The sequence below is a fragment of the Astyanax mexicanus genome, chromosome 10, assembly GCF_023375975.1.
Source record: "Astyanax mexicanus isolate ESR-SI-001 chromosome 10, AstMex3_surface, whole genome shotgun sequence".
NCBI lineage: Eukaryota > Metazoa > Chordata > Actinopteri > Characiformes > Acestrorhamphidae > Astyanax > Astyanax mexicanus.
The window spans coordinates 52,612,354-52,684,442 of record NC_064417.1 but is presented as its reverse complement, the minus strand read 5'-3'; the positions used below and the strand labels follow the sequence as shown (position 1 = coordinate 52,684,442).

Below are 72,089 nucleotides of genomic sequence, written 5' to 3'. Positions count from 1 at the left end.
CATTTCATCATTTTTTTTCATACATTTTAAAATGTCTAGTTATGGTCTCTAGTATGAATGAATGTCATGTAAGCTGTTTTTGTGCAAAACAAAAGTGATCCGATATAATGCTTCTCTTTTACACTAATAACAGTTTTTGCAATGTTATATATTACTTTACAACATGTGTAATAATGCCCTGCTAAATGCAGTTTAGCCACTGACCTAGTCTTAGAGTCTCTGTAAAACACCAAATCCACCGGAGATCCTATTTAAACCTATAGTTACACACAGAGGTGGGTAGTCCAGGTCCAGAAAGTGAAAATCCACCCCAGCAGAAAATTCCTATAAATACCTATCTCAATTGTAGTTGGCTGGTGGTGTTTTTCCTCCATAGACTAATTCTAACCATTTGTTTCTTAGCTCTGAATTACTGGGTAAAGTATATAAACACTGATGTGTTATTCGCACAAATAACACAGGAATTAACTGCATGCTGTTAGCTTCTAGCACTGTTAGCTCCTTCTATCTGATGAGACGGAGTCGCCGCCCGGCTTCAGCTCTGCCTGTGGGCGACCCCGAGCCGAGGTGGGCGGGGCCATGAATACTAATTCACGGGATGATGTAGATGCGGTGCTTTTCCTGATCTTCTCGTTTGTGTGTGTTTTTTTTATATTTAATTCTAGTAGCTGCTGCAGACAAGAGAACGAGGTTGAGGAAGAGTTTCATCATGTGTAGCAGCATCATATATACAACTCAGAGTTTAGAGAGACCTTCTGTATTTCACTTAAGAACAAGAAAAAGTGGATTTTAGTTGGAGGACAGCTTTAATATATAATAAATATAACTTTAACATCATGTGACATGGTGTTTGAATGATGGTGGAAGTAAAAAAAATCAACCTGCTGCTTCACACAACTAATAAACACAAAGAAAGTTAAAGTTTTTCATGAAATATACTACAGTATCTAATATCTGACAGCGCTCAGACAGGATCTGCGGATGACGGAAGGTTGGGAATTATCAGCGAGTGAAGTGTTAGAGGAGAACTGTCAGCATGATAAATGTAGAAATAAGAGGAAATTTCATTATAATCATTCTTTTTACACACTGCTGCAGGAATTGGCTTCTTATGCAAATGATGGGATATGAATGCAGGCGATGTCCGATGGAGGCGGTGAGCGGGAAGAGCGAACGGAGCGCTTCTGATTTACAGATCATCGTTTTTAAATATTCCCGAGCCCTTCATTAATGCGCTGTTTTTCCGTAAGCGTGGGGAAAAGAGGGATGGATAGAAGAGCTGCTTTTATTAAATGTTAGCCGTTATTAGATCTGTGTAATCCAGGAACGACTGCAGCCCCCCCTTCCACCCTCACCTTTCACCTTAGAGCTCACCGACTCACCATTTATTAACCAAGACCTCAATAAAGCAGCCGAGCCGAGAGAGAGATATTACTGGGTCGGGAGGAAGGATCTTCAGGTACTGTCTGGATCATATTTGTCATGTGAAATCAGGGATTATTACTGACATCTGATCACAAAAATGGCAAATATTAATAATATAGACTGGTATTAAGGCATATGTACACATTCTAGAGCCTTTAATTTAATAATATCTCTAATTTAAGGCAAGAAAAAACAAGACAAGTTCATTTGTGCAGCAACTTTTATACAGAAATAGAACAAGTTTAAAGCAAGTTATGAGAAATTCTGATTCAAATGATAAAAAGTGATGCAAACTAAAAGTAGAGAATTAATAAAGAATATAAGAAATACATTTGAACAATGTTAAAAAAATGAAAGCTACAAGAGTAATGCAAATGCAAACTTAGAGTACAAAAATAAATCAAAATTACATTGAAAACAGAGAATTAAAATGAATAAAATAGGAATATAAAACTAAATTGATGTTAAAATGTTAAAAGCAAAATAATGCAAACTAAAAGTACAAAATAGTCTAAATACATTGAAAACAGATACTAGAAATGAATAAAATTTAAATAGAAAGAATACAATTGAACAATGTTAAAATAAAGTTAAATTACTTTGAAAACAGAGAATTAAAATGAATAAATTTGAAACATAAATGAATTATAAGAATGTCAAAATAAAGTTAAAAGACATTACAAGAATAAAATAAAATGTAATGCATACTAAAAGTAAAAAAGCAAAAAAAACGAAATACATTTAAAACAGATTGGAATATAAGAAATAAATCTGATAAAAAACAAAAACAATATTAAAATAAAGTTAAAATAAATTATAATTAAATGATTAAAAATATTTAATAAAAACTAAGAACAAAAAGAAATAGAAAATAATGAACAAGACTTTGCAAACATTTAGAACGTATATTTAAGAAAAAAATAAACAATAAAGTATTAAAAGTGCCCAAACATCAAGTTAAACACTTTAAAAAGTGCACTTTTGGAAATTTAAAAGAAAAAGATAGATTAATCTTAAAGTTTTACATTAATAATAATATGCCACTGCACCTTATGTATTAAAAACAGCATTTAATACATTAAATTAAATCTAAATATATGATTTTTTATTTTTTTTGCCAAACGAACAAATGATAATTGTGGGTTAGCTTAGTTAATATTACTATCCTAGTCCTGTACAGCCCCTGTATCTTTTGAGTGGAACAGCTTTTACTACTGTTGACACTATTAAAAAAAATTAATAAAAAAAATGTGCTTGGAACTCAACAAAATTACAAAATTACAATTACATCTGAGTATAAATTAATTCTGCATCATATCAAAATAATGTAAATGTTAAGTTTTCTAGCATTTTCTTCATATTAATCCCATTGTTGGTAAACCCAATATAACCTACACTTATTCTACATCAATTTATGAATTTATTAATATTAATATAATGCTCTGTGTCCGTTTTAAAGGAGCTGTATGTGGAGTTTTGGTCTGTTTACTTGTGTTTTTAATAAAATTCAGTCTGCTGTTGAACACAGTGATGCTGCTCTGGTTCTGTCCTTCACCTCTCAGAACCGGTTCTGCTGTTAATCATCAGAAGTTTGACCCAGTAAAACACTGAGGTCTGTAGCTGCACTTTAGTGTTTATAGTGAAACAGTGTTTAGTGGAGTTTAGTTTGTGAATAATAATAATAATAATAATAATAATAATAATAATTCTGCTCCTTATTTCCTGTCCTTGGCCCCTTATTACATCATTGGTTTATTATACAGCATTGTTTTTATCACTGTAGCCTCTGTTTATTCCCTGTATACAAACCCAGCGCTCAGATTTTTCTCTCTCTCTCTCCACTTTCTCATCCTCTCATATTTCTGCCCTTTTTAGTCCTTTTTTAGTTTATTTTCATTATTTTTGGGTGAGTTTAGGCTTATCTCTGAGGAAGTTTAAGGGATTTAACTTTATACACAGTCACAGCTAATTTATCTCTTGTTTATTTATTTATTTATTTTGTTTGTTTCCATTGCTGTTTGTTATTTTTCATTTTATAAGTAAGCAGAAAACCCTATGCAATAGTCTTCCACATTTTGTGTTTTATCTATTTGTGTTGTATTTTTTATATAATGGTTTTAACACAGTTACACGAATTAACTATTTTTTCCTGTTGTGTCTATACAATGTTCATCCAAAGCATGTACACACAGTACATGAATTGTGGTATTTTGGGGTATTTGTGGTGTTTGGGGTACCTATGGTATATGTGGTATTTTGTGGTATTTACAGCGTGTGGTATTTGCCGTATATGAAGTAATCTGTGGTATATGTGGTATTTGCGGTACATGTGGCATTTTGTAGTGTTTGTGGTATATGTGGTATTTTGTGATCCCTGCATTTTGTGACTGTCACGGAGACCCAGGCAGGGAGACGAGGAGGCGGACACAAGTGCAGGTAGGGCGAAATAAATAAATAATTTATTAAATAAATAACAAAGAAACAAGTAAACACGCATCAAAGATAATAAACCAAAACAAACGAGAGGAACTAGTGAACATAAACTAAACAAACAAGAAGTACTAAATATATATATATAAACAGGGAGTAAATAAACAAAGAATAACCAAAAACCAATAACCAAAATAAACAGTGAAACAAAATAACATAAACCTAAACAAACAAGAGATACAAGAAATAGACTAACAGGGCTAGGGATATATATATATACAAGGGAAGGACTAGAATTAAACAAGGAAATAAACAAGAAGCTAAACTAGGTAAAACTAAACTAAGCAGGGCAAGGGAGGAAAAACAATGGATAAAAACAGGAAACTAGAAATAAACAGAAAAACACAGAATAAGGAGCAAGGGAAACAAACTAGGAATAAACACGGAACTAGGGCTTTAGCAACACAGAAACGCGGAGAGACAGACAACAGTGGAAGGTGCAAAGACCGACGGAGACAAAGTGGCAGAGGAGGGCTATTTAAAGAAACAGGAAACACACTAGAATTAGAAACACCTGGGGAAGGGGCGGAGCTACAAATGAGACACAGGTGGAAAAGTACTGAGACGGGAGACACAGGGGAGCACAGGTCACGTGGGGAAGACACACAGAGACACGAGACGAGGCCAAGACGTGACAGTGACATTTGCAGTATATGTGGTATTTTGTAGTAGTTTATGGTATATGTGGTATTTTATGGTATTTGTGTTATTTTGCAGTGTTTGTTGTATAGGTAGTATTTGCGGTATTTTGTGGTACTTGTGTTATATTTGGTAGTTTGTGGTATATGTGGTATTTGTGGTATATGTGGTATTTGTGGTATTTTGTTGTATGTTGTGGTAATGTTTTTGGTATTTTGAGGCATTTGTGGTACCTGTGTAATTTTGTGGTATTATGGCATTTGTTTTTGTGGTACTTGTGGCATTTTATAGTATTTTGTGGTATATGTGGTATTTTATAGTATTTTGTGGTATATGTGGTATTTTATAGTATTTTGTGGTATATGTGGTATTTTGTAGTATTTTGTGGTATTTTGTGGTATATGTGGTGTTTGTGGTATTTGTGGTATTTGTTGAGCCTGATATAATAATACTGAGAATTACCGCACTAAATTAAACGCTGCTAAACGTTTTAAACTGTGAAAGGCTGTGGTATTAAATGAAGGATCTTTATATTGAGTGTATTAAATATGTGTAGGTTTGGAGCGTGTGGTTAAATTCTCAGTGCTCGGGGTTTAGTTAGAGTAAAGTTGCTGTAGTAACTGGTTTAATTACGCTGCATTTCGCTCATTAAAGAATGAAAATGACATTTCAGAAACAGCAGCAGGAGCACCTCGATGAGGCGACGCCTCCCTCCTCCTCTGTCCTTAACTTTTAATGACTTTACTCAGCTTTCAAAGTTAAATTTTTACAGAAGGAAGGTTTCTTTCTCAGCGCCGCCTCCTCCTGTTCTAATGGGAGGTAAATGGGGTCATTTCTAATGCAGAAGGATGTGTTTAAGAGAAGCACAGCGAGAGGAACAGTGCCACGTCTATACATGTACATATATGAGATTGAACTATGATAACTATATATTTAACCTATTTAAAATTGCAATATAAACTGAAGACATTTTCAGTTATACTGAATAATAAGAGCTTCTCTTAAAGCTACACAGCTGTTTAGTCCCTTTAATTCCTTCAGTTCCCTAGAATGCATTGTGTGAGTGGTAAAGCTCTTACTTTCACTATTAAACAACAAAATCCCTGAGTTTTACCACTTGTTTTATTTCTGTTTTTCTACCACTTTGGATGATTTCACCAAACATTAAAGTCCTTTCCCTATTTAATAATAATGTTAATATATAATAATAAAGTTAATATTCATAAAGTTTTAAGAGTTCAGAAATCAATATTTGGTGCAATAACCCTGTTTTTTTTATGCATCTTAGCATCATGTTCTCCTCCACCAGTCTTACACACTGCTTTTGGATAACTTTATGCTGCTTTACTCCTGGTGTAAAAATTCAAGCAGTTCAGTTTGGTGGTTTGATGGTTTGTGATCATCCATCTTCCTCTTGATTATATTCCAGAGGTTTTTAATTTGCTGTATTTCATATACAGTATATATAATACACTGTATACCGGAACACAGCTCTTGATAAAGAGGCGTACAGTACATGTAATATTTTTAGCTTTTCTTCCGAGTGTCAGTTTAAGACGGACGGCCCCGGCGTTCCTTCGCTCCATTTCTTCCCGGGGTCTCTAATCCCCAGGCTCACCTAATGAGGAGGTAATGAAAAGTTAATCCACATAGCTCCACTTTATGTTGCCGTTGGCTAATGCCGCTTTTAACTCGGCTCTCATTAACTTTTAAATCACAGGCCATTAACAACAGGTTGGGAGGCTACCCAATGGCTCGCCTCCAAACACTCTCACCACTCGTAGTTTAAGTCGAAGCTCAATTAGTGGCAGTGGAAGTTCTGGATGCATGCTGACCTCTAATTAGGATATAGTCTGGACTTTCTGTAACTCAGCTGTCAGGATATCGATTTAACTCCGGGTCGCTCCACTCGGGGCGAGCGGTTTGGGTACGGGCCTGGACCACAGCGCACGCCGCCGCCGAGCTTTTACTGGAAGTAGAGCTGCTACTGGCTGTTAAACCTGCTGTCTATCTTTCTTTCTCACTTTGAAACCCCATCTGTAAAAATACCCCACAAATACCACATATATACTCTACAAAAAAAACACAAACGCCAAGCAGTTACCCTACAAATATTTTGCAAGTAACATATAAATACACTACAATTGCTATGCAAACAATACCACAAATACCCTGTAAATACCCTTAAATTACTAAATGCATACCAAACAAATACCCTACAAACACCCAATAAATACTCCACAAAAACCCACAAACACCAAGCAGATACTCTACAAATATTTTGCAAGTAACATAAAAATACCATACAATTACTATACAAACAAGCTCACAAATACCCTGCAAATACCCTAAAAATACCAAACAAATACCAAGCAAATACCCACAAACACCAAGCAAATAGCCTACAATATTCCACAAGTAACATATAAATACACTACAATTTCTATACAAACAACCCCACTAATACCCTACAAATACCAAGCAAATACCCTACAAATACCTTGTAAATTCCCTGCAAATAGCCTAAAATACTATACAAGCAACATATAAATACCCTACCATTTCTATACAAACAACCCCACAAATACCCCATAAATACTTTACAAAAAATCCCCACAAACACCAAGAAGATACCCTACAAATATTTTGCAGCCAACATATAAATACCCTATAATATTTATACAAACAACATCACAAATACCATACAAATACCAAACAAATACCATCCAACTACCATGTAAATACCCTACAAACACCCAATAAGTACTCAACAAAAGACTCACAAACACCAATCATATAGCCTAAAATACTCTACAAGTAACATATAAATACACTACAATGTCTATACAAACAATAACACAACTACCCCATAAATACTTCACAAAAAACCACAAACACCAAGCAGATACTCTACAAATACTCTACAAGTAACATATAAGTATCCTACAATTTCTATACAAACAACCCCACAAATATCATGCAAATTCCCTACAAATACCAAACCAATACCAAGCAAATACCCTACAAATATCATGTAAATACTCAACCAATACTCCACAAATGCCGTGCAAGTAACAAGCAAATACTCCACAAATGTCACATAAGTACAAATCAAAAACTTCACAATTACTGCACAAATACCATGCAAGTACAAAGCGACGACTCCACAGATACCGTGCAAAAATCATGCAACAGTTGAACCCGCTATTCTCCAGTGTTGGCTGTTTGACAAATCACACCCCCAGGCAGTACAGCCCCACTGAACCATTATCATGAACCCAACATTAAAATTGCACACATGACTGACATTTCCAATGTTTAATTGATTATGAGTAATTGTTTGCAAGGTATAGTTGCAACATCTGCATGATGATTGCATTGGAAAACAATTTGGAGCTTACAGTATTTCATAGTTCTGTTCATACTGAACATAAGTCTAAAAATTTTGTTTTTAAAATGTTTGAAAAGCTTTTTTTCTATTAAAAATTTAAGTACCATCATGATCTTGCATAAATATCCAATTAAGTAGACTGTTTCATTCCCAATGTACACTCAATTTGGTCAGTGTGTACAGTATATTAATTAATAGAGTATAATAATTATATTGGACAGTATTTGGACTGAATCCAGAGACCAGAACAGAATATTAATTTGGTAGGAGCATTGGGAACTGTTTAGTGGAATTAGTGGATAAGTAAAATGAGCGAAACTACACATCATACTACAACCAACCAGCAAAGGCACTAGACCTGCAATAGATTCACTTCTAGAGCTGATTTTACTGTTGACTGATTGGTCGGTCATGTACTTGAAGAAAAATTGAGAAAACAGTGTTGAGAAATACAGCTAAAGAAAGGTGAAAGCAAAGCTACTGTAAATAACAGTAACAGGCAGGTATTATACTTTAATTTGATGATATTTTATTTCCCTGTGTAAAACAACAGCCAGGAATTTGTGCTCACATTATAGTTTCAATTGAAAAATAAACACTCAAATTCATATTTTGTTTGTTGGCTGACCTGTACACCTATCATCGATTGTTTTGGACAGAATTAATAACTGATCCATTACCTTGCACTTTGAGGTAATATAGTAATGTTTGACTGGACACAAATATCATGCAAGTATAGTGCAAATACCCCAAAACTACCATGCAAATACAAAGCAAATACTGCACAAATACCATGCAAATACTCCACAGATACCATGCAAGTACAAAGCAAATACTTCACAAATATCATGCAAGTATGATGTAAATACTCCACAAATACCATAGAAGTACAAAACAAATACTCCACAAATAGCATGCAAATACTTCACAAACACCATGCAAGTATACTGCAAATGCTCCACAAACACCATGCAAGAACAAAGCAAATACTTCACAAATACCATGCATGTATGATGCAAATACTCCAAAAATACCATACATAGCAAAATAGCAACCAGGAAATTGTGCTCACAAATCTGGTGTTTACCCATTCTCTTCAGGTATTTTGTACGATTTTTGTACACACGATTTATTAATTCATGTTTGTGATATTATTAAAAGCTCTCCCAGACTATTATTGTGGTATTATTGTAGGTGTTTGTGGCGGATGTGTTGTTTTTTATTTATTTATAATATTTATTTATTGATGGTGGTTCTGTTATCGCTGTTGTTGTGTAGAAGGTCTCAGTGTGTAAAACTCGAACCCCTCGTCCCCGTGTCTCCACAGACCTGATAACATTGAGCTATAAAATATGTCTAACCGAGTCAACAATAAATAGTGATTTGATTACAAATGGATAATGCAAGGGCAAACAAGTGTGTAAATTGTACATTCCTGGGGCTTTCTTGACGGCTCTCAGCTGATTAGCAATTCATCATCCCCCGGCCGCGGTGACACACAGATCTGCAGCTCTGCTGCTCTGGAGAATGAGAATGAGGTTAATGAATGTGAATGAAGCTAATTTTACACTGCTCTTGCTGGACCACCAGCCATATATATATATATATATATATATATATATATATATATATATATGTGTGTGTGTGTGTGTGTGTGTGTGTGTTTTTATATATAAAAGAAAAGTGGGTGGACTGTTTCGTCATTAAAACTCCGTAAACAATCTAAACTGTTGACTGATTGGTCTGACATGTATTTGAAGAAGAATTGATAAAACAGTGGTGGGAGATACAGCTGGAGAGAACAGACAAGATATTATACATTTATATATATATATATATATATATATATATATATACATGAATTGGACAATAAAACTGAAACACATGGCTTTAGACCACAATAATGTATTGTTTCAGCGGACAGACGGCAGCCGTGGTTTTATGTTTTTTTGGATACAATCCGGGTTAGCACCCGAACATCCCTTTCAGACAGCTTCTTCTTACAGCGTCCACAGTTAATCCTGTTGGATGTGGTTGGTCCTTCTTGGTGGTGTGCTGACATTACCCTGGATACCGTAGCTCTTGATGCATCACAAAGACTTACTTCTACTCTTCTAGTGATAAAACTCCTGCATCCGGACTGCAATTGTAAAAACAGGAGAACCAGTGAGTTTTTAGGGTTTTTTTTCTTGGTCACATGACATCACAGCGTTCAGTAGCTCCTCCATTTCCACTCGCTGTTGTGGTTTTTTTTTACGTGGATCTCCGTGGAAACTGTGGCACGTCCAAAGTGTAATTATGGTGCGCGGCAGTGGACAAATAGCTATTTTATTAAAGGCGAGGAGACAAAACCCTGAGATGTGCGTCCGGACGGGACTAAAATTACCGAAGGAGCACGGAGTTCAGAGAAAAACAGTAGATAATTCAGCCTGTAATTTTCTCAGAGGACGTCTGAGAAAAACACCTACATGATCGTTCTGGACCGAAATAAAATCACAGAGGATAAAAACCCCCATAAAAGAGAAAATTACCCCAAAACCCCCTGAGAAAATAATCCTGTCCAGACAGGGTGTAATACATGTGTATTATACAGATGTTATATAGAGACAGTCTTTTCTAGACTTTTAAATGGAATAAAAACTGCTTTTTGCGCGTTTCGAGCTGCGCAAGATGTAATTGTTGCATGACCCTCATATATACCCAAAACACACTGACAGGCCCTAAACCCAGATGCATGATCTGCAATTGACTGGTGAGCTATAGATCACTAAAATAGTGATTCCTGGTGTTGAGTTTCAGGTGATGAGCAGTCATCCTCGATAAGACATGCCCATCACATTAAGTACCTGTCAATCTTCATCAGAGAGAGGTGTGTATAAATAGTTTACAGCTGCTACAGCTGAGTTTCTGCGTTCCTTGTAAAAAAAAAAACAGCAGTTGAATCTGATGGGTTTTGATTTGTATGATAAAGAAACTATTAATACTTTATACACCTTATACAGTTACTTATGTCTACTGTCTTTTTGCAGTGTCATTATTTTGTTTTCAATATCATGCAGTCTTAGTATACAGCTCTGAAAAAAAATAAGAGACCACTTTAAAAATGATGAGTTTCTTTGATTTTACCAAATTAAAATCCTCTGGAATATAATCAAGAGGAAGATGGATGATCACAAACCATCAAACCACCAAACTGAACTGCTTGAATTTTTGCACCAGGAGTAAAGCAGCATAAAGTTATCCAAAAGCAGTGTGTAAGACTGGTGGAGGAGAACATGATGCAAAGATGTATGAATAAAAACTGTGATTAAATTCCACCAAATTTTGATTTCTGAACTCTTTAAATCTTATGAATTTGAGGTCTGAAAGCTTTGCATCTGTTAGCAACATCTACTGCACTGCTCCGTTTACAGATAGTTCTTTACCTTGTATATAAAGTTTATTTTTATACCTTTATATATTTTCTATTCTTTTGAGTTTAATTTATATTGAATATATTTCTTATTGCATTGTGTTGTTGCTGCTGGGTGCCTATCTATCTATCTATCTATCTATCTATCTATCTATCTATCTATCTATCTATCTATCTATCTATCTATCTATCTAAATCTAAATTACAATATTTTCATTTGGAATTTGGGAGAAATGTTGTCTGTAGTTTATAGAATAAAACAACAATGTTCATTTTACTCAAATATAAACGTATAAATAGCTAAATCAGAGAAACTGATTCAGAAACTGAAGTGATCTCTAAATTTTTTTTCAGAGCTGTATATAATATACACAGGATTTGGACAATAAAACTATAACACCTGTCGTCATTTTAGTGTGGGATTTTAGGTTTCATGGCTAAATTGGAGCAGCCTGGTGTTCAATCTTCATTAATTGCACATTGCACCAGTAAGAGCAGAGTGTGAAGGTTCAATTAGCAGGGTAAGAGCACAGTTCTGCTCTAAATATTACAATGCACACAACATTATGGGTGACGTACCAGAGTTCAAAAGAGGACAAATTGTTGGTGCACGTCTTGCTGGAGCATCTGTGACCAAGACAGCAAGTTTTTGTGATGCATCAAGAGCCACAGTATCCAGGGTAATGTCAGCATACCACCAAGAAGGACCAACCACATCCAACAGGATTAACTGTGGACGATGTAAGAGGAAGCTGTCTGAAAGGGATGTTCGGGTGCTAACCCGGATTGTATCCAAAGAACATAAAACCACGGCTGATCAAATCCCGCAGAATTCAATGTGCACCTCAACTCTCCTCACTTTCATTGTCCAATCCCTGTATTTTTATATATTTTTCTTTTAAGAGAAGTCCTCAGACTTTCCAAAGGTATCAGGAGACTTTCAGACAGAGAGCAGCAGAGAGTGGAGAGTCTCCTGCGATGGCGTTTCTTTATTGGTTTGTATCCGGCACAGTGTTGTGTCCGTGTTTAAATTTTAATCAAATGCAGATCAGACAGACTGAGAGTAGCTGGGTGTCTGTCAGGGCTTTTATCTGGTCTTCAGGGAGTCCCTTCCATCCCGATTTGGGTGCCACCTGTGCCACATCTTGTCTTATTGTGCCAGTCAAAATAGCCCATCCTCCTCCGGGGCTTCAGCTCGACTTATCTCTCTCTCTCTCTCTTTATTTCTCTCTCTCTCTCTCTCTTTCTAAATCTGTCGCTCAGCGCCCGGGCCCTGTTTTACCCCTCTATCGGCTCCGTCGCTCGTTTGCATCTCAGAAGGAAAATTAACGGAGGACAGCCTGGAGGACCGCGGTGTCATTACCGAGGAGCACGTCAGAATTTCACATAATATATTCTCAATTTGCAGCCACTGCATTTTGTTTTCTTTTAATTTGAGACGCTGAAGGAAGGCAATAAATCTAATGCGACCGATCCCAATAGTGTGACAGGTACGCAATTAGCAGAAAGATATATTTCAGATTGTTTTATGGCCTTCCGTCTAATGGCGCGCGGGAGGCGTGGGCCAAGATTAATATTAATATCATTTACTGTACTATTTGGAGCCGATGAATACTGTGTACGTGAGAATCAGTCTGTATATATGTGAGCATTGCTATGTCCAAAAATGTAAGATCCATATTTGTCATATATTTAGTTAAGATAAAATCTTGTTTAGTTTGTTCACATGGTGTTACATTAGATTAAAATCATGCTAGTTTAGTTTAGATTAGTTTATTTTGGTTTTGCAAAACATACAATATACACACATAAGAAACAGTTAAGAAAATAGATATTAAAGAAAAGGAATAAAAAAAAACCTCTATATAAAAAAAACATGCCTACCCTTTTTTAACCTTACTAATATTACTAATATATATATTATGTTACATAGTATAGTGACACAAAAAACTCATCAATCATCAACAAATCATCACTTATAACATTATTTTAAGTTATGTTTACAACATTAACTCCTTAAAACTTAAAAAGCAGAGCCCAACCAACTAGATCAGTTGAAAAAAGTAGTTTCGGTAATTTCTGCTGGTTTGCTGGTTGAGAACCTCAGACAGTATACAGCAGGTTAATCCAGCAGACTTCTTCTGAGGGAGGAATCTGTAACTACTGTCTGTGGCGAATCAGCAGATAAAGGAAGATGTAAGAAATTTAAAATAATAAGTTTTGTGTTTCTGTCGCTGTTAGGCATGAACTAGCTTGTTAGCACAAGCTAACATTATATGTGGTTAACAAGGCCAGCATAATATGATTTGCATAAAAGTGACAGAGCCCTTAAATGGCTTGTTCTGAAAGGGACTGAAACTAGTGAGAATATAGCTGGTGAGATCTTTATCTAAGAACTTGAATATGAACATGTTTTGTATAGAACATTTACCTACAGTATTCTAATAATTCTAATAAAGTTTTCCCTTTAAAACTGCTGAACTTTTATTAATTAATGCATAGTAGTTTCTGCATTAATAACATGATTTTTAATATTATAATACGTTATATATAGAGTATACATGAAAATTCAATGCAAGAGACCCCGTCACCCACATATCCCACAAGATATAGAGTCCATGAGTCATGGCAAAAGTCATGGGACATGATTTCTTAGAATGATATCATGGGACATTAACTAGTAAATCAAAAGCATTCATTATTTGCTGTTATTTTAGCTGTTCCTAAAACGTAAAGCGTAAAGAGTAAGCACTGTAATATAACAGAATTCTTACAGTATAGTGCGTCTCACTTATGCTGTTAGAGTAACAGATATTTACTTAAATCACATTTATTTCTCCCTGCGGTTTATAAGGGCAGTGGAGCTCTGACCGCTGAATTAAATTGTGCTGAGTTTCAATTTTATCCACAGTAAACTGGGCAGGTCCTCAGCGTTTGACAGAAGGATCAATTCTGTAGAATTTATTTCAGATGATTGAAAAATATTCTGGACTGATACCAGAATTATATTACGGTTGGCAAAACAAATGTATTACTTTGTTAGACGCTGTGAAGCGGCGTTAGGTTTGCCAGAGAAAGTTGCTCTTTTGCTCTTTATGTGTTTAGTAGTTTCCCACAGGATTTTGGGGTGAAATCAGGTAAATCAAATTATCATGGCTCTGGGTGGATCAGCAGACGAGTGCTAATCATACAGTAGAAGAGTTTAAAAAGGACTGAAAACTGAAAATTCTTTAAAAAAAGAGTCTTAAAAATACACTGAACTATTTATTCTTTTTATATATTGTAACTCCTGCTTTTCCTTTCATGGGTCAGTCCTGATGAGGGCCAGTTCCATCATAATCATAACATTTTTGACGATCTTTGCAGCGACTGCACTTGAGGATGCTTTCAAAGTTTTTGTAATTCTTCTATTCAGATTGACTGACCTTTATTTTTTCATTTTTTGTCTTTATTTAGTTGAGTAGTTGTTGCTTCTCATAATCTGGATTCGAACATTACTCAAATATTCACTATTCACTGTATACCTGTAACTCTACCTCTTCACTACTTTACTTCAACTGATGCTCTCAAACACTTTATTAAGAGACAAGAAATTCAAGTAATTAACTCTTGATGAGTTCAGCACAGCTGTTAACTGAAAGCCTGAATTTCAGGTGACTCTACCTCATAAAACTGACTGAGAAAATCCAGCAGAGATGTGGATGACTTTAGTATTAATCTACAATGCAGAACATTTAAAAATGATGGAAAAACCCAATTTCTAGCCTCTAACAGTCCCAAAACTAAAAAGGGGACGTTGACATTACCACTAACATTCTGAATGAACATGCTAAAAACTTGACAGATTGAATGTTTTATGAATGTTAACTGTAACATTTAGAAAACAGAAATGTTCTACTAACCAAATATTGTTAGCTTCAACACGTCCTCAGCTGTTGTTGGCTTTGGCCTTAGTGTGTTGGCTGACAGTACACAGCAGAATTAGCCAGCAGACTTCGTCTGAGGGAGGGATCTGTACCTACTGTCCGTGACAAGTTAAAATACAAGGGAGCTGTAGGCTGGGTTTGTTATCTGGGATGTCTACATCACACTTTGTATCAGACTAAGACTAAAAACGACTCTGGTTTGAACTTTTAACTTTTAAAACCCCCATAAATAAACATGATTATTCCTAATGAACGACAAAATAGGGTAAAAAATTAAAAAAGCTTATTACTCTAAAAGATATACTCAATAAACATCTCTATATACAGCTCTGGAAAAAAAAAAGATACCACTTTAGCTTCTGAATCAGTTTCTCTAATTTTGCTATTTATAGGTTTATGTTTGAGTAAAATGAACATTGTTGTTTTATTCTATAAACTACAGACAACATTTCTCCCAAATTCCAAATAAAAATATTGTTTTTCAGAGTTTAGAAATCAATATTTGGTGGAATAACCCTGGTTATTCTAGGTATGATCCCCTCCACCAGTCTTACACACTGCTTTTGGATAACTTTATGCTGCTTTACTCCTGGTGCAAAAGTTAAAGCAGTTCAGTTTGGTGGTTTGATGGTTTGTGATCATCCATCTTCCTCTTGATTATATTCCAGAGGTTTTTAATTTGATGAAATCAAAGAAACTCATCGATTTTAGAGAGCTGTTTCTCGTTTTTCAGGCCTCCAACACGACTGTAGTGTAAGTGGTTGTTCTCTCAGCAGACTGCAGTGTTCAACACGTCCTCAGCTGTTGTTGGCTTTGGCCTCGGTGCGTTGGCTGGCAGGGTTTTAGTTCAGTGCCCGCGGTGGGCACACAGGCAGCGCATTACCAACAGGCTGATGGGGAAGAGCCTGTACTGCACTTCATGATTAATTGAATATGATTTTCTACCCTTAAAAAGGTCATATTAGCATGCTTTTGTATTTCCCAGTCATTTTGGTCGAAAATCTCAGACACTACACAGTAGGATTATGCAGCAGACTTCGTCTGAGGGAGGGATCTGTACCTTCTGTCTGTGACAAGTCAAAATATAAGGGAGCTGTAAGCTGGGTTTGTTATCTGGGATGTCCATGTCACAGTTTGCATGAGCTTAGAGTAAAAACGACTCTGGTTTGAAGTTTTTACTTTTAAAACCCCCATAAATAAACATGATTTTTGCTAATAAAGGACAAAATTGGGTAAAAAATTAAAACATCTTATTACTCTAAAATATATGCTCAATCAATATCTCTATATAGAGCTCTGAAAAAAAAATCTTAGTCAGCTTCTCTGATCTGTTTATGTTTGAGTAAAATGAACATTGTTGTTTTATTCTATAAACTACAGACAACATTTCTCCCAAATTCCAAATAAAATTATTCTCATTTAGAGGATTTATCAGACCTCAAATAATGCAAATAAAACAAGTTCGTATTCATAAAGTTTTAAGAGTTCAGAAATCAATATTTGGTGGAATATCCTCCTCCACCAGTCTTACACGCTGCTTTTGGGTAACTTTACGTTTAGCCTTTACTCCTGGTGCAAAAAATTCAAGCAGTTCAGTTTGGTGGTTTGATGGTTTGTGATCATCCATCTTCCTCTTAATTATATTCCAGAGGTTTTTAATTTGGTAAAATCAAAGAAACTTTTAAAAAATCTAAGTTTTTTAATTTTTTTCCAGAGCTTTGTTCCATTTTTCAGGCCTCCAACACGACTGTAGTGTAAGTGGTTGTTCTCTCAGCAGACTGCAGTGTTCAACACGTCCTCAGCTGTTGTTGGCTTTGGCCTCGGTGCGTTGGCTGGCAGGGTTTTAGTTCAGTGCCCGCGGTGGGCACACAGGCAGCGAATCACCAACAGGCTGATGGGGAAGAGCCTGTACTGCACTTCATGATTAATTAATTATAATTTTCTGCTTGATGGGTCTCGGAGGAATACGGCGCTGCTCGGCTGATGCTATGTCAGCAGTCGTCGCTCTATTAGAGAGTAATCCACATAGGTCTCAGCACCATACACTGCCGGTTATTTTACAAATTAGGATTGGTAATTTGATAGCAGGGGCGTAATGGGAAAATTCATTTACGCTCAGTATTAAAGCTATATTACAGGAACATATGCGGCGAGAGCGATACTGGACATGCTATCTTGAACCCGGTGCTTAATTACTTTCCTAGAACCAATTAACAATTCCTATTTTGGAAACGAGGTTAACTTATTCACATTGTTAATGTATTTAATGATGCACTCCAAGGGCATATAGGCTGATTATGAGGTGGGGTATCACTTGAAATTGGATTGAATTGAATTGCTGGTTTTTTTTTCAACACTTTTAATACTTTAATACTGTAAAATGTTTCGTCGCTACATTATTATAAAGACAATATTGAAGACAATATTGGAAATAATATATATAAATAATTATACATTGAAGTAATTTGAAGAAATTGATATTAAGGGCTCCCTGCAAAAGGCATGTCGTCATGCTTATTGCTATCTTACACCTCGTCAACTTTCTATTTTTACACCTTCAGCAATCTTATATATATATATATATATATATATATAAACTAATAAATAAAATATACTTAAAAATCTGCACACTAACTTTATAAGTTATTTTTAGTTATACAATAATACAAAATGTTATAATATATAATTATAATATAATAATATCTAAATAAGGATTTACTGTATATTTACGTTCAGTACATAGACTTAATCATTGTAGCCTAATATATATATATATATATATATATATATATATATATATATATATATAGCAGATATAGGCATTCTGCTGTTAGAGAATGAGTGAGAATGAGCGTCTGACAAATTCTCACTCACATCCTGCAGTTTTGGAAAAAATAAAAAGAGAAAACAGAGAGAAACACACTTTGATTAAATTTTAATTTATTTTATTTCACTTTGCTATTATTGCTATTATTTAACTGAAATTTGCTTTTATATTTTGTTAATTTGAGAAACATCAAAGCACATTGCCACCATGCTCTAGCGTCTCTTTCTGTTAATAAATTATAAAAAAAAATAAAATTGTGAATGTGAAATTTATATAGCGCTATAATCTGTAAGCGTTCGTTTCTCATCACCAGGTCACATTTATTTATTTAAATAATATAAAATATATTCATTAATTAATTAAAGTCTCATCCAGCGCTCTTAAAAATGCTGATGCATAAAAAAGCCTTGCACTGTTAAAATACGAATGTGCCAAAGTCAGAGCTCACCTGGCTCTTAAAGGGAATGACAGCCGGCACACTGATTGGTTTACAAAACAAAATATTTTTTTTTCTGTATTTCTGTTCATTATTAGTTAAATCAAACTAAATGTGACTTTACAACCTAAACATGTTACTCTATATTACATTTACTGTTGTTGGAAACAATTATGCATGCAATGTCTGAATTCTATACATATATGATAAAAACTGATCAGTTATTACCTAATATTTAAAGTAATATAATATATAATATTTGATTATTATTATTATTATTGTTGTTATTATTGCAATTATTATTATTATTGTTATTATTATTCTGTCAATTCTGTTATATATTTACATTTTCTCCACTCATTCCTCATATTAAAAACTCATAGCCTTGTGTTTTTAATAATTTAATATTATTTTAATATTGTACTTCTTTTGATGGTGTCCTTTTATTTAAAAACTGTACTTTTCACAGAGATATTTGGCAGCAGTAATAAACATTAAACATTAGATAATCCAAACCGTTCCAGTCTGTTATCAGAACAAGACATTATCCAAAAGTCGTTTTTATTGCTGTATAGTGTTGTGATTCGTTCAGCACCCCCGCCAGGAAAAGCACCCTCTCTCGGGAGCGTGCACTCAGGTTTTCTTGATAAAAGCTTCAGCTAATTGCTAATTGTTTTAGCTTTAAATTTAATTAGTAACACACATTAGAGAGGGGGTGCTTTTGTTCATGGCAGTGGTGCAGATATTGAAGCGCTTTCAAAATATTTTTTTTACAATTTTAAAATAATTTCTGCATTTACTGTGGTATCATTTTTTTTTTGGAACTGATATTCTCAGTTCCTACCCCAATGCATATATGTTATTAAATATGATTATTAATATTATTAAAGTACAAAATGTTGAACAAGACAGAACAGTGTTCATTTTTGTCTTTAAAAACACAATGATTCAATATTTTTTGTGTTTCATTTAATCACGAAACAAACTTTGCACGTAATCATAATCATATTTTGACACATGCAGTTTATTTGTGAGCACAAGCCGCACTGCAGAGAATAATCCAGTAAATCCTGCCTTCCAATATGACTGAGTAAACACTGTGTGTGTGTGTGTGTATTAATGTGTATTTATGTGTGTATTTATGTGTGTGTGTTGGGTCTTGTTGTTGCCTTTGTTTATAGCTTTATGTCACGGCGGTGTCGCGGCGCGTGTCTCGGTATGCCACGCTGCCATATGCATCCCTCTCTAGGCTGCTGGCACACGGCGGCAGCGGGCAGCTGAAATATTGGAGTGTTTGCGAGGCCTCAGCTTGAACGCTGCGCCCGTTTCCGTCAATTCGTCCCTGCTGGAGACGCTTTGGCACGGAGAGCGCATTCTTCTCACCGCATAATTCAGGTCATTCCGCTGAAGCAGCCATCGAAGCGATCTAACGGCCCTCGGAGGAAGGCCAAGAGCATTGTGGGTAAACCGGAGGAGAGGAAACGCTCTGGTCTGACTGGACATCTGTGACGAGCCAGACTGTTATGTCTTACATCCTGATTATGAGTCTCTGATGATCTGTCTGGGTTCTGTAATTAGTAAAAGCACTGAACAATATGCATGAAGCATCAGTGCATCGTCTATTAGACCCTTTAAACATACTAATAACACGTTATAATGCATTTATTAAGCTTAATATAAACACGATTATGAATATTTATGAAAATGCAGGACTCATTATAACAATGCTTTTTATGCATTATGAATTGTGCTCATATAATGCATCATCAGTTGTGTTTATAAGATGCTATATGTCAATACCCTGCTGCTAACATCCTGATTATGAGTCTCTGATGATCTGTCTGGGTTCTGTAATTAGTAAAAGCACTGAACAATATGCATGAAGCATCAGTGCATCGTCTCGTAGACTCTATAAACATACTAATAACATGTTATAATGCATTTATTAAGCTTTATATGAACATGATTGAGTATTTATAAAAATGCATTTACATATTCATTATGCATTATGAATTGTGCTCATATAATGCATCATCAGTTGTGTTTATAAGATGCTATAAGTCAATACCAAGAACCGCAGAGGTGATTATGATCAGCCTGTAGCATGTTGCCAACCCTGACCGCGCTGAGCACTAGCTCTATCGCCATTTACAGGTGAGTATTATTAGCCTGTAGCATGTTGCTAACCCCGGCTAGCACTGCTGAAGCAGCATTAGCATTCCCCGCTAACCGTGCTAAGTGATAGCTCTATCGTCATTCAGACGTGAGTATTATTAGCCTATAGCTTGCTGCTAACATCCTGATTATTAGTCTCTGATGATCTGTCTGGGTTCTGTAATTAGTAAAAGCACTTAACAATATGCATGCAGCATCAGTGCATTGTCTATTAGACTCTATAAACATACTAATAACATGTTATAATGCATTTATTAAGCTTTATATGAACATGATTGAGTATTTATAAAAATGCATTTACATATTCATTATGCATTATGAATTGTGCTCATATAATGCATCATCAGTTGTGTTTATAAGAGGCTATATGTCAATACCAAGAACCTCAGGGGTGAGTATGATCAGCCTGTAGCATGTTGCTAACCCTGACTAGCACTGCTGGAGCAGCATTAACATTAGCTGCTAACCGCACTGAGCACTAGCTTTATCGCCATTTAGAGGTGAGTATTATTAGCCTGTAGCACGTTGCTAACCCAGGCTAGCACTGCTGAAGCAGCATTAGCATTACCCGCTAACCGCACTAAGTGCTAGCTCTTTTGCCGTTTAGAAGTGAGTCTATTGGACTGTAATCTACATTTTTACTGTGTTAAAACAAGCTACGTTGGATGAACCGCTAGCTGATAGCGCCCTGGCTTACTGGAACCAGAGGCGCTATCTTTACTCACCCAAATAAACTTTTTTCTCTAGGAGACATATCTGTGTAGATTAACATCCAGCACTCATTTGACTTTAAAAGAGAATGTTTTTTGTTTACTTAGCTTAGCTACATGTGAATTAAAAGGAAAACATGGCAACAGCCCTGTTTCTTACTAGTGTTGCTTAACCCTTAGAAACCTACAGACGGATTTTCTGTCCAAAATCTCACCTTGTGTTCTCAGCTTAATTACTCAGGAATCCCTTCACACATAAACATAATCCATATATGGTTAGAAAGGGCGGAGCTTACTCTTTCTAAAAATAGTGATCACATCCCAGTGCGGTAAAGCTAAATCTACAAGAAACCCATTGAGAGAAAAACACCTAAAAAAGTGAAAAATCTCCTTCCTCAACCAACATTATTTACCTTTAGTGCTTCAAACATATTTATATGATGTTTCAAACCAAATAATATCAGTAAATAAAGACTCAAAAGTGTTCACAGAAAAAAAAGTGTGAAACTACCTGCTTTACTCAAACTAAAGCTAGGTATGGTGTGCGCACTACTTCATATAGTTTTTATTTTACTTGTACATTTTTATTAAATAGTTATTTTGCACTAAACATTTATATTTATTTAGACTTAAAAAATTTACATTTTTGTATATATTTATGTTTTCTTTGTGTGTCCTGATTAAAATACTGAAAGGCATAGGCTGCTCTGAGTGTCAGGTTTTTAGTATCTACATGTATCCTAGAGGTGTGATTATTGATTATCAAAAGAAATAACTCCGCCTGATGCTGTTTCTCCATGTATTTTATCAAAGTAATAATTAATAAGCCATGTAATGAACTCAAATCATCAATATTCTTATGCTTTCAACTCATAAACACTCTGGTCTAACCATTTTGAAAAGATATCTTAGGTGTGAATATATTTGAAGTCTATACATTCAAATATAAGTAAAAAAAAAAACAAAAAAAAAAAAACAGGCGCTTGGTAAAATTTTGGGCAAAACATGATCAGATTCTTCCTTTTACATTTTAAATGATTATGTTTGTGAGCAGCCGTATGTCTTCTGGAGTAAAAGAGATCAGGGCATGTGTCTGTCTGATATAATTACTGTGTTATAAGACCTGAAAGAGGAACTGAAAACAAAAATAGAGAATAAAAACACACTAAAACAGCCTAGAGTTCAAAGGGTTAATGTGTCTTACAATACAGTGCATCTAATCTATGAAAACAGATGTTTATTAATAGTGGGTCTTATAATCTGGTGTGCCTTATCTTATAGTCTAAAAAATACGGTACTTTTTTAGTGTGTTTAGGTGCTGTAATCAGTCACATTTATCTGAGCTGTAATAAATCTAGTACAGTATATTTCTGTATGCACTGGAGGAACATGGCGTTACGTGCGGAATTGAAGGATTGACCTGAAATCTCAGAGTCAAATCAGTCATGCAGACGTTTATCAGAGAAATTGGAGCGAAGAGAGATCAAAAGGGAATCAGGGCGACTTGTGGAGTGAATCTGAATGATGAGGAGGTTGAGTAGATTCAGGGGGAGTGGCGCCATATTCATCCCTCCAGGAGGCCGGAGCAGAGCAGCAGATGAAACTGTAATGATGGAAAGATGATCTGGTGCTGACACTGGCACCGGTCCCCCACCAATCCCCCACCAGTCTGAGATAAATATAGGAATTACTCAGAAAATTAAACAGAGAGTGATTCTCGAATTAATAACTTCAATTACTGTACAGAGCGTTGGCGTACGCAGATCTGCTGTCGATTAAACTGACTGAAAACCCACGTAAAATTATAATTTCTTCTATAAAAAGGAAACTCATGTTTCCATAAACAATTTAGTAGATTAATAGTTTAATGAGGCGCAAAATAATTTAAAGATCTGCAGCAAAACTTCTTAGTTGTGACGCCACAAACAAACAGGAGTGAGACTTTAATCATCTTTAATATTCAGAGTTAAACCAAAAAACATGATATGAATACTATTAACAACTACATGCCATAAACAAGACCAAAAAACTAAACATTAGAGCCAAATCACAGTCCAAGAGAGATGAACTACAAACAAAAAATAAGAGTCAAAATCAGAACTAACCAAAAGGGCAAGATAAAATCAAAGAAAAAGCCAAAAAATAGGTCAAACACGGGAAATAGATAAACAAAGAAATAACGCTCAGTATTTCGCTGAAAAACAGGGTCAATATTGCGTCAAAAAACGGACAAACAGACTGGTATATAAACACCAGAGAATAATCAGAACTCAGGTGAGACTGATCTAACAATCAGGTGCTGATTGGCTGGCTGAGACACATGACTAAGTGGTGCATTCTGGGAGTTGAAGTTTGTGAAGGTGAAGGACAAGTCTGTAGAGGCAATGTAAGGTGTGACATTAGTACATCTAACATACTCTCCCTACATAAGTTAATATTAATATATGTTTTATATTAACTAAATATCTCAAAATAATGACTTGCTGTCTCCAAATAATGCCTTAATATCTCAAAATATTGACTTAGTATCTCAAAGTAATAAGATTGTATCTCAAAATAACACCTTGCTATCTCAAAATAACGACTTATTATCTCAAAATCATTAAATAGTTTCTCAAGATAATGACTTAGTATATTAAAATATTAACTTTGTATCTCAAAAATGAGATAGTATCTCAAAATAATGACTTAGTATCTTAAAATATTGACTTAATATCTTAAAATATTGATAGTATTACAAAATACCAGCTTACTCTCCCAAAATAATGACTTACTATTTCAAAATATTGACTTAATATCTAAAAACAGTTAGATAGTATCTCAAGATAATGACAGTATCTTATATTATTGACTTAGTATCTCAAAATAATGACATACTTATTATAGCACTTACTTATTGAGATAGCATTTTACTTAAAGCTCACCTTCCGCGAAAATCCGATTTTTCTTGTTTTTTGTGGAATACAGTAGGTCTCTCCGAGTTGAATGTGTACACCTGCACATTAAACTGTTTTGCAGCCCCCATTGTCTGCAGGAGCTAAGCAAAGAAATCCCCCCTCCCCCCCTCCGAAAAACGGGTGAATTTTGAATTATCTTTCTGCCTACGTAGGCAGAAACTCACAGACCAGCCCACCTTGGCTCGAGAAACTCCCAGAGGCGGAGCTGAAGCGACGCAACATCACCGCTCATCAGTTAGGAGGTGGGAGGCAGTGAGCGGCAGAGCGGTGGAGGGGCGTCGCAGTGCTCCTAGCCAATCAGAGGAGAGATATTTGCATGCTGTTTGCATGTATGAATATTCATGAGCAAAGCTGGAATCCGGTCATTTTGGACACACCCCTAAAACAGTCCATTAAAAAAGAGCTATACAGAGACACCTGAGCACTTTTTTTTTACAAAAACGGCTCACATGTCATTCATTCATACTAGAGACCACAACTAGACATTTTAAAATGAAAGAAAAAACGACGGAAGGTGACCTTTAATAATAATAATAATAATAATAATAATAATAATAATAATAATAATAATAATAAAATGAGTAATGTGTTTTTTAACTTATTTGTTTAATTTATTTTTATTTTAGGTGGCAGGAATGGACTTTAATAGCTTGTTATAAAAAATTCTTTTTATATGGGTATTTCGTTAGCTTAGCTAACACACAAATGTGTGTGTGTGTGTGTGTGTGTGTGTGTGTATATATATATATATATATATAAACCTAATAATTAATTTGTTAAGATTAGCTAGCAGAGCACACTGCACAGCACACAGCCCCAAAAACACCAGGGCATTTTAGATTAAAAGCTGTAGTCTTGGTGAAAGCTGGAATTTTATACTGATTAAAGTTTTATACTGATGGCACTGGCGCTAATTCTACGCTAAGCTAACTGCTAGCTGTTGTTGTGTGTTTACATTGCTGTGGCGAGTGCAACTCTGAATTCTCAGCTCAATAAAACTGAAATTTTCTCTGTAAAGTGTTAAATATTCCTCTTTCACTCACATTATCACTAAAAACAGATATTACACACCAGTGTAGGTTAACAAGTTCGGCTTCTCAAAAGTGCTATTTAGTTAAAGAGTTATAAACTCAGAGCTAAACCTGAGCTATGCTAAGCTAACATTAGCTTAGCTGTTCCTTTAGCTGAGTGTACACTGTGGTTGCCATAGCAACTACAGCCACATTCTGTTATTGTTTATTGTGTTTTAAATGCCGTATAAATGCAGTGCACAGAGCAATGCTAGTTATGTTTTATTTTGGTTTATTTGGTTTATATGTTAAAAAGAGAGATTTCTAGCTATAAGAATATGAATCATATTGATGCTGTAACAATATTTCTTTATTTATTCCATTATTTTATTTATTTTCTACATTGTAGTTTAATAGTAAACATATCACAAAAATTAAGGGACATATACCATATATAGCATCTTATTGATGCTGATTGATATTTTATTTATTTATTTGCTTTTTACATTGTATTTTAACATTAATATAATATTAAATTATCACAACAATAAAGGAAGATATATGGCTAAGAATCTACAAAGTACAAAACATATATATTTATTTATATATGTTAAACATATAGCTTTAATAGAGTCTTTAATATTAAATGCATAATGTAAAATATCATAAACAGAAAGAAAAACTGACATATTGTAGTTAAAAAGAAGAAGCCTGTTTAAAAAAACAAACTAAAATGTTTGATTATATCTGATGATAATATCTGATTATATATCTGATTACGTGTAAAATAGGCTCCTTTTTTTACCTACAATAATATATTTGTTTTGTGTTTTTCCCCCTTCCTTTGGTTGAATCTCAGTCCAAAATAATTAAATAATTATGTTTATTACTTTCCTATTGATATAATATTGTATATTTTGACTTTTTTGACTATATAATCAGATATAATCAGATATATCTGAATATTATCTAAGTAGATGTATTAATTGTTTTAATTGAACATGTCTGAAATCTAATGCATGTTAAATTTATGTTAATAGCAATTGACAGAGTATTATAACTACAATCATTTATATCAATAATGTGATTTTTCTACCAATAATGTGATAATCAATAATGACATATATAGTGAGTTAAGCCTCCTCCTGTGATTGGTTCATGTGTTGGTTAAGTAACTAAAAGTGCTAAATGTTTTGTGGTTCATACAGTACAAGTACAGTTAGTTCTATAGCCCACACTCAGTGCCAGAACTGACGGAACCCCAGAGCCTGCTGCTCCATAGTGATGTCATACTGATGATGTCATAGAACCCTGTCTAAAGGGTTTGAGTTCTGCTGACTGGCTCAGTTTAGGACTGGACAGCGTACGATACACAGCTTTACTACATTCTCTGTAGCGTTAACGTCGGTTTACACTTATCTAGAACTTTCTTATCTAGAACCAGGTTCTACAGTCGTTCTATAGTCCTACATTTGTTTTCTCCACTGCGTTCAAGACGAGGTAAGAACTATTTACTGTTAATTTCTGTATATAAAAGCAACACATAACCAACTGCTTGAGATAAAATGTTTTAAAGAAGGTTTAAAACATGACATTACATTTTATGATATCATGTACATTACCAGTCAAAAGTTTGGACACTTTTTTTTTTTTGCTAGTAAAGGAATCAAGTAGTCAAATATTAACTTAAAAATGTGTTAAACAAACCAAAATACTCTATAAAGACAGTATTTAGGTGCTTGTATCTAGGGAGCTGTTGACTCGTTAACTTGGTTTCTGAGGCTGGTAACTCTGATGAACTTATCCTGTACTACAGAGGTGGTCCTGATGAGTGCCAGTTTTATCATTATTTTGATTTGCTTTTGATGGTCTTTGTAGTGACTGACTGACTTGATGATACTTTCAAAGTTCTTGAAATTCTTCCTTTTTTTCAGATAAACTGATGTTCATTTCTTCTTAAATACATTTTTTTCTTATATATACACTTGTTCTTATATAACTTTTTTTTGGTGCTGTATGCTGCTGTAACATTACAAAATGTCCGTCTGTGGGATTAATAAAGGATTCTTTTATTTTATAATTGAATGTATAGGTATTAAACAACTATTTAAAAAGCTTAGCTAGCTTAGTTAACTGCTAACGTTATTTAGCTAACTTAGTTAGATTAAATGCTAAAGCTATTTAGCTAAATAGCTAAATAATGGTAAGATATCGCTGTTGTTCTCTGTATATATATATATATATATATATATATATATATATATATATATATATATATATAATTTTTCTTATATATATATATATATATATACACACACACACACACACCGTATTTTCCGCACTATAAGACACACTTAAATCACCTTGTATATAACCTGCTGCTAACCCCAGCTACCACTGCTGGAGCAGCATTAGCATTAGCTACTAACTGTGTTAAGAGGTGAGTATATATCAGACTGTAGCCTGCGCGTTTACCGTGTTAAAACAAGCTACGTTGAAAGAACCAATACCTAATATTACACTGCATTACCAGAATTAGTGCTAGTAGTTATCTGCTAATGCTAATGCTGCTGCACCCAGCCTTAGTAGAAATCTGGAAATCTAAGATTACTCTGAATAAATGGAAGCGCTTTCTTTATTCACCCAAATAAACCCAAATTTTTTTAGGAGAGAAATCTGTGCAGATTAACATCCAACGCTCGTGTTTCTTAAAAAATTACAGTTTTGTTTACTTAGCTTAGCTTTACGGGTGAATTAGAAGAAACACATGGCGACACCCCTGTCTGGTCCCTACTAGTGTCGCATAATCAGGTGCGCCTTATATAGTGAGTGCGAAAAATACGGTGTATATATATATGGTATATGTTATTTTATGAAGATAAATTTACTTAGTTTACTCTTGAAGATAAAACTGAATTCATGTTATGCTTTTTCATCCTTTTTTCAACCTTCTAATGTTCATCTTCTCTTTTTTCTTTCACCTACAGTGTAAAAATGCAGAGCTCGGACGCGGACGTGTTGAAGTGTTTGGGATACGAGGTGACGGATTTCCTCGGTAAAGGGAGTTATGGCGTGGTTAGACTCGCCTACTCCAAAAGGCACCAGAAGGAGGCAGCCATCAAAATAATGCACCGCAGGCTTTCGCCGCATTTTTTTGTCAGTGAGCTTCTGCCGCGCGAAATCCACATTCTTAAAACAGTGGAGCACCCACACATCGCCCGGGTGCTGGAGATTTTTGACGAGCTGTCCGACGGTCGGGTGTTCGTGGTGATGGAATGCGCCAAAATGAACCTGCAGGAGAAGATCTTCGATCTCAGACGCGTTCCTATTGGCCAAGCTAAAGCCTGGTTCTCCCAGCTCCTCAGCGCTGTGGAGTATCTGCACCAGCAGGACATCGTGCATCGCGATCTGAAGTGCAGGAACGTCCTGGTGACGGCCGACAACCAGATCAAACTGGCCGATTTCGGATTAGGCCGATTTTACAAAGGCTTCCCTCAGTTATGCCGGACGTTTTACTGCACGGCTGAGTACGCCGCGCCGGAGGTTGTCACCGAAACTCCGTATGATGCTAAAAAGAGCGACGTTTGGAGTCTGGGTGTCATCTTATACAACATGATCATCGGAACCCTGCCCTTCAGAACTGTCACGTATAGGGGTCTCGTAGAAGCCCAGAAGAAACCTGTAACGTTTCCGTACGGGATCCCGGTGGACGAGGACTGCAGGAAATTCATAGAGTTCATACTGCATGTCGACCCGTCCACTCGGCCTTCGGTTACGGAAGTGGCTAACCACCCTTGGATGAAGATCGAGAAAGATCAGGAATGGTAAGCACTTAAAATTCCTTAATTTTCCCAAAAATCATCAGTGCTCCTTATAATCCAGTGCATTTTATGTATTAATTCTACCAGTCAGGTACACTGAAGTACAGCGTTATACAGGAGTTTCAGTTTTAGTTTAGTTTTATTGTTTAGTTTAGTTTTAGTTTAGCTACTAATGCTAATGCTGCTGCACCAACCCTTAGCTGAAATCTGGAAATCTCCAAGCTTACTGACCCATATGGACGATAAGCTTTTTTTTTTCTTCTTTTTTTTTTGTGGAACACCTCCCAGATTTTTCAGGTGTTTGTTTGTTTCTTAACTAATTTCTACTTTTATTTTTATCAACAGTGAAACGAGTCAGACTGAAAGATCTCCAGAAAAGAGCGAGTCTGAAACATCTGAAGCATCTTCTGCTCAGATCATCATTCATTATGTGGATGATTCGATCAGGTACGTTCACTCTTTATGAATGTATTTATTAAGTGCTTTATGTATCTGGTGTGTTAAGTATCCAAGTATCTCTAACCAGTATGTAGTGATAGCACATTTACTTTGTTTAGTGATTACCACTTTAAAAATTAACTTAGTTACTTTATGGATTACTTGATTTTAAAAGTAACTAAGTTACTAAGGCTAAGGGTTGGACAATAAAACTAAACACATGTAATTTTAATGTGGGAGGTTTCATGGCTAAATGGGAGCAGCCTGGTGTTCAATCTTCATTAATTGCACATTGCACCAGTAAGAGCAGAGTGTGAAGGTTCAATTAGCAGGGTAAGAGCACAGTTCTGCTCTAAATATTGCAATGCACACAACATTATGGGAGACATACCAGAGTTCAAAAGAGGACAAATTGTTGGTGCACGTCTTGCTGGAGCATCTGTGACCAAGACAGCAAGTCTTTGTGATGCATCAAGAGCCACGGTATCCAGGGTAATGTCAGCATACCACCAAGAAGCACCAACCACATCCAACAGGATTAACTGTGGATGCTGTAAGAGGAAGCTGTCTGAAAGGGATGTTCGGGTGCTAACCCGGATTGTATCCAAAAAACATAAAACCACGGCTGATCAAATCACGCAGAAATCAATGTGCACCTCACTCCTCAGTTTCATTGTCCAACCCCTGTACATTTACTGCACAAACTGTAATTTAAAGTGTAGAGTTTAGTATCAGTATCATCACTTCACTAATAATACATTAATTTCCACATTTTGTTTGTTGCTTTTGTCTCCAGATATGATCAGGATGATCAGGATGGAGGAACAGGAAGTACCAGCGATTCTAGTTCCCTAGAGATCAGTGACCTCCAACAAACAGAGCATGTCGCCTGTTCTTCTTCCTCTTCAAGCGACGGAGAAGAGGTTATGGCCAATTCAGAGGATGTAGATGTTGTAGTAGAGGAGGAGGAAGAGAAGGAGGAAGAGGAGGAGCATGGCTGCTTTATCCCAGTTTCTGCTGTGGTGAAAAGAGTTGCCTCACCGATCCTCAGAGCTTCACGAAATCTTCGAGAGCGGATGAGGAAGTTCTTTAAAGTAAAATCTACAGCAAACAACTCCTCCTCTACAACAAAGACGTCTTCAGAAGTCTCCGATCAGTCTGGGCTGGGGAAGAAGGAGCCCGTCGTTAGCGAGAAAACGAAGAAGCCGCGGTTCCCAAAATTTAAGGTAAGTGAGTCAAGAGTGTTGCAGATTGTAGATAGCTAATGCTAACCTTGCAGAGACAGAGCTTTAAGTCCTGCTGATGGAAAGGCTACTCATCAGTATTGTAGATTGTAGATAGCTAATGCTAACCTTGCTTTCCTAAATATGAGCCCCTCATCATCATGTTGGCTGAGATATTTGTCAGAAACGTTTCAGTTGGGTGATCTTTCTCATCATTTTGTTCCTCCAACAGATCCTCCAGAAGAAGAAGAAGATTTCAGTTATATCTCTGTAGACGTGCAGCACAGCCAGCTTAAACGTACGTAAAACCCCCACACTCTTGGTGATCAAACTTTATTTAATTTTATTTTATTTCCATAGTTTAATCTTTGTCATTTCATGTTTCCAGCAGATCCCAAAGAAGACAAGGACTATGATTCATCCGTTGGAGACGTCTAGAGCAGCTCCGGATGATCATACCCAATTTTTTTTTTCCGATTTATCAGTAATTTATGAGTTTTTGACCAGAGGAGGATGGGTCCCCCCCGTGAGTCTGGTTCCTCTCAAGGTTTCTTCCTCTAGGAGGGAGTTTTTCCTTGCCACTGTCGCCTTTTGGCTTACTCACTGGGGGTTCTGTATAGTATAACACTCTTATCAAATTCTTATGTTTATTTGCTTATGAGTCTTACACACTGCTTTTGGATAACTTTATGCCACTACTTGATTATATTCCAGAGGTTTTCAATTTGGAAAAAAGTAATTCAGGCAGAGCGGCAGCACTACTAAAAGCAGTGTGTAAGACTGGTGGAGGAGAACATAATGCCAAGATGCATGAAGAAAACTGTGATTAAAAACCAGGATTATATTGATTATTTCTGAACTCTTAAAACTTTATGAATATGAATTTGTTTTCTTTGCATTATTTGAGGTCTGAAAGCTCTGTATCTTTTTTTTTTTTTTTATTTCAGCCATTTCTCATTTTCTGCAAATAAATGCTCTAAATGACAATATTTTTATTTGGAATTTGTGAGAAATGTTGTCTGTAGTTTATAGAATAAAACAACAATGTTCATTTTACTCAAAGCTGTTTGTTCAGAAGCATCATTGCCAGTGGCGTGCAATCAATATAGTGCAACAATTTACTACATATCCTGTGTCTTTACTTAGCTGTATAAACTTAATACGCATTAAGGCCACAAAAATTAATACTTAACTTTCCTACAAGTACAACCGTTCAACTAAGATCAGTCATCTGTATGCCTACAGTAAAACAAACCTGAGCAGCCAAAACATTAAGTACACATAAAAACTCAACAGTCAGGCGGCCTTTTATTGTGAATTTATTATATAATTAAGGGCAGCCTTTAAAAAGGCTTTTTTTCTTAGATAAGACACAATATCTGTCTAATATAAAATCGCAGTTCCATGATAGTTAGCTAACTATTGAACTAATCCAGCATGAGCGCAGTTTTACGACTAACCAACACGTAGCCCCTTCATCAGAACGCTGACAGCCATGGCCCCGCCCCATAGTAAAAAAAGGTCATGAATCTGATTGGTTAGATTGTCCTTCGACTTTGCTAATAGACTCATTACTACACCCTTCTAAAAATCAGAATAAGAGTCACGCAGACACAGGAAAAAGCTATTTAAAAAGCCGTTTTGATTGGTTGATACCACTGTCAGTCAGATATGCGTCCTATAGCAACTTAAAAACGGTTAAAAACTGATTGGAACCCTTTTTAGGTGTACAGTAGAGTAGGTATAATTAACTGTAATAATAATAATAAACGTATAACAGTAGAGATATATAAAAATTTCAATTGGGCCAATCAGATAGAACTAGATTCGACTACAGAGCCAGAGCAACCAAAAGATTAAGACCACACTGGACTACTGAAAGTATGTTTTGAAAAGGGAAGTATTCTATTTAATACAAATATAAATTCAGTTTAACATATAAAACAGTTTACCCAGGTAAAAAACAAAACAAAATAGTGCAATAGACCACTGAAGTTGTGTCGTCATTTTGTAGTAGGCGCCATGTTGTTTATGCCCATATTTGGGGCTCCTTTGCGTGTCTAAGCCTTGCAAGTCAATACGGGATTTGAATGGGCTTTTCAAAAACTGGCCTCTGTCACAATCTGTGGTAAATAAATATGTTCAGAACCCTGTAGGTTTTACTCTGTGTACATTTACCTCCTAAACATCACTGGATCCTCTGAATTTCGAGATTGTTTAAGGGGAGTAATTAGGAAAATGCTAACTTTAAGCTAATGCTTAACTGACATCACAGCACCGCGGCTGGAAAATGACTCAGGCTGGATTCTGCACAACACCAGTGAACTCCGGTCAGATCGCGTTTTGGATTATTATGCTTCTTCACAGAGGATCATTAAAGCATTTAAACAGGTGAAAACTCTTTCAGTAATGTTGATTAGTCTGATGTTGATCAGTGTGAACTACCTGCCCTCACTGAGGCGACAACCAACCAGAAACACCCATTTATTTCACTGCATAATAAAGACGGTAAATATTAAAACGTGTTACAGCTGGTTCTGGAGTATCACTCCAATAAATAGTATAAATAGTGATTTAACGCTGTTACACTCTCAACTCTCCTCAGTAAGCGCAGTTAGTTCATTAGTTTGATCAGCTTGTGTGTAAAAAGCTCCTAACTTACGACCGGAGTTCTCTGGTGTTATGCCGAAAAGAGTCCCCCGCTAATCTCTGCAGCGGCGCCGGGAGGTCAGTTCACTCCGCTGTAGCATTAGCTTAACGTTAGCATTTTTCTCATTACGACCCTTAAACGATCTCGAAATTCAGAGGATCCAGTGATGATCAGGAGTAAAATGTACACAGAATAAAACGTACCGGGGTCTGAACAGATTTATTTACCACAGAACGTGACAGAGATGTGTTTTTGAAAAGCCCATTCATTTTTCTCATAGGAAAAAAACGCTTAGACACGGAAGCCGCACGAGTACTACAGAATAACGCACGACTTCAGTGGTCTATTGTACCAGTCACTTTCAGAGATTGAAATGGAAGAATTCTGGGACTAGAATGTTCTTTAAGTGTTCTCAGTTCAGTTGAATGTGTTTCTCTCAGTTCAGTTGTTTATGTGTTTCAAATATCAGTCCATGTCCACAAAAGGAACGGATGTAGGATCCTGCGATTGGGGAAATGCACAGTCATCCTAGCGCACTCCAAGGTGAATTGTGTGAGTGTCCGGGTGGACGTGGAATCAGGATTCAGTTCAGTTCTGGGGTGGGTTTCCCGAAAACGATCAATCTTAGCGAATAACGAACGAACTAACGAATGACGTGAGTAAAGAACGAGCCAGTTCTGCGAGTGTTTCCCAAAGAGCTTCGCAACGCGAAAATTAACGAACGAGGTTAAAGAACGTCTTTGTTGACTCCTCCCCAAAAACAGCGCACTCAATCGATCCACAAATATCGATTCAACATTGCCAATATGCAGTATTTATTCACTATTACACCCTAAAAACGCAGAAATGTGTTGTAATCATCAATATTATACATATTCTGAAATTTAAATTACAAAAGGATGTACTTTGGCATTAATAAAATACTCCTAAAGATACATATGACTAAATAAATACTCGAAAATCTAATCTATTAAAAAAAATTAAACTTTTTTCACTTTTTTAAAACTATTATTGTTAATATATATATATATATATATATATATATATATATATATATATATATATATATATATTATATTAATATATATTATACTAATATTATTAATAGTAATTTGGCGAGTAATATTAATTTATTATTATAATTATTAATAATAATATAAAAAATATAATATATAAAAAATATAAAAATAATATAATAATACATATACGTAAGTTATATATATTATACCAACATGAGTATGCTCATCCAAATCACCATCTCAGTTGGGTTTAGGTCAGGGGATTGTTAAGGCCATGCACCTTTTTGTTTACTAGATAATTCCATATGCGTCAATTAATAGTTTTCATGGTTTTAATAATAATCCACAATGTAAAAAAAAAAAAAAAACATTGAATGAGACGTGTCCAACTTTTGACTGGTATTTATATATTTGCGAGTTGACACACCCCAGAGTTTGCCCAGATGAACGGCCACAATGTTGGTTAGAAGCACCTGATTAAGGAATAATATTAAATATTACCTGCACATTCACCGATACCCTTTACAATACGCGTAGGTGTGATTAAAGACACCGCAGGCGTCCCCTGCACCGGACCTACAGTACCAGGAATTTTCCCAATAGCATGGAAATATATAATGTTGTGCTGTAATTCCCGGTCTGGTGGGAATTGTGTATATTTGCGTGTATTCCACAGTAACAGCCTGATTACAGAATCCACGGACATGGAGACTTTGCAGCTTTGCTTAGACCGTGAGCATCATCTGCAGGAATCTGGATTTTAATAATGGGTTTGCCCAGTTAGACTACAAGCCACAGACAAATTGGCATTATATGGCAATATAATATAATATAATATAATATAATATAATATAACTCATTCACTCACTTACTCACTCATCGTCAACCGCTTTATCCGTTTAGGGTCGCGGGGGGGCTGGAGTCTATACCAGCCGGCTATACACCCTGGACAGTCCGCCAATCCATCGCAGGGGGCAGACAGACACAGACAGACACACAGACACATCCACTCACACACTCACACCTAAGGGTCAGTTTTTAATTTTTATCCGACATCCAATTAGGTCTTTGGACTGTGGGAGGAAACCGGAGCACCCGCAGACACGGGGAATATTATAATATAATATAATGTAATGTAATGTAATATAATATAATATAATATAATATAATTAATAGTAATATAATATAATTGCTTCAACCACGGAAATGAACATTTTTCTCCCTTAAAATTGGCGGTCCCTGGTGTTTAAGGTGCTGAACTGCAAGTAGAGATCCCCTAAAGAAGCTCTCTAAGAATAACGACTGGGTGAGGGCACTCGTTAATCTGCGAGCGAGTTTACGCAGTACTTTAGTTACGCACGGGTTTGGGAAACACTCTTTAATTAACGATCAATCTTAAGTACGAGTTAACGAAGTTCTTAGCATTACGAAGCTTTCGGGAAACGCACCCCTGTTCAGTTCACGGCATGCCATACAGGTTCCTGGTTCGAAAAGTCGAGCACGGCTCGCCATCCAACTCACAGGAATTCAGTATTCAAACTAAACCTCTCTCAAAAAACCTGACCTATGTTACACATAGGGTCAGAAATAGAAAATTTACCTTTTACTTCATTTAACAAATAATTCACTAACTTATTTACTCAATTCCTGAGCAACTTTAATAATTACTTACAGCATAATTTCCCATAAAGAGCTTAACATTTACGTAAAATAACTCAATTAAACACACAAATCTACTAATATAAGGCTGCAGCTAGTGGCTACACTACAAAATGTTTTACATTTAGCGACAGAAATACTCGACGAAACAGTAAAAATATGACAAACAATAACATAATAACTCACAAATTAAATGTTTAGCTAACCTCCTAACAGGGGGATAGTTCATATTTTCCCTAAATATAAGCATTTGAGATCGCTAAAACAAAGTTAACAGTCAGTATAAATCAATTAAACTTTCCGTAGCGGTTAGCATTTTAGCTTAGCACAATTAATGGGATTTTCCCATAGCGATTAGCATTTTAGCTAGTTAGCTTAGCACAATTAACGGGATTTTCCCATTGCGATTAGCATTTTAGCTAGTTAGCTTAGCACAATTAATGGGAATTTCCCATAGCGATTAGCATTTTAGCTAGTTATCTTAGCACTGATTATATACATTGCTTACCAATGCGGGGATATTACAGCTTTTTTTCACGGTGTAGACGGCGCAGAGACTCCACTTTCAGCTCACAGTAAGTATTTCTAATTATTAAGACAGTTTTACAGCGTTTTTACAACTTTATATTAACTTTTAATCTGTTTTATTTCACACTAAGCTGAGCTGTGCGCTACCTCTAACACTACTGCCGCCCACTGTGGTGAAAAATACCACGAACAGCTTCATGACTCACTGCACGTACCGGCATTGTGCATTTTCATTGGCTAGCTAACTTTGTAGAAACTTATGAGCCAATCAGAAACAAAGAACAAAAGAAAACGTTGTTTTAATAAAATAAAATAAATGCTTTTCTGTCGTTATTTAAAATTAATACGTTTTAATTCTGATTTCTTTCCCAATTATATGAATTAATTATTTTAGTTAGTTTAATTAATTGTCTTGTTCATGACAATTTTATATAATTTATATAAATATAAATAATATAAATATCTACTGACTTATTGATTTATTACTTAGCCTGGGTTCAGCTCAGTTTAAGCTTCAGCTCAGTTTAAAACACTGCAGCTCCGCCCACTTTTATTCTGTAACGGCACTTTTATATTGTTTTATTCATGCTTTATTCTTATTTTATTTTTTTATTTCCAATTCCTTGTTGTTCTTTTACATGTTTTTAATTTTACTTCTCTTTGTTTTAATCATGATTCTTATTTTAGTTTTTATTTCCATTTTTACTGTTATTCTTTTACATGTTTTTTTTTTACTTATCTGTGTATTTTCTAATTTGTAAAGCACTTTGAATGATCGTTCTGTATGAAAGGTGCTATATAAATAAACTTGCCTTGCCTTGGGTTACATAATGCTTTAACCCTTTACTTTGAACTCTAGGCTGTTTTAGTGTGTTTTTATTCTCTATTTTTGTTTTCAGTTCCTCTTTCAGGTCTTATAACACAGTAATTATATCAGACAGACACATGCCCTGATCTCTTTTACTCCAGAAGACATACGGCTGCTCAAAAATATAATAATTTAAAATGTAAAAGGAAGCAGAATTGTTATATTTTTCTGGAACTGATCATGTTTTGCTCAAAATTTTACCAAACGCCTGTTTTTTTTGTTTTTACTTATTCTTGAATGTATAGATTTTAAATATATTTACACCTATAAGATATATTTTCAAAAATGGTTAGACTAGAGTGATTATGAGTTGAAAGCATAAGAATATTGATGATTTGAGTTCATTACGTGGCTTATTAATTATTACTTTGATAAAATACATGGAGAAACAGCATCAGGCGGAGTTATTTTATTTATCTTGATAATCAATAATCACATCTCTAGGATTATGTTTATGTGTGAAGGGATTCCTGAGTAATTAAGCTGAAAACACAAGGTGAGATTTTGGATGGAAAATTCGTCTGTAGGGCTCTAAGGGTTAATGTAGAGGACTAACATTAACTGTTTACTACATAATTTGCTTCATTAAGTGTCCCTTAATTGTTTTCATGTCCTGATTTAAGCTTAATCTTAACGATAAAACTTTAAATGAGAATGTAGAGAACGTTTGACTGCTACTGTACAGACACAAACACACATATACACATCTACATAAACAAATAAAAAATAAAAAATATTCATTTTATTCATTCAAATATTCATTCAGCCGCTGCATGAGCACAGCCCCGCCCTCCGACAAAAAGTTCAGCTGTGTGTGAGAGAGGCACATACGAGCCTCACACACACAGAACAGCTGCCTTTCAACCACAGAGGAGAAGCTGAAAACGGATTTATAGAACTATAGATCACAGTGAGGTTGATAAAAAATCTTAAACTTACGATTGACTACACCTGTTGCTTCATTTGAATAAATAAAACGTCACGGATACGCCCACACACACGGCGAGCTGAGTGATCAGGTGTTCTGTCGAGTTGTGCTACCCTGTCAAAACGTGCTACTCTTATGTGTGTAAATACAACAGAAGCACAATATTAGAGCATGTTTCCATTTAGAAGTTCATGTACTATATTTGGAAAGTTTATATTCACTATATTCACCATTTCAGGGTAAAGTTATGGTAGCAAGTGTTTACTATACTCTGTTGTTTTAGATATTTTATTATTATTATTATTATTATTATTATTATTATTATTATGGGGGCCTTGACGCTTTCAAGTTGTAAACAGGTGGGCCGTAAAAACTTTAAAACCTTATGAAACACGCTCTGAGAAGTTGGGTGCCTGGGGGGGGGGGGGGGGGGTTACTTTTTTGGTGGAGTAACTAGTAACTATAACTAATTACTTTTTCAAAGTAACGTGCCCAACACTGGTCCCGACACACACAGCAGACCCACCAGATCCAATCAGCTTTCAGAACCAAGATGCTGCTTCTGATCCGGCATATATATATATATATATATATATTTGTGTATGTGTGTGTGTGTGTGTGTGTGTGTGTGTGTGTGTGTGTTTCAATAAAACTGAAACTTTCTCTGTAAAGTGTTAAATATTCCTATTTCACTCACATTATCACTAAATACAGATATTACACACCAGTGTAGGTTAACAAGTTCGGCTTCTCTAAACCTCAGGTATGCTAAGCTAACATTAGCCCTGCTGTTCCTTTAGCTGAGTTTACACTGTGGTTGCCATAGCAACCACAGCCACATTCTGTTATTGTTTATTGTGTTTTAAATGCCGTATAAATGCAGTGCACAGAGCAATGCTAGTTATGTTTTATTTTGGTTTATATGATAAAAAGAGAGATTTCTAGCTGTAAGAATATAAATAATATTGATGCTGTAACATTTTTCCTAATTTATTTTTTTATTTAGTTAATTTTATACATTTTAGTTTAATATTAAACATATAGCAACAGGTAATGTACATATATGGCTACTTAGAAGAATCTAAAGTATATACATGTTTTGTTTTTTGCTTTTTTATTTTAAAACATGTTTTGTTTACATAAAAAGTGGTGTCACTGTATAGCTATAGTCTTCAATATTTAATTTATAATGTAAAATATCATAAACAGAAATACACTCTGAACGAGAAAAAGGTGTGTCCAAACTTTTGACTTTTACTGTATAAGTTTAGCAGTAATTTGCAATGATAGATGGATGGATACTTTATTGATCCCAGAGGGAAAATTATATTTAGTCCTTATATAGTCAATATATAGTTGTATATCAATAGAAAAGTAACATATAACAGTAAGATAATTAAAATAAATCAAAGATAAAAATTCAATATAGGGACGAAAAACACATTTTGTTAATGTTTATTATGTTTTAAATGCAGTATACATGCAGGTAATGCAGTGCACAATGCTAGTTATTTTTTCTTTTAGTTTATTTGGTTTATATATTAAGTGATATTTAGCTGTAAAAATCTAAATCATATTGATGTAACATTTCTTTATTTATTTATTCAATTATTTATTCCATTATTATTCCATTATTTAATTTATTTTCTATATTTTTATTATATAATTATATTAAACATAGTACAAAAAATTAAGGGACATATATGGCTACGTAGAAGAATCTAAAGTATGAAACATTCTGTTTTTTGCTTCTTTTTTTTTACACGTTTTGTCTATATAAAAAGTTATGTGTTGCTGTATACCTTTAATAGTGTCTTCAATAATAAATTTATATTTTAAAGTATCATAAACAGAAAGAAACACATTTAAAAAGAAAAAATGTGTGTCCAAACATTTCACTTTTACTGTATAAATAGAGCAGTAACTTGCAATAAATGGATAGATAGATACTTTATTGATCCCAGAGGGAAATATATAGTCAATAAAGTCAAAATATGCAGTATTACATCAATAGGAAAGTAATAAACATAATTATGTTGGACTGAGATTCAATATAAGGAGAGGGCAAAAAACACAAAACAAATATATATTATTGTAGGTAAAAAGAAGAATCCTGTTTTAAAAATAAAATCTAAAATGTTTAATAATATCTGATCATAATATTTGATTATATATCTAATTACATTTTAAACCTACAATAATATATTTGTTTTGTGTTTTCCCCCCTTCCTTTAGTTGAATCTCAGTCCAAAATAATTAAATAATTATGTTTATTACTTTCCTATTGATAAAATATTGTATATTTTGACTTTTTTGACTATATAATCAGATATAATCAGATATATCTGAATATTATCTAAGTAGATGTATTAATTGTTTTAATTGAACATGTCTGAAATCTAATGCATGTTAAATTTATGTTAATAGCAATTGACAGAGTATTATAACTACAATCATTTATATCAATAATGTGATTTTTCTACCAATAATGTGATAATCAATAATGACATATATAGTGAGTTAAGCCTCCTCCTGTGATTGGTTCATGTGTTGGTTAAGTAACTAAAGGTGCTAAATGTTTTGTGGTTCATACAGTACAAGTACAGTTAGTTCTATAGCCCACACTCAGTGCCAGAACTGACGGAACCCCAGAGCCTGCTGCTCCATAGTGATGTCATACTGATGATGTCATAGAACCCTGTCTAAAGGGTTTGAGTTCTGCTGACTGGCTCAGTTTAGGACTGGACAGCGTACGATACACAGCTTTACTACATTCTCTGTAGCGTTAACGTCGGTTTACACTTATCTAGAACTTTCTTATCTAGAACCAGGTTCTACAGTCGTTCTATAGTCCTGCATTTGTTTTCTCCACTGCGTTCAAGACGAGGTAAGAACTATTTAGTGTTTTTTACTGTATATAAAAGCAACACATAACCAACTGCTTGAGATAAAATGTTTTAAATGTTTTAAAGAAGGTTTTAAACATGACATTACATTTTATAACATCGTGTACAATACCAGTCAAAAGTAAAAAAAATAAATAAATAAATACTCTAACCAAAATACTCTATAAAGACAGTATTTAGGTGCTTGTATCTAGGGAGCTGTTGACTCGTTAACTTGGTTTCTGAGGCTGGTAACTCTGATGAACTTATCCTGTACTACAGAGGTGGTCCTGATGAGTGCCAGTTCCATCATTATTTTGATTTGCTTTTGATGTTTTTTGCGTTGACTTCATTGGAGGTTGAAGTTCTTGAAATTAGTAATAATATCGCCCTGTCACCCAGCCTTAGTGGAAATTTTGGAAATTTAAGATTACTGTAAATAAACTGAAGGGTTTTCTTAATTCACCCAAATAAACCCAAATGTTCAGGAGAGAAATCTGTGTAGATTAACATCCAACGCTCATGTTTTTTTATTTATTACAGTTTTGTTTACTTAGCTTAGGTTTACAGGTAAATTAGAAGAAAAACATGGCGACACACCCGTTCCTTGCTATTGTCGCATAATGTGCCTTATAATCCATCTCGTCTTATATAGTGAGTGCAAAGAATTCGGTGTGTATATATATATATATAATTTTTTACTTTTTTACTAAATTGAATGGATATTATGTGTTTTCATAACCTTCTGACCCTTATCTTCTCTTTTTTCTTTCACCTACAGTGTAAAAATGCAGAGCTCGGACGCGGACGTGTTGAAGTGTTTGGGATACGAGGTGATGGATTTTCTCGGTGAGGGGACTTACGGCGTGGTTAAACTCGCCTACTCCAAAAGGCACCAGAAGGAGGCAGCCATCAAAATAGTGAAGCGCAGGCCTTCGCCGCATTGTGTCGTCGATAAGCTTCTGCCGCGCGAAATCCAAATTCTTAAAACAGTGGAGCACCCACACATCGCCCAGGTGCTGGAGATTTTTGACGAGCTGTCCGACGGTCGGGTGTTCGTGGTGATGGAATGCGCCAAAATGAACCTGCAGGAGAAGATCTTCGATCTCACACGCATTCCTATTGGCCAAGCTAAAGCCTGGTTCTCCCAGCTCCTCAGCGCTGTGGAGTATCTGCACCAGCAGGACATCGTGCATCGCGATCTGAAGTGCAGGAATGTCCTGGTGACGGCCGACAACCAGATCAAACTGGCCGAATTCGGATTAGGCCGATTTTATGCCGGATGCTTTTACTGCACGGCTGATTACGCCGCGCCGGAGGTGATCACAGAGACCCCACGTGATGCTAAAAAGAGCGACGTTTGGAGTCTGGGTGTCATCTTATACACCATGATCGTCGGAACCCTGCCCTTCAGAGGAGTATCCTTGAGGGGTCTCGTAGAAGCCCAGAAGAAACCTGTAACGTTTCCGTACGGGATCCCGGTGGACGAGGACTGCAGGAAATTCATAGAGTTCATACTGCATGTCGACCCGTCCACTCGGCCTTCGGTTACGGAAGTGGCTAACCACCCTTGGATGAAGATCGAGAAAGATCAGGAATGGTAAGCACTTAAAATTCCTTAATTTTCCCAAAAATCATCAGTGCTCCTTATAATCCAGTGCATTTTATGTATTAATTCTACCAGTCAGGTACACTGAAGTACAGCGTTATACAGGAGTTTCAGTTTTAGTTTAGTTCTCCAGCACAGAGACTGGAGTAGTAATATTAGCATTAGCCACTAATACTAATGCTGCTGCACCAAGCCTTAGCTGAAATCTGGAAATCTCCAAGCTCCAAGCCCATAAGGAGGAGAAGCTTTTTTTTTTCAGGTGTTTGTTTGTTTCTTAACTAATTTCTACTTTTATTTTTATCACCAGTGAAACGAGTCAGACTGAAAGATCTGAAGCATCTTCTGCTCAGATCATCATTCATTGTGTGGATGATTCGATCAGGTACGTTCACTCTTTATGAATGTATTTATTAAGTGCTTTATGTATCTGGTGTGTTAAGTATCTAAGTATCTCTAACCAGTATGTAGTGATAGCACATTTACTTTGTTTAGTGATTACCACTTTAAAAATTAACTTAGTTACTTTATGGATTACTTGATTTTAAAAGTAACTAAGTTACTAAGGCTAAGGGTTGGACAATAAAACTAAACACATGTAATTTTAATGTGGGAGGTTTCATGGCTAAATGGGAGCAGCCTGGTGTTCAATCTTCATTAATTGCACATTGCACCAGTAAGAGCAGAGTGTCTCCAGATATGATCAGGATGATCAGGATGGAGGAACAGGAAGTACCAGCGATTCTAGTTCCCTAGAGATCAGTGACCTCAAACAAACAGAGCATGTCGCCTGTTCTTCTTCCTCTTCAAGCGACGGAGAAGAGGTTATGGCCAATTCAGAGGATGTAGATGTTGTAGTAGAGGAGGAGGAAGAGAAGGAGGAAGAGGAGGAGCATGGCTGCTTTATCCCAGTTTCTGCTGTGGTGAAAAGAGTTGCCTCACCGATCCTCAGAGCTTCACGAAATCTTCGAGAGCGGATGAGGAAGTTCTTTAAAGTAAAATCTACAGCAAACAACTCCTCCTCTACAACAAAGACGTCTTCAGAAGTCTCCGATCAGTCTGGGCTGGGGAAGAAGGAGCCCGTCGTTAGCGAGAAAACGAAGAAGCCGCGGTTCCCAAAATTTAAGGTAAGTGAGTCAAGAGTGTTGCAGATTGTAGGTAGCTAATGCTAACCTTGCAGAGACAGAGCTTTAAGTCCTGCTGATGGAAAGGCTACTCATCAGTATTGTAGATTGTAGATAGCTAATGCTAACCTTGCTTTCCTAAATATGAGCCCCTCATCATCATGTTGGCTGAGATATTTGTCAGAAACGTTTCAGTTGGGTGATCTTTCTCATCATTTTGTTCCTCCAACAGATCCTCCAGAAGAAGAAGAAGATTTCAGTTATATCTCTGTAGACGTGCAGCACAGCCAGCTTAAACGTACGTAAAACCCCCACACTCTTGGTGATCAAACTTTATTTAATTTAATTTTATTTCCATAGTTTAATCTTTGTCATTTCATGTTTCCAGCAGATCCCAAAGAAGACAAGGACTATGATTCATCCGTTGGAGACGTCTAGAGCAGCTCTGGATGATCATACCCAATTTTTTTTTTTTTTGATTTATCAGTAATTTATGAGTTTTTGACCAGAGGAGGATGGGTCCCCCCCGTGAGTCTGGTTCCTCTCAAGGTTTCTTCCTCTAGGAGGGAGTTTTTCCTTGCCACTGTCGCCTTTTGGCTTACTCACTGGGGGTTCTGTATAGTATAACACTCTTATCAAATTATTATGTTTATTTGCTTATGAGTCTTACACACTGCTTTTGGATAACTTTATGCCACTACTTGATTATATTCCAGAGGTTTTCAATTTGGAAAAAAGTAATTCAGGCAGAGCGGCGGCTCTGTGGCAGGCAGAGCGGCAGCACTACTAAAAGCAGTGTGTAAGACTGGTGGAGGAGAACATGATGCCAAGATGCATGAAGAAAACTGTGATTAAAACCAGGATTATTCCACCAAATATTGATTTCTGAACCCTTAAAACTTTTTTTTGTTATTTCAGCCATTTCTCATTTTCTGTAAATAAATGCTCTAAATGACAATAATTTTATTTGGAATTTGTGAGAAATGTTGTCTGAATAAAACAACAATGTTCATTTTACTCAAAGCTGTTGGTTCAGAGGTATCATTGCCATTGGCGTGCAATCAATATAGTGGGTGCCACTTCTGCTACACCCCACCCCCACTGACCTACACATATATAAATATTACAAAAACTACATATGCTCTGTCTTGACTTAGTTATATGAACTTAATACACATCAACAGCCCACAAATACAGCTAGAAGTAACAAAAGTACCACAACAATGAATACTTATACTAATAATTTTTACTTTTATTGTGAATTAATCTTATATTAATATGCGTTTTTATTGTATATGATACAATATGTCTCAAATCCATGATAGTTAGCTAACTATTGAACTAATCCAGCATGAGCGCCGTTTTACGACTAACCAACGCGTAGTCCCTTCATAAGAACGCTGACAGCCATGGCCCCGCCTCCATAGTGAAAATCCTAAATCTGATTGGTTAGATTGTCCTATGATTAGACTAGTAGCCTCATTACTACACCCTTCACAAAAAATCAGTAGAATGGTCCAAACAGACAGAGGAAAAAGCAATGTATTAAATGTTTAGACTTTAAATATATTCACACCTATAAGATATCTTTTCAAAAATGGTTAGACTAGAGTGATTAAGAGTTGAAAGCATAAGAATATTGATGATTTGAGTTCATTACATGGCTTATTAATTATTACTTTGATAAAATACATGGAGAAACAGCATCAGGCGGAGTTATTTCTTTTGATAATCAATAATCACACCTCTAGGATACATGTAGATACTAAAAACCTGACACTCAGAGCAGCCTATACCTTTCAGTATTTTAATCATAAGGACACACAAAGAAAACATAAATATATACAAAAATATAAACTTTTTAGTCTAAATAAATAAAAAATTTGTTTAGTGCAAAATAACTATTTTATAAATAAAAACTATATAAAGTAGTGCGCACACCATACCTAGCTTTAGTTTGAGTAAAGCAGGTAGTTTCTCTCTTTTTCTGTGGACATTTTTGAGTCTTTATTTACTGATTTTATTTGGTTTGAAAAATCATATTGTCACGAAAATGACCCAGGCAGGGAGACGAGGAGGCGGACACAGGTGCAGGTAAGGGAAAGATGAATGATTTAATAAATAAATAACAAATAAACAATGAAACAAGTAAACACGTAACAAAGATAAATGAATAATCAAAAACCAAAACAAACGAGTGAAACTAGAGAACATAAACCTAAACAAACAAGAGGTACTAGTGATAAACAAGAAACAAACGCTGGAAAAATAAACTAGGAATAAACGAGAGAGAGAGACTAATGATAAATAAACAAGGAGGCTATAAAACTAGACAGGATGAACTTAAACAGGGCAAGGGAATAAACTAGGGATATATATATATACAAGAAAATAAAACAAGAAACTAAACTAGACAGAGGATGAATACACTAAACAGGGAAATGGAGTAAACTATGGAAACTAGAAACAAACAGAGATAAACACTAAACAAGGACCTAGGGCAATGACCAAAGAAACACTGAGAGGCTAAGAAACACAGAGAGAGACAGAGAAACGCAGAGAGACAGACAACGGGGGACAGTGCAAAGACCGACAGAGGACAAGTAACAGAGGAAGTCTATTTAAGGAAACAAGAAACACTCTAGGATTGGAAACACCTGGGGAAGGGGCGGAGCTACAAATGAGACACAGGTGGAAATCTACTAAGACGGGAGACACAGGGGAGCACAGGTCACGTGGGGAAGACACACAGAGACACGAGACAGGGCTAAGACCTGACACATATAAATATGTTTGAAGCACTAAAGGTAAATAATATTGGTTGTGGAAGGAGATTTTTCACTTTTTTAGGTGTTTTTCTCTTAATGGGTTTCTTGTAGATTCAGCTTTACAGCACTGGGATGTGATCACTATTTTTAGAAAGAGTTTAAAGTTTAAGCTCCACCCTTTCTAATGGATATAATGTATGGATTATGTTTATGTGTGAAGGGATTCCTGAGTAATTAAGCTGAAAAAAGCACAAGGTGCGATTTTGGACGTTAAATCCGTCTATAGGGTTCTAAGGGTTAAACAAAGCAGGTGGAAATAAGCGAAATAAGCGAAAATAGGTTGTTGAAGGGGTGTAAGATAGAAATAAATATATTTTTGGGAACGTTGTCCAATGACATCATCAAAACCTACACGTTTTTTTATTTATTTTTAGGCAGCTCGCGGTCTTGGGGCAGGCAGAGCGGCGGCACTACTAAAAGCAGTGTGTAAGACTGGTGCAGGAGAACATGATGCCAAGATGCATGAAGAAAACTGTGATTAAAAACCAGAATCATTCCACCAAATATTGATTTCTGACTCTAAAAACATTAATAATATGAACTTTTTGTTTTCTTTGCATTATTTGAGGTCTGAAAGCTGCATCTTTTTTTGTTTGTTTTTCATATAAATATGTTTGAAGCACTAAAGGTAAATAATATTGGTTGGGGAAGGAGATTTTTCACTTTTTTAGGTGTTTTTTCTCAATGTGTTTTTTGTAGATTTAGCTTTACCGCACTGCGATGTTTTTCATCACTATTTTTAGAAAGAGTAAGCTCTGCCCTTTCTAATGGATATAATATATGGATTATGTTTATGTGTGAAGGGTTTCCTGAGTAATTAAGATAAAAAAGGTGCGATTTTGGACTTAAAAATCCATCTATAGGGATCTAAGGGTTAAACAAAGCAGGTAGAAATAAGCGAAAATAGGTTGTTGAAGGAGTGCAAGATAGAAATAAATATATTTTTGGGAACGTTTCCAATGACACCATCAAAACCTTTTTTTATTATTTTTTTTTTATTTCTTTTTAGGTGGCTCGTGGCCTTGGGGCAGGCAGAGCGGTGGCACTACTAAAAGCAGTGTGTAAGACTGGTGGAGGAGAACATGATGCCAAGATGCATGAAGAAAACTGTGATTAAAAACCAGGATTATTCCACCAAATATTGATTTCTGAACACTTAAAACATTATGAATATGAACTTTTTGTTTTCTTTGCATTATTTGAGGTCTGAAATTATTATTTACTGATATTATTACGTTTTAGAAACATCATATAAATATGTTTGAAGCACTAAAGGTAAATAATATTGGTTGGGGAAGGAGATTTTTCACTTTTTTAGGTGTTTTTCTCTCAATGGGTTTCTTGTAGATTACACATAAACATAATCCATATATTATATCCTTTAGAAAGAGTAAGCTCCGCCCTTTCTTATGGATATAATATATGGATTATGTTTATGTGTGAAGAGATTACTGAGTTGTTAAGCTGAAAAAATTTTAACTAAGGGTTGAACAAAGCTGGTGGAAATAAGCGAAAATAGGTTGTTGATGGGGTGCAAGATAGAAATAAACAAATTTTTGGGAACGTTGTCCAATGACACCATCAAAACCTACACGTTTTTTTATTTATTCTTATTTTTTCCAGCCTAACAACATTTTGCAGATTAACACATCGTTCACATGCACGCCTTGATTATTCAGAAATCGTCCAGGTATCGCTTTTTGTAATGCTGATCTCTTTTTTTTTCTTTTTTCTCGGCTCGTCTGCGTGTTCGGGTACGAATTGAACCGTAACTCTGTGCTCAAGGTGAATGTGTCTCTTTTCTGCTCCAATTGCAGAATACATTACATCGTAAAACAGGCGAAGCAGCCTCTGAAACACAGTGGATGGAATTCAGCTCCATCAGGCGGAGGCGGTGATGATATCAGTAAATGATAATAAGATATGCTGCATGTTCTCTCCACCCTTCCTCATGATATCAATATGGAAGCCGGTGATGTAAGACTCCCCTCTTTATCGACCCGGATCAGCACCACCGAAAGAAGTGCATTAGCGTTAGCGTTAGCATTCGCCGCGGAGGCTTATCCCAGATAAGTGATTTTAATCACACCGACCACTGCTATTGATCAGGGAGGTGTTGTGTTCAATATAAAACTAATTCTGGAGCCAATTACTCATTAATAAGAATGTCTTGGCCTTCTCTGTACTTGTCTGATTCTCTTCAGCAACTAATGTGCATAAACAAGCATCGCCGATACCCCGCCTACAAAGAAAAGACTGGACCACTGGATTCACTTGTTTTTTTTTTGTTGGTTTTCATTCATTCATTTAATTATTTATTCATTCAGTGCGACTGATTTTTTTTCTTTTACTTAAAGAGCCACTTAAAATTTCCGGTAACACCTTATAATAACTTTCTTTAATATATTTTTAATGAATGATTCACAAATGTAAATAAAGCATTAGCTCACCAGAATTTGAATTACAATAAATGTTTAAACATGACAATTAGTTATCAGTTTGTATATTCATATTTAGTAGTTTTAGCAAATCATTAGCTCATCAGAATTTGAACATTAATACATCACTAGTAATAATAATATGAGCTCTCCCTCCTGCCACGCCTCTAAACCCATACATCACTCAGTGCCCCTCCAGAATTAACCCACTCATTTTTTAGCCTTTTTCAAATTTGAGCTGAAAAATCAGGGGGGTTAATTACACTTTAAGGGTCTTTATATTTTATATTTTCATTTATTTGTGCGTATTTTACACTGCAGTTTAGCGACTAGATCATCACTTACATGGGTGGAGTCACTCTATACTCAACAATGATTGGTTTGTAGTTGCCTTTCCAGGTGTTGTGCCAAATTCTGCCACCCTACCAGAATTTGACTTTCTTTGTTTGCAGCAAATTGCAACACTTAAGAAGCCAAGAAGCCAGAGTCTTCCATCATATAGAGATGTTTTTTCTTGTCTTTTTGGCTGTTTTTACGAAACAATGCAAACCACAGACTGCACTCATTACAAAGCCATAGCTGTGGAAGAATAGTGTATTAAAGAAGAAAATGTTTGTTTAATTCTAAAACAAAAAAGCGAAAAGTTGATAACCTTATTCTGTTGCACACCTTGAGATGTGATTGCAGGAAAAAAATAGACAAATTAACACCTAAAACACTTCATTTCTTGTTTTTTTTCTTTACGAATTAGTAAATGGTCTACAATTCCAACTTTTGTAATTTGCAGGTCTGAAACATCTTAATTTATTATGGCTAGTTTTGGTCACTCACTACTCGACACTGGTTGGTTTGTTTTAGCTGTTTTTTTTTTCACATTTCTTTTTTTGTTTCATTCTTTTCTTTTGTTGTTTTTAGTTATTGGTTATTTATATTTTACTCTCTTATGTGTTTAGTTTTTATTTATTCATCTGTATTTGAAATTTTATTATTTCTATTACCTTTGATTTTTTTTTTACCTATGATTTTCACCTATGATTCCTACTCTTAAATGATTATTTTTACCTCATTTGTTTTATATCTTAATAATATTTTTAAAATATATATTTTTAAATAATTATCTTATATATCTTATTAAAATGCTGTTTTTTTTTATTTTTTATTCCTTATTTTATTCTATTTACATTTTTTTTGTTGTCAATCCTTTCCCTATGTAATTAGGCTCGGCTACATTGTAAATGAGGGCCACCCTCAATGTACTCCGAGTTTAAATAAAGGTTTATTGATTAATTGATTGATTGATAGCTGTGGAAGAACAGTGTAGTACAGTAAAAATGTTTGTTGAATTCTGAAAGGAAAAGCGTGAAGTTGGTAACCTTATACTGTTGCACACCTTGAGATGTGATTGCAGGAAGAAATTATAAATCCTCATTGCTTGGTATCCTTGGCACCAAATGGCATTTTAATATACGTTTACAGTGCTGAGAGAAGGATTGATAACATTAAAAACTTTTTATGAGCCCTGACACAAAGATTGCACCTCCTGAGCTTTTTACAAAGGTGTAAACAGTTGTATACCCTTTAGAAACTATTGGTACATTGCAAAAAAATGTTCTAGGAAGCAAAACCTGGACTAAAGGGCAATTGGAAGTATGTTATATGGTCACTGTTTGACTGTTTTCTTACATTCAGATGATTCACATGAGCAAAAAGCCAAAGTTCGCTTCGGTTCACAATACCTATTATACACTGGGAAGGTGTGCATGCCCCCAAATCACCTGGTCTTCACGTTATTGAACTATTATGCGATGTGCAAAGCAGATCGCTATTTCCAGAAAGGAATGTTCCTCTTTTCTTCTTGAGAGAAGAATAAATATGACATGTCACTACGCACAGTTCAGACCTTGACAGTCTGGAATCCTCTGAGGCTTCAGCGATTTCAGAAACATTTCTTTGGTCAGACAAATGAGCGGAAAGTAGAAAAGTAGAGTACTTATACATCTGTTTGCCAGAGAAGAGCAGTAATCTCTAATTCTGCATTCCATTTAAATGAGAAGTTGGATATCAGAGCTGGCAACGACAAAACACCTGATTTGACAGCGATCCAAATAAACATTCTGATCATTTACGCTATTTTCTAATTGATACGATTCCAAAAAATACTTTGAAATCATTCATTTACTGAATCAGAGAAGAATACTGTATGTCCATCCCATTTTTTTTTGTACGTACTAGGTTACAATACCTTTTTAGCAAACACGGTTCCAGGTTATTGTTGTTCTTGATACCACTTGATAACAATGCATTATATAGAATAGAACAGAATAGAACAGAATAGAAAAGAGCTTCATGGTCCTGCAAAAGAAGGCCTTTATTCTTTGGTTTCAACATAAAATGGATATAAAATAACAGACACAACCTCAATACAGAACACCACACGCAAAAATCTATAAATAAAAGTAAAAAAAATACAATAAAAAATCTAAAATGTTGGTCATGTCTATTAGACCCAATAAACATACTCATAACACAATATAATGCATTTATAATGACACAGTATAATACATTATAAATGGATATAAGATATAAAAATATTTAACATAAGTAATAATAAAAAGAAAGTTAATTATAGCATGCTTTGTTAAGGCAGTATTGTTGCATTGGTGCATTTTGAGCATAATGGCTGTAGATGCTGGGAACTCACAGTAGACAGAAGACTCTAGACGCTATAGACTAGAAGCTGTAGACTCTGTAGACTCTAGAAGTTGTAGACTAAACTCTGTAGACTCTAGACTCTGTAGACATTGTAGACGCTAGACACTAGACCCTTGACACTGTAGACTTTAGACACTGTAGGCTCTTAAAGCTGTAGACTCTATAGATGCTGTAGACTCTCTAGATTCTGTAGACTCTCTAGACTCTGTAGACATCTATAGACTCTAGACACTGTAAACTCTGTACTATGTAGACGCTATAGACTCTGTAGACTCTGTGGACTTTGTAGAGTCTGTAGACTCTAGATGCTATAGACTCTATAGACTCTAGACTCTGTAGACTATATAAACTCTAGATGCTGTGGACTCTGTAGACACTATAGACTCTGTAGACTTTCTAGACTCTAGACTTTGTAGACCATAGACGCTGTGGACTCTGTAGACTGTGGACTCTATAGACACTCTAGACGCTGTAGACTCTAGACTCTGTAGTCTACAGAATCCTTGACTCTGTACACTCTCTAGACTCCCTAGACTAATAGGGACTAATAGATAATGTAGACTTTGTAGACTATATAGACAATGGAGACTCTATAGACTCTAGATTGTACTGTAGACTGGTGACTCTGTAGACACTATAGACTCTAGACTTTGTAGACATCTATAGACTCTAGATGCTGTAGACTCTATAGACTCTAGACTCTCTCAACTCTGGAGACTCTAAATGCTGTAGATTCTATAGATTTTGTAAACTCTAAACGCTGTAGACTCTAGACTCTGTAGTCTACAGAATCTTTGACACTGTAGACTCCCTAGACTCTGTAGACTCTAGATGCTGTAGACTCTGTAGACTCGCTAGACTGTAAATGCTGTAGATAATGTAGATTTTGTAGACTATCTAGACGCTGTAGACTCTGTAAGGTCTGTAAACTCTGTAGAGGCTCCAGACTCTGTAGACTTGTTGACCCTGTTCACTCTGTAGACCGCTGAAGTGTTCCTGTGATTTAGAGTGCTGTGTGATTGGGGCAGGGGGTCATTATTCACGGGTTTATCGGTTTATTAAAATGTAGATCTTTCTTCTTCCAGGCCAAGAACAGTCTGTCCCGAGCCGTGAAAAGATCCTTAATGTCTGACAAACAGGCCATCAGTAAAGCCCACACAGCCGGCAGTGCGGCGGAGCGCGGGGAGGACGGTGAACATGCTGAACATTACGGGGACAGGTGGCAGCTGCAGTCGTAAAAGCTGCAGGACGAGGACGGCGGCGGGCGAACGTTACGGACGGTCGTGAAGCCGCTACAGGGCCTTTGTGAGAAGTCAGTGGTCCATTTGAGTTTTATGGCGCTGGGCAGAATTATCAGCTCCACACATTCGCTGCCTGGGAACAACAAACAAACCGCCATGAATATGCAATCAGCACATCGCTCGCCACGCCGCCGCTCCTCAGCGACCTGAGCTGTTTGTAAAGTTGGGTTTATATCACTGGTGTGACCACTGGCAGCAACGGCCTTGGAGTTGTGTTGGATTTATTCTGAGTGCAGCTAATGCACAATACGAAAGAGCCTATTAATAATGGCAGACCATTAAAAAATTAAGGAATAACGCAACTTGAAGGACGAATGCGTATTATATTTTCTGTACTCATAGAATTAACCCATAAAACCATATCAGTAGATATCAGTAAATTTCAAAAGCCCAAAACACACTTTTACACGTTTTAAAACTGTATTTTATCATTGTGGTCTAGAAATGGGGTCAGAACTGGTAATATATGTAATATATAACCTTTTATTTATACACTGTAGGCCCAAAATTATTTTGAAGTCAAATTAGTTAAGTCTGGTTTACATAAAAATGTATATTTCCAAACATTACTCAACTCCACTTAAATTAAGCCTGATTTACATACAATTAGACATTTCCAAACATTGCCATTATCCTTCTCAGTAGCTACCAAGCTAGCTAACTTTCAAGTTTCACCTTAATTGAGCCGCGTCCGCTGTGACAATGTCTTAATAATTATGTCATATCATTTAGTTCTGTCCAATAATAAACACTAGCTGTAACACTTTGATAAATGTGGTTTGAAGAGAAAGAAATTAAAGATGAATACATGAATGCATATTCTGTGAAAAAAATCACAATTAGCTATTTGACCCAAATTGTGCAGCCCTAGGCTGCGGCATTTAAGGTGGAATGGAAAAATAGAATAAAATAAACGCTAATAAAAAGGTCATTTCAGCTTCCTTTTATAGAAAAATTACGGAATGGACAATAATAATCATTAATTGCAAATGAAAGAAATGAAAAAGCCCTAATTTATAAAACTAACTGCTAGTTAAGCTGCAGCAGCTAGGTTGCTGAACTTTAGCGAGCGCTCCAATGCTATAGATATATCTGTATCAGGTTTGGCCTTTTCTTTCTTCCTTTTATTAGGCTTAAGAGGATTTTACTCCTTACCCTTCTATCTTTTTACAAATTTTCTCCCATTATCTCCCCAATTTACACAGCCCAATTACCCAACCCATTCATTAGGACTGTCTCTATCATTAAAATAAGGCATAATAAAATTTACTTCATGTTTAAAAGGCATATATTAAAAAAACTCACTTCACTTAAAGTCAGTAATGACTGTACAGTACATAAGGCTTTATAACGTGTTAATTATTAATGAACATTAATTAATTATACCAAAATATACCAAATCTGTGTTATTATTGTCACAGTTTAGCCCATGTCTGTCTCCCTCATTTGGTCTCTTGTGCTCCTGCCCCCCTGTTTTCCTGTCTTGTGTTTCCAGCCATGTGCTTTTTTGAGCACATGGCATTGTTTTGTTATTGTTCTGTCTCCGCCCTAGCCCCGCCCTAGCCCTGCCCAAGCCATTAGTGTTGTCACCTTGTGTCTCATTTGTAACTCCGCCCCCTCATTACTTCCACAGGTGTCCCTAGTGTGTGCCTGTGTATAAATACCTCATGTGGTCCATTGTTCTCTGTCGCGCTTTTTGTTTGACCTTGTCCCGTGTGTTTGTTATTTTGGTCTACAGTTCTGGTTTGTTATCTTTATAGTGTTTTGTTCCTTGCTTCTCAAGACCTAGTTTATCTTTTGTTTTATAGTCTTTAAGTGTTTAATTTAAGTGTTTTCTTTGTCTCAGTTTTTGGTTTGCTTTTTTTGTCATGTCTAAAAATAAATATGACTTGCATTTGCATCCGGCCTCCTCCTCCATGTTACATAAAGCGCGACCTACTGAGGATGTAGCAAGTCTGTATTCGGCGATGCAGGAACAGCAGGAGTTTTTGGAGAGCCTTGTGTCCAAGCTTCAAGACGGACAGCCGCTGGTATTACCCTCATTGATGTCTTCCCCTTGTGAATATGATGGGGAACACGGGACCTGTGAAGGCTTCATCATGCAGTGTTCCCTCTACCTCGACCATTTGTTGTGCCCTACCCTTCCAGAACTTATAAAGGTACTTTTTATCAAGACTTTACTGAGGGGTAGGGCTTCACAATGGGCGGACATTGTGTCGGACCAAAGGCCTGAAAAGGCAAAGACGGTGGAGGGATTCTTTGAGCTACTGAAGCTCAGATTTTCAAGAGCACCCGCTGCTCCAGCCTCAGCTCCAGCTCCAACACCAGCAGCTTCAGCTGCTCCTGCCCCAGCTCCAGCACCTGCTGCCCCAGCTCCAGCACCTGCTGCCCCAGCTCCAGCTCCAGCACCTGCTGCCCCAGCTCCAGCTCCAGCACCTGCTGCCCCAGCTCCAGCACCTGCTGCCCCAGCTCCAGCTCCAGCACCTGCTGCTCCAGCACCTGCTGCCCCAGCTCCAGCTCCAGCACCTGCTGCCCCAGCTCCAGCTCCAGCACCTGCTGCCCCAGCTCCAGCTCCAGCACCTGCTGCCCCAGCTCCAGCACCTGCTGCCCCAGCTCCAGCACCTGCTGCCCCAGCTCCAGCACCAGCACCTGCTGCCCCAGCTCCAGCACCAGCACCTGCTGCCCCAGCTCCAGCACCAGCACCTGCTGCCCCAGCTCCAGCACCTGCTGCCCCAGCTCCAGCTCCAGCACCTGCTGCCCCAGCTCCAGCTCCAGCACCTGCTGCCCCAGCTCCAGCTCCAGCACCTGCTGCCCCAGCTCCAGCACCTGCTGCCCCAGCTCCAGCACCAGCAGCTCCCGCTGCTTCAGCTCCAGCACCAGCAGCTCCCGCTGCTTCAGCTCCAGCACCAGCAGCTCCCGCTGCTCCAGCACCAGCAGCTCCCACTGCTCCAGCGCCAGCAGCTCCCGCTACTTCAGTTCCAGCACCAGCAGCTCCCGCTGCTCCAGCACCAGCAGCTCCCGCTGCTGCAGCGCCAGCAGCTCCCGCTACTTCAGCTCCAGCACCAGCAGCTCCCGCTACTTCAGCTCCAGCACCAGCAGCTCCCGCTGCTCCAGCCTCAGTTCCAGCGCCAGCAGCTCCCGCTGCTCCAGCGCCAGCAGCTCCCGCTGCTCCAGCGCCAGCAGCTCCCGCTGCTCCAGCGCCAGCAGCTCCCGCTACTTCAGTTCCAGCACCAGCAGCTCCCGCTGCTCCAGCCTCAGTTCCAGCACCAGCAGCTCCCGCTGCTCCAGCCTCAGTTCCAGCGCCAGCAGCTCCCGCTGCTCCAGCCTCAGTTCCAGCGCCAGCAGCTCCCGCTGCTTCAGCTCCAGCAGCTCCCGCTGCTCCAGCCTCAGCTCCAGCGCCAGCAGCTCCCGCTGCTCCAGCGCCAGCAGCTCCCGCTGCTCCAGCGCCAGCAGCTCCCGCTGCTCCAGCGCCAGCAGCTCCCGCTGCTCCAGCGCCAGCAGCTCCCGCTGCTCCAGCGCCAGCAGCTCCAGCACCAGCAGTGCCTGCCGCCCACGTGGTACCCACTGCTCCTGACCCTGTGCCCGCGGCTCCGGCCGCCTCTGACCCTGTGCCCGCGGCTCCGGCCGCCTCTGACCCTGTGCCCGCGGCTCCGGCCGCCTCTGACCCTGTGCCCGCGGCTCCGGCCGCCTCTGACCCTGTGCCCGCGGCTCCGGCCGCCTCTGACCCTGTGCCCGCGGCTCCGGCCGCCTCTGACCCTGTGCCCGCGGCTCCGGCCGCCTCTGACCCTGTGCCCGCGGCTCCGGCCGCCTCTGACCCTGTGCCCGCGGCTCCGGCCGCCTCTGACCCTGTGCCCACTCCCAGAACTTTGTATGCCCCCAGGCCTATCCCCAGGCCTGCTCCCAGGTCACGGGCTCCTAGGCCCGCCCCAAGGCCCCCGGACCTCTGCCCAAGAACTGTGCCCAGGCTGGCCCCTCTAACTACCCCACAGACTTTAGCCAGTCCTGGGCATCCCCAAGTTTTGTTTGTTCCCATGTCTCTCCCTGTCCTGGTCCCAGTGTCTGTGTTTGTTCCCATTCCTGTCCCCGGTGGTTTTTCTGTTCCCATCCCGGTCACCGTATTTGTGTCAGTCCCAGTAAGTGTATTTGTCCCGGTTCCATCGCCCTGTCTTGTCCAGACCCAGTTTGTCCAGCCCAAGTCCTCTGTCCAGTCTAAGCCCCTTGCCCAGTCTAGGTTCTCCTCCACTGTCCAGTCTCAGCCCCCTGTCCAGTCTTTCGTCAAGTCTCAGTCCCCTGTCCAGTCTTTCGTCCAGTCTCCGTCCCCTGTCCAGTCTTTCGTCCAGTCTCCGTCCCCTGTCCAGTCTTTCGTCCAGTCTCCGTCCCCTGTCCAGTCTTTCGTCCAGTCTCCGTCCCCTGTCCAGTCTTTCGTCCAGTCTCCGTCCCCTGTCCAGTCTTTCGTCCAGTCTCCGTCCCCTGTCCAGTCTTTCGTCCAGTCTCCGTCCCCTGTCCAGTCTTTGTTCATGTCCCCTGCCCTTTCTGCATCCCTGCCCAATGTACAGCCCTCTGTCCAGTCTCAGTTCTCGTCCCCTGTCCAGTCTCTGTTTTTTCCACCTCCCCAGTCTCCATTCCAGTCCCAGTATGTTTCTCCTGTCTAGTCTCCTGTCTCAGTTCCTGCCCCTGTGTTCTTTCTCTGGTCTTGTCTAGCCTTGTCTTGTTTTTCTGTTCCCTCTCTCTCGGCGCCTCTGGTAGTGGCGCCGTTGAGGGGGGGTAATGTCACAGTTTAGCCCATGTCTCCCTCCCTCATTTGGTCTCTTGTGCTCCTGCCCCCCTGTTTTCCTGTCTTGTGTTTCCAGCCATGTGCTTTTTTGAGCACATGGCATTGTTTTGTTATTGTTCTGTCTCCGCCCTAGCCCCGCCCTAGCCCTGCCCAAGCCATTAGTGTTGTCACCTTGTGTCTCATTTGTAACTCCGCCCCCTCATTACTTCCACAGGTGTCCCTAGTGTGTGCCTGTGTATAAATACCTCATGTGGTCCATTGTTCTCTGTCGCGCTTTTTGTTTGACCTTGTCCCGTGTGTTTGTTATTTTGGTCTACAGTTCTGGTTTGTTATCTTTATAGTGTTTTGTTCCTTGCTTCTCAAGACCTAGTTTATCTTTTGTTTTATAGTCTTTAAGTGTTTAATTTAAGTGTTTTCTTTGTCTCAGTTTTTGGTTTGCTTTTTTTGTCATGTCTAAAAATAAATATGACTTGCATTTGCATCCGGCCTCCTCCTCCATGTTACAATTATGCATTACAACACTACATTGTACAATGTTCTTATGAACATATATTATAATGCAGGGGTGTCCAAACTTTTTTGTTGGGGGCCAGAAGGAGAAATATAATTGAAGTCACGGGCCACAGACTCTGCAATAAAATAAATAATGAAATATACCATTTTAAATAATACATTTTCCGGATTACTTTCATTTCCACACCATTTTACTTCACTTACTATCTTTATCTTTGACAGTGTTGTGTAAACTAAGATTTTTCAAATTGATGTTTAATTTCATGATGTCTCTTAATATAAAACTTCTTAATTACGGCAACTTTTAGACTCTTTGGCCCGTTTTTCTACACTAGAAATGCACACTCTCTCCGCTTTTAGACTCTTTGGTCCGTTTTTCTGCGCTAGAAATGCGCACTCTCTCCGCTTTTAGACTCTTTGGTCCGTTTTTCTGAGCTAGAAATGCGCACTCTCTCCGCTGTTAGACTCTTTGACCCGATTTTCTGCGCTAGAAATGCGCACTCTCTCCGCTTTTAGACTCTTTGGTCCGTTTTTCTGAGCTAGAAATGCGCACTCTCTCCGCTGTTAGACTCTTTGACCCGTTTCTGACACCTAGCGTTCAAACTTTGAATCTGACATTATAAAAACCTGCTTAACAGCGGGCCAACTTGCATTCCATTTCTAAAATACCATTTGCGGCCCGCGGGCCATAGTTTGGACACCCCTGTTATAAGGGATTATATTCCCTTTCTTTATAAACCCTTATACCTGTAGTTTATAATGTGTTATGAATGTCGCTGTAAGTACTTATGAGCTATTATACAGGCTTTTTATAGTCATTATAAGGTATTATGCATGTTATTTAGTGTGTTATGAATGCACAGGGTTCATAGGAAGTGTTACCAAAGTTTCTAACCTAGTTCACATGTTGCAAATCTGCCTGAGAAGCTGGATGAAGTGTCTGACGAGAGAAAGAGAGAGAGAGAGAGAGAGAGAGAGAGAGAGAGAGAGAGATTGATTGGGGAGTTAAGTAAGGGATGCTCGAGCATGGCAATGAGAAGGAGAACGAAAGAGAGAGAGAGGGAGAGAGAGAGAGACTGCTGGCCAGCTGCTAGTGCCGCAGACCTCATCCATCCTCATTACTGCCTCTTGTTTCCTCACCAAATCTGTGAGTGAAGGACAGACTTCAGGAAAGAAATGCTGTTCTGCATCCATGCATCAATGGCACCAAATTGCATGTTGGATTGCTCTCTTCCTCCTGCTCGGCTCCTCTGAGGACGATCCAAAGCATATTGCGCGAGGCCGGGAGGAGACGGCGGAGCCAGATTTCCACGGCTGCCAAAGTATAACCAGTTTGTTCAATGCTTTCTTCTCCTTTCTCTTTTTTTCCTGCAAAAAAATCGTCCGAAATTGAATATTGCGTCAGGTTGCCATTGTTCCCCAATATAACTCAATAACACAGACCAGAGCTTTGAAAACCACTTTGCGGCTGGAACAGTTCAGGGGCCTGTTTACACCTGGCATCATCATGCGTTTTGTTTCCAGATACGATCTAGGAAATAAAGCTCTGGGGAAAAAAAAAAAAAACACTTCAGTTTCTGAATCAGTTTCTCTGATTTTGCTATTTATAGGTTTATGTTTGAGTAAAATGAACATTGTTGTTTTATTCTATAAACTACAGACAACATTTCTCCCAAATTCCAAATAAAAATATTCTCATTTAGAGCATTTATTTACAAAAAATGAGAAATGGCTGAAATAAGTTCAGAAATCAATATTTGGTGGAATAACCCTGGTTGGTTTTTAATCACAGTTTTAATTTCATGCATCTTGGCATCATGTTCTCCTCCACCAGTCTTACACACTGCTTTTGGATAACTTTATGCTGCTTTACTCCTGGTGTAAAAATTCAAGCAGTTCAGTTTGGTGTTTTGATGGTTTGTGATCATCCATCTTCCTCTTGATTATATTCCAGAGGTTTTTAATTTGGTAAAATGAAAGAAACTCATCATTTTTAAGTGCTCTTTAGTTTTTTGTTATTTCAGCCATTTCTCGTTTTCTGTTAATAAATGCTCTAAATGACTAAAATATTTTTATTTGAAGTTTGGGAGAAATGTTGTCTGTAGTTTATAGATGTCACGCCTAACACAGAGTGTGTAGTCCAAAACCCAGAATCTTCCTTTCCAGACTCCAACTCCCAGCATGCATCAGTCTCTATCACATGTCAGGACTCAACCAATCGGCGCACTTTCTCTGTTTTTGTCATCGCTGGAATTCTACGACTTTTTTGCAAAGTTTTGCCACTGTTATCCAGTAACATACTATTCCTGTTCTATTGTATTCCTGTTTTTTCATTATTATATCATTATTTTTTGTTTTTGACTCTTCTTTCTGCTTTGCTTTTTGTCCATCATATTAAAGCCTCATCTCATTTCTACTACGTGTCACGAGGGACCCAGGCAGGGAGACGAGGAGACAGACGCAAGTGCAGGTAAGGGCGTAACGAATAAATAATTTATTAAATAAATAACAAAGAAACAAGTAAACACGTAACAAAGATAAACCAAAAACCAACAACCAAAATAAACAGTGAAACAAAATAACATAAGCCTAATAATAAACTACAAATAAACAAGGAAATAAACTATAAACGAGAAACAAGAGACTAATGCTATAGGGGACAAGGAAACACTAAGAAAAGCTATTAAACACTGAGAGAGACAAACGACAGGTGAAGGTGCAAAGACCGACCAGGGACAAGTGGCACAGGGGATCTATTTAAAGAAACAGGAAACACACTAGAATTGGAAACACCTGGGGAAGGGGCGGAGCTACAAATGAGAAACACGTGGTGGAAAACTACTGACAAGAGACAGAGATAGCACAGGTCACGTGGGAATAACACAGAGACATTAGACAAGACCAGGACGTGACACTACGTGTGTCTGACTCCAGTCTGTATCGTTACAATAGAATAAAACAACAAAGTTCATTTTACTCAAACATAAACCTATGAATAGCAAAATCAGAGAAACTGATTCAGAAACTGAAGTGCTCTCTTCATTGTTCTCTACTTTGCGATCTGCCACAATAGAATTGAACAGGTATAACATGTACTATAAACATCCTGTAAAAAATGTATAACCAGTTTGTTTTAATGCTTTCTTCTTTTTCTTTTTCTCTCTCTTTTTTCTCTCACAGCCAATACTGTGTCTGAAATTAAATAAATAAATAAAAAAAGCACAGCCAATCTGCTCTTTCAACCTTAATGACAGGTTTATACGTGGGATTGTCTAAAAGAAAAAGCAGTTTTCTGACGATGAAAGATTGCAGCAGTCTGGGTAAACTCCCGGTAATGGGAATTAGTTGCTTTTGTCAATTGATTCCAAAAAAGCGCACTTGTTTCAGTGTACTAGTCGGGCTGTATTTGAGCATAATGAAATGTATCCTGCCTCCGGATTCTTATTCACGTCAGGTTCGGCTGTAATTGCATTCTCTTGAGTGATTTGGATTTGACACTTCACTTCAACAATGACAGTATTGTAATTGCTCAGAACAGTCATGGTTGTGCGCCGTGTGATATCGTCCCTGCCTGCATTTATGCATCTGGAGTGATAGACACCAGCGCGAGAGAGACTACTGCCACTTTACATTCGCAAATTATCCATTTTACCAGGCATCTGCTTCAGCCAAGTTATTCTATTTATGGAATTAATTAAAACAGTGAAATCCAGAAGCGTATTAATAGATTTTCATGCCTCGGTTTATTATTTCATCCTCCAACTGTTTCCCAAGACTGGAGTGATGAAAACAACGACTTTGGCGCTGAACCAGTTTAAGGGCGCTTCCAGTTTCTTTTCAGCAGCTTGGACTGAACAAAAAAAAGCAGGTTTCTGGAAAAAAAGACAACAAGACCAACATTCATTAAAAAAAAGTGTTTTTTATATCTGTAGTTGTGTAGTTTCTCTGGTCTGAATCAGTTGATGAGTTCATTTACTTTCTCATTTAATTTCAACCTAAGCTCTCTCTGCTGCTCCATGCTGTTTTCACACGCTGTATGTGCAGCGTTCACTGCTCACAGCTGCGTGATTCTGAATCAGTTCATCAGTTCATTTACTTCAACAGTTCCTCTTAGGGTTTGGTTTGTTTTCACACAGGCACAAACCTAAACTAACCTAAGCTATCTCTGCTGCTCCATGCTGTTTTCACACACTGTTTGTGCAGCGTTCACTGCTCACAGCTGCGGGATTCTTTCTCGACCAAAAGACCAACATTTCAGTAAAATTAAGGGCGTTTTTATACCTGTAGTTGTGTAGTTTCTCTGGTCTAAATCAGTTGATCAGTTAATTTACTTCGACAGTTTCTCTTCGGTTTGGTTTGTTTTCACACAGGTATCAACCTAAACTAACCTAAGCTATCTCTGCTGCTCCATGCTGTTTTCACACGCTGTTTGTGCAGCGTTCACTGCTCACAGCCATGCGATTCTGTCTTGAACAAAAGACAAACCTTTAGTAACAATAAGTGTGTTTTTATATCTGTAGTTGTGTAGTTTCTCTGGTCTAAATCAGTTGATGATTTCCTTCAACAGCTTCTCTTAGGGTTTGGTTTGTTTTCACACAGGTATCAACCTAAACTGCAGTGTTCACTGCTTGCAGCCACCCAATTCTGTGCTGGAACACAGCATCTTCTCTCTATATTTACTTTGCCAGAAAGCTCTAACCAATCAGAGGAGACAATGTGTTTGTGTTTGTGTGGTTTATTGGTGCACATTTTGATGCATTAAGCTTCATGCCTGTGTGAAACCAAACCAAACAGAGAAAATGCTTCGAGTAAACAAACTTATCAACTGATTCGGACCATCATCAAACCACACAACTACAGGTGTGAAAACTGTTCCAGATTCACTGTTTATCATATTTTATCCCATATAATTGCAATAGCTGAACATTGTTAGCTTCTGTTTTGACGAAAGTGGCGTAGGTCTTTTGTTGGAGTTTGAACATGCATGAGAAATATACTTGCGTATGAAGATCTGTAACAGAGAGAGCGAGAGTTCACACTGAGGATATCACGTAGCAGCAGAGAAGGCCCAGCGAGTAGAAAAAAAAATCTGACCTATGACCTACACTGAAAAAAGAGAATTTTTGGACCAACTTAAAAAAATTACTTCAATTGGTAACACATAAATAAATTAAGTTTTTACAAATTAAGTAAACAAGTTAGATCAACACAATTCCTTTAAGTTAGCTCAACGTAATTATTTGATTACTTTCAAGTTGACAGTTTTCATTATCTCAACTTAAATTTAAGGCAAATCAACTTAAATTATCCAGTTTATCCAACTTGATTACGTGCTTCATAATTTTAAAGTACAATGTAAAACATTTCAAGTTGTTTAAAGGTCACCTTCCGCGAAAATCCGATTTTTCTTGTTTTTTGTGGAATACAGTAGGTCTCTCCGAGTTGAATGTGTACACCTGCACATTAAACTGTTTTGCAGCCCCCATTGTCTGCAGGAGCTAAGCAAAGAAATCCCCCCTCCCCCCCTCCGAAAAACGGGTGAATTTTGAATTATCTTTCTGCCTACGTAGGCAGAAACTCACAGACCAGCCCACCTTGGCTCGAGAAACTCCCAGAGGCGGAGCTGAAGCGACGCAACATCACCGCTCATCAGTTAGGAGGTGGGAGGCAGTGAGCGGCAGAGCGGCGGAGGGGCGTCGCAGTGCTCCTAGCCAATCAGAGGAGAGATATTTGCATGCTGTTTGCATGTATGAATATTCATGAGCAAAGCTGGAATCCGGTCATTTTGGACACACCCCTAAAACAGTCCATTAAAAAAGAGCTATACAGAGACACCTGAGCACTTTTTTTTTACAAAAACGGCTCACATGTCATTCATTCATACTAGAGACCACAACTAGACATTTTAAAATGAAAGAAAAAACGACGGAAGGTGAGCTTTAAACTCAGCAATATAAGTTCTCCTGCTGCCTTAAAAGGCTGAGTTAACTCAATGTGGTATTCTCAACATATTTGGTATATTATTATTTAACTGGAAATACTGACAGTATAATACTGGAGTAAACTCAGCAAAGAGTGAACTCTGTAGCTCAAAGCCAGCATACTGTGATCACTAGAAACACAGAATAAAGTTAATGTGCTCTTACAGCCCACAAACACTGAGGCCTGGCAATCAAATTATATTATAATATTGCACGCCTAGGATAAGGTAGCTTTGGGCAACAGACAACACAAAGATGGTAAGTAAGGGAGAGGCCACACCCAATATGCAGATATATGGTGCCAGGAGCCTATAGGAAAGCTGCATGAACCAACACTCTAGAAAGAGCATTGACACAGGTAGTGACTAAAAGTTGGTTCAAATCACATTTTTTCATTGGTTCAACCAACATTTTTAAGTTTTCAGGTTGAAGTTCTCTGAACTCATTTTATTGAGTTATACTGGCCGATAAGTTCACTCCACTTAATAATATTAGTTTCCACTGACTAAAACACATAGGCAATCTATCTGTGGAAAAACAAAGGGGTCGGTCCTAATGTATATCCAAATATAAAGATACCTTTGTGCACACAAGTGACCATGTATGTTCATACAATGCAATATAAGATTGTATAAATGTTCCTGGTCCGTGGAGACGAGGCAGTTCATAATGCATCTCTTTGCCCTTGAAGTCTGCATACTTTTTGTTTGGTAAAAACTAGTTTTGAGATACCTGTTGTTGGAAAGAGAGAAAACAAATAACCCAACTCTGCTACGCTAGCTCCATCCATCCATCCATCCATCCATGGTAAAATGCAGTGGCGTGCAGTGAATATAGTGGGTACCCCTTCTGCAAATCACTCCCCTCCCCAAACCACACAGAACCCCGGCTGCCCATCAAGCGACATATAAATAAACATTAGAATACATATTCTCTGTCTTGCCTGAGTTACATGAATTTAATACACATCAACAGCCTACAAATACAGCTACAAACTACAAAAATATACAATATACCCAGCAATCAATGCTTAATTTTCCCACTAGTACAGGCGTTCAACAAATATCACTCATTTGTATGACGACAGTCCGCCAGAGCAGCCAAAACATTAAGTACACACAAAAACTCAGCAGTCAGGCGCCTATTATTGTGAATTAGTTTCACTTTGAAGGACAGCCTTTAAAAAGGCTATTTAATATGATGTGACACAATATCTGTCTCATTTGCAGTCGCAATTTTGTGATAGTTAGTTAACTACTGAATTAATCCAGCATGCGCTCTGTTTTACGACTAATCAGCGCATACCCCTTCAGCACAGCGCTGAGAGGGGTTACACAGCCATGGCCCCGCCCCCGGAGTGAAAATCATGAATCTGATTGGTTAGATTGTCCTATGACATTGCTAACAGACTACAGATTACTACACCCTTCTCAAAATCAGGAGTCATTTTAAAAAGCTCTGATTGGTTAAAACTGCTGTCAGTCAGATAAGAGTCCTGTAGCGACTGAAAAACACAGACTAATGCTTTGAATTAGTTGCTGTTTTTTATTTGAGTTAATTTATAAAATAAGTCCATACACTTACAATAACTATAATATATATTTTCTGATAAAAAAGTATGTAATTATTTACATGCATTTATTGTCACTCACTTCTCTGAAGGGTTAGAAGGGCCTCACTGCACACCACTGGTAAAATGCTACACTAGCTATTCTACTGTAAGAATCTACTAGTAATAATCTACCAATGGGTTTTTAGAAAATGCATCATATAACCAATGCCTTGAAACAACATTGACCACAATGCCAATTTGGGAGTGTTTACATCCAACTTTTCATCTTTGAATCTTTTCATCTGACAAGCGGAACCCACTCGTGACCCAATCACCGATCCCAACGCTAACGCTAATGCTAACTCCAGGTGTGAACACTCTCTCTGAAGCTGGTTGTCGGTATTTGACGATGTTTGGGTTGATAGGTAGGACAGATGGACGAGGTGAGGAGATGAATAGAAATGTAATTAAATTGTCGGCGGTCCCCGCGGGTGTTCTGTGGCTGTTCGCAAGGTCAGCCGAGGCATGTTTAGGGGGTCGCTCAGGCGTGAAGCGTTCCTGACGAGCCGCGAACCGAACGTCCGCCTCTCTGATGTTTCCCGTGAGACCGGGCACAGCTCTGATTTACAGAGCGATGGCAGCTCCCTTGGGGGGCAGTTGGTTGGTTGGTTGGCGAAGGAGGAGGGGGTGGTGGTTGGATTCTCTCGCTGGCGGAAAGCATTATCAGCCCATGATCTGGGCTGCTGGAGCGCGCCGGCACCCATCCGAAAATGATATATGGAAGTACGGGAGGGATTAGGAAGGCGACGGCAGCCTTGTGTTTGCCCAGCAGAGCGGGACGTGGCAGACGCGAGCCCTCGGCATCAGAGGGGCATGAAGTGCGGAGGTGTCAAAGGTACGCGGCGCGCCCGGGCAGCCGTGACACCCGGCCGCGGTGTGATTCGGCTTCAGATGTAGGGCAGCATTAAAGAGTTTGATTTAATTCTGTTTTTTTTATTGGTCAGGCTGCTGCTGCTGGCGCTGGCGGCGGCAGCTCCTCTGTCCTGCCTCTCCTTGGCCTGTGGCAGGACCGAGCCTCTCGCTAGGCGGGTCTCTCAACAGCAGCGGCGGCGGCAGTGGCAGCAACGCCACGTGTCCACTGGAGAACCGGTCACAGGGCACAGAGTGGTGCACAGCTCATCAATCATAGTATATATATATACTGTAGCTTCAAAGGAAACCTTTTATATTATAAAGGTTTCAGGGGACTTTTCACAGTCCGTTGTGTGCGTTTTCTCTTTTTTATTATGTATCTTTTTACTGTTTTTTTCTGCTCTGAATAAGTAAATGAGTTAATTTACTTCTGGGTTTGGTTTGTTTTCACACAGGCAAAAACCTAAACACATTGACATGCGTCCAAACAAACCATTAGAACCAACCTGTTCTAGATTTACTGTTTATTGTATTTAAATCACGCTACGCTACGATACGCTAGCTATTCTTCAGTGATAATCTACTACTAATAATCTATCAAACTGGTTTTAGAAATAACCTAAAATAATTTTATGCACAAATGCATTGAAACAGCTCTGATCACAATGCCAATTTGGGAGTGTTTACACCCAACTTTTAAAAAAATTACTGTGAAATTTAATAATAAAATGACTGATAAAAATGGTGCACAGCTCATTAATCATAGTATATACTGTAGCTATAAAGGAACCTTTTATTTTAAAGGTTTCACGGAACTTTTTTCTTTTTTATTGTGTAGCTTTTTACTGTTTTTCTGGTTTAAATCAGTTGATGAGTTCATTTACTTGGACTTAATTTACTCCTCGGTTTGGTTTGTTTTCACACATTCAAAAACCTAAACCTAAACCTCAACATGTGCCCAAACCAACCACATGATCCTGAACTGTTTTTCCTATTTAAATCAGGTCACTGCAATAACCAAACATTCTTAGCTTTTTAGGTTTTGACGAAGGTGGCGTAGCTACTCTGTTATTAGGAAAAGAAAAATTCATGCTGTTCTCATTTCCCATTATATATCTACAAGACACCATTAGGAACCTCTACAACTCCAATGACCAACAGTGATGGGAATAACAGCGTTGAAATAAACGGTGTTACTGACGCCGTTACTTTTGTCAGTAAGGAGTAATCTAACTAATTACTCTGACTGTAACTATAACACCGTTACCATTTCCCCATTACACCCCCTTACTGCACGTTACCTTTTGCCGCTCAATTCACTTTTTTTTTTTTACTTCGCGCATACAGACAAAGGCGCAAGTGTGTGTGTGTGTGCGTTGTGTGTGAGTCATAAGAGAGGGGAGGATGAGATAACCGCCTAAGCAATGATTGGCTAAGGTATAGTAAGATTACGTCTTCAGCCAATCAGAGAAAATAGGTGGGTGGGTGTTTAGAGCGCATGCATAGCGAGAGATGGAGAGTGAGGAGGACTCCAGTGTAAAACAGCCTTTTCCAGATGGAAATACCCACACTATTTTACACTTACTGAGGTCAAAGGTTAAAATGTGCAGGTCGAGTTCACATTATGTCCCCGAACATAAAAATCTGTCATGGAAAAACCTCTATGCAGGTACTTGTCTTTGCTGTCGTGCACTCTATACATCTGGCTTATGAAACACGCTCTGAGAAGGTGGGGGCCAGGGGGTGGTGGGGGGATGGGGGGTTAAGGGGGTGAGTATCACAAAAGTAACGCAATAGTTAGTTTTACTGGTAACTAGTTACTTTTATAGTGGAGTAACTCAGTTAGTAACTCAGTTACTTTTTTGAAGAAGTAACTAGTAACTATAACTAACTACTTTTTCAAAGTAACGTGCTCAACACTGATGACCAATGAGGTTGACCATGACATGCAGAAGCATACAGAAACAGAAGTCTTCTAATCAATCAATCAATCAATCAATCAATCAATCAAGCAGGCTCTAGAGACGTCAGCATCATGTGTTTGAGATTTGATGTAACGTTGATCTCTGGAAGTTCAGTTTTCTCCCACTCTTCAATCATGACTTCGCATTTTCCCCCGTCAGAGCCGACGCCCCCCGGCTCTCCGTGCAGAAAGCTCGTATTTGTTTAAGTTGGCCAGAAGATCAGGAGGTAATAAACACAGCATTACTGCTCAATACAGGTGAATGTCAGAACGAGATTGTCTTAAAAGCCGGATTTAATCTGTTAGGGGAACCTTATGGAGGATCAGCGGCTGGAAAAGATATATAAACTTGCGCCGGCTCCTCCCGGCGAGGTCGATCCGCCGGTATGAGGACTTAAGCCTTTTATGAAGAAGAGGAAATTAATTACGAGCTGTTTGTGTGTGTGTGTGTTGGGGGTAGTGAGGGAGTGTTTTTGTGTGAGTGGGTGTGTTGGGGGTGGCGAAGTGTGAAAGTGAGACAGAGAATTGCTTTCAAGGAAAAGAGGAAAAAAAAAACATAAAAAAAAAACCTGTGAAAAACTAATTCCAGTAAAAATATGAGCCAAATTATTTGCTGTTCTGTAAAATCCTTCAGAAAAGAAGACTTCACTTTATTTCTGAAGGATATTAGGCGTGCTGAGCGAGATTCACCAAATTATTTCGCATGTTAATTGGAGAAAGCCAAATATTTATCAGATGGCCTACTAGTGCATCTAAAAAATTAAATAAAAAAAATAAATAAAATATAGAATATCATTAAAGAGTTACTTTATTTTAATAATTCAGTATATTATATAGATATATTACACACAGAGTGATCTAATTTAAGCTTCTATAACATACTTTTATTTTTCATGATTGATTATGGCTTACATAATCCATTAGTGGAGCTGCTATACACCTGAATATATAAAACCTATGTGGATGTATGAAAGACTTTTTAAAATTAATTTAAAAGCCATTTGACCAGTGGTAGGATGGTCCCCCCTTTAATGTGAGTCTTGGTCCTCCCAGTGTTTCTTCCTCCTCCTGCAGCTCTGAGGGAGTTTTTCACTGGGGGTTCTGTATTCTGTATATTCTATGTTTAATGTTTTGCCTGATTCTTTGTCCTGTAATCATGTTTCTGTAAAGCTGCTTTGTGCCAACACCTGTTGTAAAAAGCGCTATACAAATAAATTTGATTTGATTTGATGATTTGATTTACAGCTAATTAAAAAAACTCATAAATCACCAATTCGTACTTTTGGCAGTGTGTGCAGCGTGCCAAGTCCTGCTGGAAAATGAAATCCGAAATTTCACCATCACTGATTATGTGATTGAAACTTCACACTAGACCTCGAGCAGTTTGGACTGTGTGTCTCTCCACTCTTCCTCCAGACTCTGCTCCCTTGATTTCCTTTAAATGAAATGTAAAATGTACTGATGATCAGTGATGGTTTGTTTGGAGAGACATGTCTGTCATCTGCTGCTGTTGATCCACTGTGTTTTATTATCAAGTCTAAAGTCAGTGCAGTTTTGTTTTCCCGCAAAATCTTACAGCACTTCATATCTTACAGCTTCCCTCTGCTGTGAAAAACTTTCATAGAGATGCAGATTTCATTTTCCAGCAGGACTTGGCACACTGCCCACATTGACAAAAGTACCAATTAGTCTTATTTAAAATGTTCTAATTTTCTAATTTAGGTTTACACTGGCTGTAAGCCATAATCAATAATCAACAATGAAAGAAATTAACACTTAAAATAGATCACTCTGTGTTTAATACATCTAGATAATATATAAAGTTTCACATTTTGAACTGAATTACCGAAATAAAGTAACTTTTCAATGATAAGTTTTTTCTGAGATGCACTAGTGTATATCTACACACACAGGATATGACACAGCTGTGCAGATGTGCTGGATGGTTTAGCCGCCGGTGCCATTTCTCAATAAACAGGAAGGAGATGAGTTTAGGAAGAGCAGATTACACATCTCTAAAGAATGTCTGGAGTTTCATCATTTACAGTGAACATTTTGATGAAAAGTGCGTTTTTTTACATTTCTGATATATTTTTCTTGTATTTGGCATCCACATTTTAGATAAAAACAACAATACCTTAACAACCACCAGGAAAACCATAGCATCTTAACAAAACCACTAAGAAACCCAATGTGAACATAATGCTCATCGCTTTCTTACACTGTGCCAACAGTCTATTCTCTCTCCTTCCTCCTGCCTGGTTTAAACAGCAGCAGAGCTTCTGAATATATATACCGTATTTTTCGGACTATAAGGCGCACCGTATTATAAGACGCACTATCAAAGAACGCCTATTTTCTGCTATTTTTCCATACATAGGGCGCATCGCATTATAAGGCGCGTTAAGTGACACTAGAAAGGGTGCCTATATCAAAGTGAACAGGGGTGGCGCCATGTTTCCCTTCCCCCACCGGGGGTGGTCGCTTGCCGGTGGAGCGTCTCAGTATACAAATCTAGCTCTTTCAAAGTCAAACGAGTGCTGGATATTAATCTACACAGATTCCTCTCCTGAAAACTGTTTATTTGGGTGAGTAACGTGCTTCAGTTTATTTACAGTAAGCTTAGATTTCCAGATGTCCACTAAGGCTTGCTGCACCAGCGTTAGCATAGCTATCCGCTAGCACGCTAGCTAGTCACCTAAACTAGTAAAGTTAACCCAAACTTAAACGACAGCGTTACACTGAGTAATCCTGCGTGTTCTGGTAAGACAGTGAGATATTAGCTAGCGATTCGTCCCCCGTAGCTTGTTTTAACACGGTAAACAAGCAGATTACAGGCTGATAAAACTCACCTCTGAGAGAGTTAGCGCTTAGCATCTAGCTAATGCTAGCCAGGCAAAGCAGCACAGACTTACAGGCCGATAACTCACCTCTGAACGGTGAACGCTTAGCGATTAGCATCTAACTC

General features: G+C 37.6%; 2 protein-coding genes across 4 annotated transcripts; both read left to right on the top strand.

Annotated features, from left to right (window-relative positions):
• The first annotated feature begins 26,757 nt into the window (after positions 1–26,757).
• On the top strand, positions 26,758–45,054 carry LOC111195830 (testis-specific serine/threonine-protein kinase 6-like). Of its 3 annotated transcripts, none has more exons than XM_049484139.1 (6): positions 26,758–26,898; positions 28,386–29,222; positions 29,565–29,666; positions 30,454–30,883; positions 31,113–31,178; positions 44,536–45,054. In XM_049484139.1, the coding sequence occupies exons 2-5, from the start codon at positions 28,393–28,395 to the stop codon at positions 31,152–31,154; spliced, it is 1,404 nt and encodes a 467-aa protein (XP_049340096.1). In that variant the 5' UTR covers positions 26,758–26,898; positions 28,386–28,392; the 3' UTR covers positions 31,155–31,178; positions 44,536–45,054. The 3 variants fall into 3 exon arrangements, with proteins under 3 accessions (XP_049340096.1, XP_049340095.1, XP_049340094.1); XM_049484138.1 differs by lacking the exon at positions 44,536–45,054 and adding an exon at positions 31,269–31,974; XM_049484137.1 differs by lacking the exon at positions 44,536–45,054 and adding an exon at positions 31,272–31,972.
• Positions 41,279–45,054, top strand: LOC111195831 (testis-specific serine/threonine-protein kinase 6). Its single transcript, XM_049484141.1, has 6 exons — positions 41,279–41,419; positions 42,199–43,017; positions 43,334–43,408; positions 43,835–44,150; positions 44,380–44,445; positions 44,539–45,054. Exons 2-5 carry the CDS (start codon positions 42,206–42,208, stop codon positions 44,419–44,421), a joined length of 1,245 nt encoding a protein of 414 aa, XP_049340098.1. The 5' UTR covers positions 41,279–41,419; positions 42,199–42,205; the 3' UTR covers positions 44,422–44,445; positions 44,539–45,054.
• Positions 45,055–72,089: the final 27,035 nt, after the last annotated feature.

Excerpts from the sequence above, each read along its gene's own strand:
- LOC111195830 (XM_049484139.1), top strand. The coding sequence starts at position 28,393 with ATGCAGAGCTCGGACGCGGACGTGTTGAAGTGTTTGGGATACGAGGTG. Across the intron at positions 29,223-29,564 it reads ATCGAGAAAGATCAGGAATG|TGAAACGAGTCAGACTGAAA; the intron begins GTAAGCACTTAA and ends TTTTATCAACAG. Across the intron at positions 29,667-30,453 it reads TATGTGGATGATTCGATCAG|ATATGATCAGGATGATCAGG; the intron begins GTACGTTCACTC and ends TTTTGTCTCCAG.
- LOC111195831 (XM_049484141.1), top strand. The coding sequence starts at position 42,206 with ATGCAGAGCTCGGACGCGGACGTGTTGAAGTGTTTGGGATACGAGGTG. Across the intron at positions 43,018-43,333 it reads ATCGAGAAAGATCAGGAATG|TGAAACGAGTCAGACTGAAA; the intron begins GTAAGCACTTAA and ends TTTTATCACCAG. Across the intron at positions 44,151-44,379 it reads CGCGGTTCCCAAAATTTAAG|ATCCTCCAGAAGAAGAAGAA; the intron begins GTAAGTGAGTCA and ends TTCCTCCAACAG.